The 72,089-nt window shown below is 42.1% G+C and overlaps 2 protein-coding genes and 1 pseudogene across 4 annotated transcripts; 2 read left to right on the forward strand and 1 right to left on the reverse strand.

Annotated features, from left to right (window-relative positions):
- Window positions 1-12,164: 12,164 nt before the first annotated feature.
- On the forward strand, window positions 12,165-27,464 carry OCIAD2 (OCIA domain containing 2; the record flags this gene model as incomplete). The annotated part of the gene is made up of 6 exons (XM_080697429.1): window positions 12,165-12,230; window positions 16,509-16,605; window positions 20,008-20,061; window positions 21,728-21,775; window positions 23,030-23,147; window positions 27,337-27,464. The coding sequence occupies 6 exons, from the start codon at window positions 12,165-12,167 to the stop codon at window positions 27,416-27,418; spliced, it is 465 nt and encodes a 154-aa protein (XP_080553555.1). The 3' UTR covers window positions 27,419-27,464.
- Window positions 27,465-37,413: 9,949 nt separating this feature from the next.
- OCIAD1 (OCIA domain containing 1) lies at window positions 37,414-59,605 on the reverse strand (the record flags this gene model as incomplete). Of its 2 annotated transcripts, XM_080697921.1 has the most annotated exons (8): window positions 37,414-37,451; window positions 40,527-40,679; window positions 46,173-46,342; window positions 48,616-48,751; window positions 50,115-50,162; window positions 56,522-56,575; window positions 58,633-58,713; window positions 59,548-59,605. In XM_080697921.1, 8 exons carry the CDS (start codon window positions 59,603-59,605, stop codon window positions 37,414-37,416), a joined length of 738 nt encoding a protein of 245 aa, XP_080554047.1. The 2 variants fall into 2 exon arrangements, with proteins under 2 accessions (XP_080554047.1, XP_080554048.1); XM_080697922.1 differs by lacking the exon at window positions 40,527-40,679.
- A 10,801-nt stretch (window positions 59,606-70,406) lies between these two features.
- LOC308264660 (peptidyl-prolyl cis-trans isomerase NIMA-interacting 4-like) lies at window positions 70,407-70,887 on the forward strand (annotated as a pseudogene). The gene has a single exon. The product of its transcript is annotated as a peptidyl-prolyl cis-trans isomerase NIMA-interacting 4-like (transcript).
- Window positions 70,888-72,089: the final 1,202 nt, after the last annotated feature.

Below are 72,089 nucleotides of genomic sequence, written 5' to 3' on the forward strand. Positions count from 1 at the left end.
TGAAACTAAGCATAGACTTACTGTACAGCGCAGCCACCCTACCCCTTGGTCTTTACCCAGAGAAATCAAAATCTTATTTCCAGACAAAAAACAGAGAATGTTTATGGCAGCTTTACTCACAACTGCCAAAAAGTAGAGATAACCAAGATGTTCTTCAGTAGGCGGATGGGTAAATAAACTGTGGCATATCCAGACAAGGGAATATTTGGGAGGGGGTCTGGGGATGGAACTCAGGGGCATTCAACTTCTGAGCTACACCCCCTGCCCTATTTTTATTCTTTATTTTAAAATAGGGTCTCACTGCCGGGCGTGGTGGCGCACGCTTGTAATCCCCACGCTTGGGAGGCTGAGACAGGAGGATCGCACGGGTTCGAAGCCAGCCTCAGCTACTTAGTGAGGCTCTCAGCTACTTAGTGAGACCCTGTTTCCAAATAAAATATAAAAAAGGTCTGGGAGTATAGCCGGGAGGTAGAAAGCTTCTGGGTTCCACCCCCAGTACCACCCCCCAAAAAAATTAAAATAAAATAGGGTCTCACTAAGTTGCAGAGGGCCACACTAAGTAGCTGAGGCTATCAGCGAACCGCGATCCTCCGGTCTCAGCCTCCCAAATGCTGGGATTACAAGCGTGTACCACCACACCCAGCTCAGACAAGGAAATATTATTCAGCCTCTGCACACAACAGAAGAGTTGCCAAGCCACAAAATGCCATGGAGAGAACTGAAAAGCACATTACTAGGTGAAAAAAGCCACTCTGAAAGGGTTGCAAACACTATAAGGTTGCAACTATGATGTTCTGGAAAAGGCATGGCCACAGTAAAAGAGGTCAGTGGTTGCCAAAGGGAGGGAGCATGAACAGAAAGAACACAGAGGATTTTCGGGGCAGTGAAACTCTTCTGCATGGTTCTATAAAGGTGGATACCTGTCATTACACACGGGTACAAACCCAAAGACGGTACAACAGCAAGAACAAATTCTAATGCAAACTGTTGCCTCTGAGTGACCGTGATGTGTCAGTGTGGGTTCATCTATTTTACAAGTGTACCACTCTCATGGGGATGTTAATAATGGGCCAGGCTGTGCGTGTGTTGGGACAGGGGGTATATGGGAACCTTCTACTCGATTTTTCTGTGTACCTAAAACTTCTCTAAAAAGTAGAGTCTATTAAGAGAAAAAAATCTCAGGGTAGTTTTGCTTATGCTAAGTGAGATTAGTCAGTCACAAAAAATTAAAAATCGGTTGCCTTCCCTAATATATGAAAGCTGGAGAGAAATGGGTAACAGGTGGAACTCTGGATGAAGAAGGAGATCCTATAGAGGATCAAATAAGGCGACCTAACTGAGGGGATGGGAGAGGAGAAGAGGAAACTCTCTAAAGCACATGATGTACTTAAACTATCAAAGTCAATCACTCAGCCAAGCATGGGTAGGAGGGATGGGGAGGGAATGGGGTGGGGATTGGGTAATGGCTAATTGGTGATGTGTGCGCCTGTGTCTCCACAAGTCTTTCATCCCATTAAGATGTATGACTACAATGTACCAGTTAGGGGAAAAAAAGAGAGAAAAAAAAATCACCTGGGTAAAAGATCACTGAAAGAAACCAAGGATAAACTCTTGGCAAGCTGGGAGGGGGTGATAAAGCAAATCTTAGGTTTAGGGAGTCTCTGAGAAACCAGGGGCAGTGGTGTGCACGGTTACCCCAGCCAATCGGAATGCTGAGGCAGAATGGGCAGCCTAGTGACCCCCCACCTCACAAGAAGGTCTCTGTGGACTAAAATGGAAGATGAGAAGAAACAAATGATTAAAAGAACCATTGGTCTTAGTCACCTCTAGATTTCATTCGTTTGCATGATCCTTGTACGAATAGCCACAAGTAATTAGAAAAAATATATATCAACAGCCTGAATAACTTTCATTGCAAGCAAGGATTAGGAACCCAAGATACAGGCAGGTTCGTGACACGGACACCAACATGCAAAGCAGGCTCGCCGCGTTCTGAATTCAGGCTTTATCGCCTTGGGTGGGGCTCTCAGATACAACTCAGACTGGAGACGCTAATCTAACCATAGTCAAAGGGTAAAGCGACAAGGCTCGGTTACTCCAGCGACTGACGCGGTAAGACGGGTGAGTCATAGATTCAACTTGCAGCTGCTCACTTGCAGTCCACGCAACTCTTCTGAGTCTTTGTTCCAAGACAACTCATCTGAATGTGCTTTAAATGCTCAGGAAATAGCCCCGGGGAGACTTTGTTCAGGCAGATAAACAAAAAATGTTTCTATGGCATTATTGAAATGGACTGGATCAATTCCAAGGTCGTTTTAGCATTCCTTTACTCACAAGCATTCTACCTACCTGCCATTGTATGCCTTTGTGGACCTTGGGCATGCTCTAGCTGGGTTTTTTGTTTTGTTTTGTTTACTTTGTTACTGTCTGAGGAAGGCCCAACTTAACTGTTTGTTCAGGCCCCGATGCACGCAGGAAATCCAATCTTAAGCATTTGGTGAGGGCAGTGAGGAGAGGATAGCCCTTCTCTCTAGGGTTAGGTAAGAGGTTTTGGGACCTTGGAACAGTCTAGAACATTCTAGAAGGCCCTCTATCCCTTCTGATCACTGTTGAAATTTTTTTCCTTTTCTTTTTCTTTTTTTAAATTTTTTAATTTTTTAATTATGGTACTAGGGATTAGACCAAAGGTCATTCTACCACTGAGCCACACACCCCCAGCCCTATTTTTATTTTTTATTTTGAAACAGAGTCTCACTAAATTACTAAGGCTGTCCTTGAAACTGCAATCCTCCTGTTTCAACCTCCCAAGTACTGGGATTACAGGTATACAGCATCACACCTGGCTCTGTTAAAATGTTGTCAAAATCCGTATGGGCCTTTGAAAGCTGTGCCCCCAGCCCCAGATCTTTCAGAGGCCAGAGGTTAAAGGCGCGGGGAAATTGCTTCCTGGGGCGTCAGGCAGCTTCCTGCCCAGGGCTCCTGCCACAGACCAGCTGTGGGAGGGGTGAAGGGCTGGCCCTTCACCACCCAGGACCTGCACACCTCTGCCTCTTCCCAGCCTTTGGGAAAGCTTTCCCATCCCTCCCTCCAGGTGGGTGCCTTCTCCCCCTCCCAGCTGGGGCTTTTTTCTCAACAGAACTACATGGGGTAATATTCCAGACGCCATTCATGCTTCATTTTTGAACTCTTTATCCCTAGAAGTAAGAACACCCTGCTGACTTACCTGGAATGGGGAAGTGGGAACACCTAACATCCATTCATTCAGGCTGTGGAAAGAGCACAGAACCTAATCTAACACCTCCGTGTGGCTTCCGGCACAGACATGATGGTGAGACGGATAAGAAGGAGGATCTCTGCCTGCTCCAGGTTCCCATATTCTAGAACAGAGGCCAATAAAGAGACCCCAAAGCACAGCACACAGGAGGCCCCTGGCCCAGGAGCTCAGGAGCAAGGGGCTTTCCCTGGAGAGAGGGGTGTAAACACTGTTCTGGTCAAGTATTCACAGAGGCATAGAGGGGGCCTTAAATGGACCCCAGGCGGTCTGACTCCTGAGCCCAGGTCTTAAATCCCCAGGCTCTGTGGGTTCTTTCAATGGGACCTGCAGAGTAGACGCTTGTCTCAGCACAGTGTAAGTGTCTGGGGAGTGTGAAGGTGCCTGGGAGTGGGAATTTGGTATTGATCTACCTGGAGCAGTCACAGCCGGGGGGACCCAGGACCCCCCCATGTGGGCTGCTGGGATCCCAACACGTGTTTCCCTAATGCTAAGGAAAGTGGATCAGAAAAAGAGGGCTGGCTGGGGTAACACAAAGATTCTAAAAAAATTTCTTCCCTAAAAGCAAGTGTTCCTGCCTGTAATCCCAGGGCTTGGGAGGCTGAGACAGGAGGACTGCAGGTTTAAGACCAGCTTCAGCAGCAGCAAGACCCTAAACAACTTAGTGAGACCCTGTTTCAAAATAAATAAAATAGGGCTGGGTAGAATGCTTCTGGTTTCAATCTCCAGTACCACCGAAAAACAAATTTAAAACAATAAACACATTTTAAAAAATAATAATAATAAAAGCAAGTCTTCCCCCAACGTTCAATCAAATAGGATTTTGACTTAATCAGCCTGTCTTCTAAAATGGAATTTTGCCCTACAAGGAGCTAGATCTGTGGCTTGTGTTTACACCTTCTGTGAGAAATTGTCACCAGAAAAATCAAACTGCTTGTTCTCACCCTCAGTCTCACTAGTGGGAGAAGCTGCTCTGGGGAGAGGCTGGGGACAGGCATGGAGACACAAAGATGACAATGCTCCCTTGGGAGAAGGTTAAAGAAAAGACGTCTGCGGCGAGATATCGTGAGCATCTTCCCGACCGCGCAGCCTCCCGCCTGAGCCGGAGCAGTCTGACATTCTGGGCTTTGCATTCAAAGGCTCGCATGTCCCAGGCTATGGAACGCAGTTCTGGAAAATTAAAACAGTAAATTCACTTGCAGGATCTGTATTTCCAGCATTTGTGAGTGAAATAAAGGAGAAGCCTGTCCCGAGGGAGACGAGAGCCACCAACAAATCAATGAGCCCTCATTTCCATATTTTAGACTTTCCTCTCTGGGCCAAAATGGTGATCTTTGGGGCCTGCCGTGCCTCTTGCCGAGTCGCAACATCAAATCCAGATGCAACGCCGCCGGCCAGAGCTCTGGGTTGACGGCTCTGAGGCTGAGTGCTGGCCGCGCGCCCCACCCTAGAGCCGGCCAGGTCATGGGGGAGCGGACCGCTCCCCATCCAAACCCCACAGCTCTGCTCTTTTGTTTATTCCTCGGGGGGAATGAGTGACTCACGAGATCCTGTGACTCACGGAGCTTCTGGTAGAGCTGGCCAGATGGCAGTGGAGAACTAGGAAAGGAAAAGATGGCAGGAGGACCAGGCTGCTCCCGCCACTCTGTGGGTGTCCAAGACGCCCCTCCCCACACGCCCTGAAACCACCCCGACAGGAGGGCAGCCTTTACAGTACAGCCAGGAGGTGGCCAGGATGAGCCACGGATGCCCTCCGGCCTGTTGAATTAATCCATCTCTTCCTTCCCCCACGGGGGCTGCTGTTCAGCCAGCCACACAGCACTGAACCCCGCCTTCCCAAGCTGCGTGGACCTGCTGCCCAGGCGTCCATACCTGTGTCTTGACATGGGTCAGTCCAAGTGTCTCCTCTGCCCAGTGAGGCCGCTGGACACAGCACACTACAGAGATTACGAGCAGGAGCTAAGGAGCCAGGACACTTTGGTCTGATCCTGCCCCGGCCACTCCCCAGCTATGACCTTAGCTATGGTGCTTAACTTTTTTGTATTTTTTCTTGTGGGGGAACTAAACCCGGGGTTGCTCTACCATGGAACTATATTCCCATCCCTTTTAATTTTGAGCTAAGATCTCATTAAGCTACTGGAGCCGGCCTTGTACTTTCAACCCTCCTGTCTCAGCCTACCAAGCACTGGGATTACAGGCATGTGCCATGGTACCTGGCTATATCCCACTTTACTCACTGTTAAAGTTGGGATAATCGTATGTATTTTTAGGGTTGTTTAAAAGGCCTTGCAACTATTTTGTTAAGAAAGGAAGAAAGTTGGACCCGGTGGCATATGCCTGTAATCCCTGTACTTGGGAGCCTCAGGCAGGAGGATTTCAGGTTTGAGGCCAACCTCAGCAATTTAGCAAGACCCTGTCTCAAAATGAAAGGGCTGGGATATAGCTCACTATAAAGTGACCTGGGATTCCCCCCTCCAAAAAAATTAAATTAAATTAAAGAAAAAAAAGACAGGAATGAAAGTAAAGAGGAAGCAAGTTATCTTTCAAATTAAAAAAGAAGAAAGTTAATGCACATTCATGCTTAGAGCAGCACACTTCACAGCAGCCAAATTATGGAACGAACTTAGGTCGTCCCTCACAGAGGAGTGGGTAGCAAAAATGGTATATACACAGAGTGGAGTTTTACTTAGCCATAACGAAGAACAAAATTATGTCACTTGTAGGAAAACGAAGATGATGGGACTTGAGAACATTACGCTAAGTGAGATCGGCTCGTCCCAGAGAGTTCAATTTTCTGTTTTTCTATGTAGAAGCTAGAGAGAAAATAGGAAACAAGAGGGACTTCAGATAAATGAGAAAGAGCAGTGGAGGAGTGACAGGGGGCTGGAGAAGAGAAGTAAAAGGAAGAAAAGGAAAACTGATGAAGGAAACTGCTCAAATAATGCTGTGCCCTCTACGAAGGCCTTGCCACCAATTTCACTCACATGTGCAGGGAGGAAGCGGGGATCAGCGTGGGATCCAGAAAGAAACACACCAAGGGCTGTGTGCACGAGGTTGGTATCCCTTTGAACCTCAGTAGGATGTGTAATACACCAATAAAAATCTTTAAACCCAGGGGTTTTTTTTATCACCGGGCTATACTCCCAGACCTATTTTTATACTTTATTTGGAAACAGGGTCTCATTAAGTTGCTGAGAGCCTCACTAAGTAGCTGAGGCTGGCTTCGAACCTGTGCAATCCTCCTGTCCCAGCCTCCCAAGTGCTGGAATTGCAAGTGTGCCCCACCACGCCCAGCAATAAAAATCTTTAAAAGAGAGAGTGAGGGAATGAGAATGAGTGACAGAGGGGTGGAGAAGCAGAGGAACCATGGTTCAGACTGAGTTACAATCCATGCAAAGGCATTAGAGGAGAGAACATTAGTTACTCGATAGGGCCCCTGGGAGGGCCCAAGATAGATGTGTTGAAGAGGTGGCCAGAGCTGAATCACGCAGAGCCCCACTAATGAGTTTGGACACCGCCTGAGGACAGTGCAGGGCGAAGAAAAGCGTTCAAGCTGGAGCCTGCCATGAACAGTTTGGCACTTTTTAAGCTGGTCACGTTTGCATAGCGTTGGCTGGTGATAATCGACTTTGCGGTCATGAACCCAAGCCCCCGTAAGGATGTGAAGCTGTAAGGCCCTGTAAGCTTTAGCAAAGGCTTCATTCAGTGTTACAGGTTTCTAGGGCCAAGTCTGTGCTGTTTTATTTTGATTTTATGTTAAGTGACAAACCTTTGCGGAAAGGACCCATGTCTTTTCTTTTTTATCTCTGAATGTGCCTTGAACAATACATGGACGCATCAGGTCTGCCCAACAAATCTCAGATGAGGGACTCATAACTCCTGCACAGTATTTATGGTATCTTCTAGTTATTGAAGGTACTGGAACTCTCCAGGAGAAAGTAGACATGGGGGTGGGGCTTGGACTGGACCGGATGATGGAAAGACCAATGCCGCTCAGAGTCTCTGTTAGACTTCATTGTAATGAGGGCTGCTCAGCTCCATCACGAAACCCAATTAGAAAGCTGATCTCTTCAGACCACAAAATGGCAGAGACATATTTCTGACTTCTGGTAACACAATGTAAAATTAGCAGAACTATATCCCCTCTGATTTGAAAGGAAAAAGGGATGAAAAGAAAATAAAACACAAGCCAGGCCTGGTGGCGCACACTTACCACCCCAGCATTTGGGAGGCTGAGACCAAAGGATCATAGTTCGCGGCCAACCTCAGCTATTTAGTGAGGCCCTCTGCAACTCAGCGAGACCCTGTTTCAAAATAAAGAATTAAAAATAGGGCTGACAGTATAGCTCAGAGGTAGAATGCCCCTGGATTCCATCCCCAGTACTGCAGAAAGAAAGCTCAGCCCAAGTTCATATATTCATTTGCTCATTCAACATGCGTTTATTCAGCTCTTCCTGTATCTGAGATGCTCAGGATACATGGTGAACAAAAGAGACACCATCTTGCTCTGCACTTCACAAACATTACTTCGAAAGAAGGGGCAGGCTTTACACACGCATACGCATTAATAAAGGTATAAGCAGCCGGGCGTGGTGGTGCGCACTTGTGATCCCCGCGCTTGGGAGGCAGAGACAGGAGGATTGTGCAGGTTCGAAACCAGCCACGTTGGTTTAGGAGAAATTGTTTCCAAATAAAAATATAAAATAGGTCTGGGAGTGTAGCCCAGAGGTAGAAGGGTTTCCAGGAACCCCAGTACCACCAAATAATAATAATAATAATAATAATAATAATAATAAATAATAATAATAATAATAATAATAATAATATAATCACAACTGTGAAAAGTGGCTGGCTACAAAACAATAACATCCCCAGCTATGAAAGAGAACAAGGAGGCCTGCTTTCGGTAGGGCTGGGGGTCAAGAAAGGCCTTCCTGAAGAACAATCTAGAAGCACGAGTGGGAAAAGCCCGTGACCGGCCTGATGAAGAGAGGAGCCAGGCCACTGGTGGAAAAAAAATGCTGAATGAACATGAGGAGCCCAGGGGAGCCATGAGAAGGGGGAGGCTTTGGGCCTGACCTGAGGCTGGAGACACAGACACCAATTAGGTCCATAGGAAAAAGTAGGAAATGATGAGGACGGCAGCTGTGCCTCCCAGCCTCTGTCTCTCCAGCTCAGTGTACTCCACCAGTCCCAGGCACTCAGGCCAGCGAAGTTCCAGCCAAAGAAGGAAAGGCACCCAAGGACAGCGGCTTCCCCCACGGTCCCCAGCCTGGGAGTGGCAAGAGACAGATGAGGGACAGTGTCCTAGGAGAGGAGGCTAGGGAGCCCAGCTGGCCTGGCGTGGACTCCAGACTTCCTGGATGGCCTTGCACAGCCTGGTGGAGCAGTCTGCAAAATGACACCAAGCGCGCTCACCCCTGAGGGCTGTGAAAGGCTCACAGATACGTGGATGTAAACCGTGGCCCACGACGCTACTGGAAAAATGGGGTCGCTGTTGTGGCCAGGACAGAGTCCTCTTAAAGACATGAAGGCTGAGACAGGAGGATGGCAGGTTTGAAACAGGCCTCAGCAACTTAGCCAGGCCCTTTGCAACTTAGCAAGACCTTGTTTCCAAAAAAAAAAAAAAAAAAGATACAAAGCCTGGCGTGGTGGCACACGTTTGTAATCCCAGCATTTGGGAGGCTGAGACCAGAGGATCACAGTTCTCAGACAGCCTCAGCTACTTAGTGAGGCCCTTTGCAACTCAGTGAGACTCTGTTTCATAATAAAGAATAAAAGCCGGGCAATGGTGGCACACGCTTGTAATAATTCTAGCACTTGGGAGGCTGAGACAGGAGGATCGCACAGGTTTGAAACCAGCCTCAGCTGCTTAGTGAGGCTCTCAGCTTCCAAATAAAATATAAAATAGGTCTGGGAGTGTAGCTCAGAGTTAGAAAGCCCCTGGGTTCCAGTACCACAATAAAAGAAAAGAAAAGAAAAATAAAGAAAAAAATAGGGCTGGGGTGTAGTTCATTGGTAGAATGCCCTCGGGTTCCATCCCCAGTACCCTCCCCCCCCCAAAATACAGTAGTGCTGGGGGTGTAGCCCGGAGATAGACTGTCCCTGGGTTCCATCCCAAATACCATAAACAAATAGACAGCAGACCTAGCTCAATCTAGGGGAATCTAGCTCAAAGGTAGAGTGCCTCTGGGTTCAATCCCCAGCACTAAAAAGAAAGAACCAGACAAGGAAAGGAAGGGTAGAAGCGACAGACAGACACGCAGGGGGTGGAATCGTCCAGGTGCGGGCCAAGGCTTGGGAGAAATGAGGGGTTCCGCCGAGAGCTGGGGTCCCGCCTCTCTACATTGCCACCCACGGAGAAAGGAGGCCAAGTGGGGGCGGGGATGCTCTTGACGCTGCGACTTGAGCTCGTCGTGATAAGCCGCGGGGTGAGGGGCGGAGCGAGAGAAGGAAGGAGAAGAAGGAGGGAGACGCGGGAGCTCCGCGAGCGCCAAGGTGCGGGCCGGGGGCGCGGGGAGGAGCTCGGCGGGACGCGGCCCGAGGAGACCCAGGTGAGCCCCCGCGGGAGGGTGTCCGCTTTCCTCCCTGGGTCCTAGGGAACTGCACTGCGGACGCGGGAGCCCTTTGAAGGCGGCGCGGCTGGGGACGTGGCTGCTTCCCAACTTCCACCCCCACCCGCGTCCCGCCTCCGGTCCCTGCCCCCTGCGCCGCCGACCCAGCGGGCTTGGGGTTGTGGAGGTGGCCTCGGCTGAGCTGGAGGCAGATCGCAGCACGCTGCTGATTCTGAGTATCCCCCATCAGAAAGTGCAATGACCTCTCCCTTTATCCATCTTACCACGCACCCCAATCCTGCCGCCCCTGCCCACTCTCATCAGCATCCCTGCTCCCCCTCCCCATCATGAAGAAGCCCACCAGGTCTGGGAGTGGGCGATGGGAACTGCACTGGGAAGGCGAGGCCCCTCAGAAAGCTTGCTCACATGTGGACCCAAGATAAAGTGGGTGCAGAGGGGACCACCTGCCAAAGCTGAAGTGGCGCAGGACACCCTTGCTTCCTGGTTCCCAGCAAGGGCCCAGTGCCTGACTCAGCAGGAATAATCTAATTTGGACTTAGGTCAGCAGCAAAGACTTCCTGGGGTCTGTAGGACATAAGGTGCCCAGGGCCACTCTGATAAGCCCCCTTCTCCTCGCACCCTTGCTCTGTCCTGGGTCCTGAGCTGGGGCTTTCCTAAGGGCCTCATCCGCATCCTTCATCTTTGCAACAACAGCCCATTAAGGTTGCTGTGCTCATTAGGCCCACTGAACAGGTGAGAGAGCAGAGGCACAGACACAGTAAGTCACTGCTCAAGGCACAGGCTAGCAAAGAAGAGCATCCAGGCATTTCTGGCTCCACGTCCTCCCACTGCAGGGCACCAGCCGCCTCCACAGAAACAAGGGGCACCGAAGGGGAAATTTGGTACAAGTAAGGCCCCCTCAGCTCCTACGCCTTGCGGTTCAGTCATTAATGAAGGAAGCAGAATTGTACTGATGAGGGAATTGTACTGATAAGGGAAGTCAGTAGTAGCCATGGAGCCTGGGGCTGCAGAGTGCAGTGGCCAGTGGGAGAGGCGGGAGGCCATGATCTGCCTGCAGTGTGTCCACCTTTGCCAAACCCAGGGCCTGCTTGCAGGAGCTAAGTGATCACGGTTGATCAGTCATCCCATCCTTTAGAAATTTCCTGCTCTCCACGTCATGGTCATTTTCTTGACACTGTTTTCCCTCCCTTTCTTCTCCCCTCCCTCCCCCCCTTTTTTTTATTTCCCTTTTTCTTTTTCTTTTTCTTTTTTTTTTTGTTTGTTTGTTTAGTTTTCTTGTCAGTATCCCCTGGGCTCAGTCTTCCCATTCTTCAATACCTCTTTTAGACAACTTTATTCAGTCCCTTGCTTTAGCTCTCATCGCCGTGTGCACCCACAGGCACCCAAAGCCAACATTTTTAAGCCCAAATACGTCATCTGCATTGATCCGACAGGGTCTTGTCTCTGATTTCTGCAGCTCCTTGCCTAGACGAAACTGGAACTCCTGTCCCGCTCCCAGGCCGTCTCCCTCTACACATCCTCTCGAAAGCTCAGGAGTCTTCAGTTTGTTGTGTCTTCAGCCCTGACAGACAGAACATGTGTCCTTCCTCCTTCCTTAGCACCTTGTACTAGTCTCTAGGAGAAACCTTTTCACCTTGCGCGATTGTTGATTTGTCTATCAGTGATTTTATCTTATCATTCTTTGTATTCTCAGGCTTAGTGCATAATAGACACCTGGTATTTTGTAGTGAATGACTTTGTAGTGAACTGAAACTATATCTTAGAACACAGTTTGCAGGAAGTAAAGCATTCAACCACCAGGGTGGCATTTCATCTGTCACATGCTAGTGAGGTAACATGAGTGTGAGTGTGTGTGTGTGTGTGTGTGTGTGTGTGTGTAGTGGGGGGTGGCATTAGAAATTGAGTTGGTAAGCCGGGCGTGGTGGCGCACGCTTGTAATCCCCGCGCTTGGGAGGCTGAGACAGGAGGATCGCACAGGTTTGAAGCCAGCCTCAGCTAGTTAGTGAGGCTCTCAGCAACTTAGTGAGACCCTGTTTCCAAATAAAATATAAAATAGGTCTGGGAGTATAGCCCGGAGGTAGAAAGCCTCTGGGTTCCACCCCCAGTACCACCAAAAAAGAAAGAAATTGAGTTGGTAGGTGGCTGAAGATTAAAACTATTGATAAAGTAAAAAGTTTTTTACAGAACTGCCACTGAGACTACGGGTGACTTTAAGCTTGATATCTGGACAGTTAGGTGATTCTCTTCTTTGTTCCATAGACAGCTGGTGAAGGAGCCCACAGAGCGCTCAACAAGAAGAAAGGCAGGACAAAGCCACCATGGCTTCAGTGTCCACGCATGGGGACCAAGAGAAAGCGCCCCACTTGCCACCACTGGGCAAGCAGGTATAGTTTTAATTTGGAGGGAGTCCTGAAGAGTCGTATTGTACAGAACTTTGATTAAACCTTATTCTTGAGTGGTCATCTTGCTTATTTTTTTGTAGTCCAGCACTTTGTTGGATGGGGCAGGAAACCTTGTTGGTGGGAGAGGAAGAAAATGTGGTGGGTTTTATTTTTGTTTTGGCTGCCTTAAAAACAAGAAAGGCTTTTTAAATTTTTATTTACAAAAACCTTTCTTGAGAGCCGGGCATGGTGGCACACGCTTGTAATCCCAGCATTTGGGAGGCTGAGACAGGAGGATCGTGGTTTGCGAACAGCCTCAGCTTCTCAGCTTCATAGAGAGGTTCTTTGCAACTCAGTGAGACCTTATTTCAAAATAAAGAATAAGCCGGGCGTGGTGGCGCACGCTTTTAATCCCTGCACTTGGGAGGTGGAGACAGGAGGATTGTGCAGGTTCAAAGCCAGCCTCGCTGGCTTAAGAAACCCTGTTTCCAAATAAAATAAATAAAAATTAAAAAAAGAATATAGAATAAAAAAAATAGGGCTGGGGATGTAGCTTGGAGGTAGAATGCCCCTGGGTTCCACCCCCAGTACCACACACACACAAAAAAAAAAAACTTCCTTGACTCTTTGCTGTTAGTTAACTTTTACCAAAGCTATCAGTGACTAGATTTCCTGGAGCCAGAGCAAAACTCTTGATTGTCTCTAATGAAATGGTACATTTGGTCTATTTTCACAATTTTTTGACTAAGGGTGCTGCTTTTAGGAGAGCAGAATCCTTCATTACTAATTAGCCATCAGGTTGAATACCCAAATGTTAACATGAAGCACCCCTGGATTTAGTCCTCAGTACTACAAAAAATAATAAGTTAAAAGAAAAGAGAGCAAGTATTTGATAAGTATTTGATGGGTAAGTGGAGTTTATGTTTTCTGGGGTGACCTTTTCAAGCTAAAATTGTTTATGGAAAAGGTAACGTTTAAGCAATAAAGTGTAAGCCAGGCATGGTGGCACAGGCTCGTAGTTCCAGTACTTGGGAGGCTGAAACGGGAGGATTGCAGGTTCAAGGACAGCCTCAGCAAGTAATAAGATTCTCATCAACCTAGTGAGACCCTATTTCAGAATAAAAATAATATAGGTCTGGGGGTGTAGCTCAGAGATAGAACACTCCTGGGTTCAATCCCCAGTGCTACACCCACACACAAAAAGTAAAGTGTACACGGAGTGTGGTGACACACACCTGTAATCCCAGGACTTGGGAGGCTGAGACAGGAGGATCACAGGTTCGAGACTAGTCTGGGCAATTTAGTGAGACCCTTAGCAACTCAGCAAGACCTTGTTTCAAATTTAATTTACAAAGGGCTGGTGGTGTAGCTTGGAGATCGAATGCCCTCTGGGTTCAATCCCCAATACCAGAAGGAGAAGGAGGAGGAGGCGTGGTGGTGGTGCAGGAGAGGAAAAGAGACGAATGGTAAGAGGTCACAAGCAGAAGAATTTGGACACCTGAGCTGCCTCTGTGAAATGTAGAGCCATCAAACATTTATGGCTGTGCAGGAAGGGAGCCCCAGAGCTCCCTTCAGGAGGCTCTGCAGGACTCTGGCCTTGACTGCACGACTCAGCAAGTGTGACCGATGTGTATACATACATGGGTATTTTCAGGAGATTTTTCTTATTTCTACTGCAGCCATCACCAGGACAAGAACAAAGACAGGTACTCCTTGACTTACAGTGATCTTACATCCCAATACACCCATCAGAAATTTAAAATACTATAAGTTGAATTTGCTTTTAATGCATTTAATCTACCAAACATTCTAGCTCAGCAGAGCACACTGTAGAGCGCTGTCTCTTTACCCTCACAATTGCATAGCTCAGTGCTGCTGTCTAGTACCATAAAAAATATACTGAGGCATGGTGGGACATGCCTCTAATCCCAGTAATTGCGATGCTGAGACAGGAGGTATGCAGATCTGAGGTCAGCCTCATCATCGTAGCAAGACTCCCAGCAACCTAGTGAGACCACGTTTCAAAATTTTAAAAAAAGGCTGGAAGTCTAGCTCAGAGGTAGAATGCCTTTGGTTTCAATCCCCAATACAAGAAAGAAAGAAAGAAAGAAAGAAAGAAAGGAGATATTGTACTACATATTGCTAGCCCAGGATATAATCAAAATTCAAAATGCCAAGTATGGTTTCTACTGAATTTATATTATTGTCACACTATCATGAAATCAAAAAATCTGAACCATCAATAAGTCTGGGAGTCTCTGTATTCACACTGGGTGTAAAAAGCTTGCTGAGGAGCACTTGTGCCAAGGAACCAAGCTAAGTGGAGAGGGGTAACGACACTTCTCCTGCTGTGCATTACCGTGATTACTGGATGTTGTCACGCACGCTAACGCCCACTGCATCCTTTTGACTGTTGGGAGGGGAGTCACAGAGAGAGAGAGAAGAAAGAGGAAGACAGCACGCATTGGCTAGAGAGCACTGTGGCAGTGCTCACCGAAGGCCGCTCCACCCCATTAATATGGCACCATGCACATGCCCGTAATCCCAGCACCTGGGAGGCTGACACAGGAAGGTCGTAGGTTCCAGGCCAACAACTTAGCGAGACTGCCAGGGTCCAGCCCTAGCAGGAGTCGGGGGTCCGTGTGGAGTGAGGAGTCAGCAAAGTTCGGCAGAGAAACAGCACACAGACTCAATGGAGGGTGAAGCTGATCTCTGCCCTCTTTACTTTCAGTTTTGGCAAGCATTGTATACTTTCTTTTTTGGCTACATTCTACTCTCACAATTTTTTTTTTCAGAATTAATATGCCGGTAAATATACAAAGAATGAATACATCAAGACCAGGTAGCAGATGGCCAGTTTCTTTTCTTAAGGGAACATTTCCTCTTACAAGCAACCAAGAAAAAGATCAGAAATTTATTATTAACTACTAATGTAATATCATAACAATATTCTATAATAAGCATTGAATTATCTGATTAATACACGCTTTTGGTTTTTAGTTAATAGGCACCACTGAGAAGAGGAATGTTATATACTTTCCCACATTCCAAGGCTGCCTGGGTACCCATCTATTATTAACTCCAATCATGACTATTCTGCTGCTGTCCGCGTACCCAGTGTGCGGCCAAGGGGTTAGGGTTACGGGGAGGTCAGTAGGCACTTTGTATCTAGGTGGGTACCATAGCTTACCTTTGATTACATATGCTGGCCTCCCAGAACTCATGACGGTGGGAACAACATGCATGGCTTTGTTTTATGTTTTTTGTTAATATTAGCTTGGGAAACACCTGGGGAGGATTAGTTGCCTTTAAGGCTTGTTCTGATTGTAATTGTCTGAGTCTTTGTAGAATTTTTTGTTAGGTCCGTCATTTGGACAATTTGGGGCCATTAATAACATAAGTCTAAAGTACCTTTTTGTTAACAAGGCCAATTTCAAGAAATCCCCAAATCCCCATGCCTAATACTGTTTCCCAGAAGGAGATGCCGCGCACCGGTTCCTGGGAATATCTGCCGTGCAGCATCCTGCTAAAATGAGCCTTGCTCAGTTTTAGACCGGGAAGAAGGTGTGGCATGAGACCTTGAGCAACTTAGCAAGGACCTGTTTCAAGATTAAAAAGGGCTGAGGGTGTAATTCAGAGGTAAAATGCCCCTGGATTCAATCCCCAGTATAAAAATATATTATATATATAATATATATTATATATATTATATATATACACACACATATGTACATAAATGTAATTTTTGGCCCAGCCTGGGAGTATATTACACACACACACACACACACACACACACACACACACACACACACACACATATATATATATATATGACATCATGCACGCGATGTGGTGGGGACAGTGTCTGGCTCGTGAGAAGGTGCTCAAGAAATGGTATCTGTCATCCACATTGGTATTTACTACAAAGTCTGAAAAAGAACTGCGTCAAAACCAGCATGCTGAGCCCGGGCAGGGGTAGTGAACTGTGGACGGAGGTCAGCTGGTGAGGAACAGAGGTCCTCAGCAGCCCTCACCTGACCAGACTGCTAGGCGCTCCGGGAGCGAATCACATGGTCTCTCCTCCTGGGAGTCTTTCTGCGCCTAAGTCCATCGAGAGAGTCTAGCAGGAAAGTGCATGGAAACTGGCCATTACTCTGTGCAGCCAGCAAAGGACTCAATCCAAGCATCAAGAGAAGAAGCGTCCCCATCCTCCTCCCGAGAGGGCAGAGCAGGTACTTTTCAGATTATCTCGGTTAACCCACTGTGTAACTTTCCTTACAGAGCCTGTTGTTCTGTCCAAAGTCAAAAGTGCACATCCACAGAGGGGAGATTGCCAAGATTATCCGAGAATGTCAAGAAGAAAGTTTCTGGAAGAGAGGTAATTGCACCCACCCCTCTTGATCTTCATTAACACTATATGTACTGGAGTAAACGGCCTCTGTACCCTATTAGAATTGTAGTGACGAACTGGGCATGCGGCTGCGGACCAGTGATCCCAGTACTTGGGAGGCTGAGGATCACAGGTTCAAAGACAGCCTCAGCAACATAGAGAGACTCAGCAACCAAGTGAGACCCTGTTTCAAAATACATACATATATATAATATATATAATATACTTATACATTATGTAATATTTATATTTTATATTTATATTATATATATATGTATTTAGAGAGAGCGTGCACGACCCAGGAGTGTAGCTTAGTGGTAGGATGCCTCTGGGTTCAATCTCCAGTATCACAAAAGAAAAGAAATTGCAATGATTATTTTTTAGCAGGTTTTGCATAAATCTCTAAAGAACTTATATTCAGGGATGTTTAGAGTTTAAGTCCATTCTAAGACCTTTTAGGGCAGAGATAATATCTAATTATGGAGTGCTTTTCCTCTCAGTAAAAAGCACGGCTTATGTAGCTCTTCCCTTCATGTGAGCAAAAGTATGTACTAAAACTATTATTTAAAAAATTTTGGCTACCAAAAGTTGGCCATTCTAAATGCTCCAAGAGCCGGGCGTGGTGGCGCACGCTTGTAATCCCCGTGCTTGGGAGGCAGAGACAGGAGGATCACGCAGGTTCAAAGCCAGCCGCTCTGGCGTAAGAGACCCTGTTTCAAAAATATAAAATAGGTCTGGGAGTGTAGCCCGGAGGTAGAAGGGCTTCCAGGAACCCCAGTACCACAAAAAAAAAAAAAAAAAAAATGCTCCAAGAGCCTTCATAGAGCTCAGAATCATGTCAAGTTCATCTGGGACTTTATCCCAGAGCCTTGAACAATGCTTCACACATAGAAAGTGCCTCGTTTATTGGATAAAAGAAAAAATGTCAGCATCCCATTAATACCTCTCTGACATTGTCTCTGAATAACCTTTTTGGCTGAGTTGCCTCCTCTTTCTGGGTCTGCTTTACATAAGACAAGGGTGTGAATTCAGGCTGTACAATAAAGTCCCTTCCAGTTCAAAAACCTCATGATTCACCATTTGAGAAGGGCATAATGGAGCTTACCGATAGAGCTCAAATAGTGTGCAACTTGCTGATACAGGGAGAATTTGTACTTGACAATATTCATCATGCATTACCATGATTACTGATTGAGCTTCAAAAAGTTCATATCCTTTCTGACAACCTATAAGCATATAATTGAACTGACCCCTGGTAGACTCACATTTCAGTATGACCCATGTTACCCATCATTAGGCAGCTAGTTATGGATAAAGAAATTGGTTACTATTTGGATTTTCCTGGTTGCCAGGAAGATCAAGATGTTTATTGCTGCTCTATGCTTTGGGGAGAAGCCATCCAACACATTTTAATGAACCAGAAACTGCCTTCGCCAGACTAAATCGCCTGATTAAAAAATCACAGCTGAACACTGCACATGTTTAACATGAGCGTAGCCATTTTGTAATCTCCAATTTGGATCTTTCGGCAGATAACCAAATGCAGGGCAAACAGTCATGAAGAACAAAGGACAGAGGGGGAAAAAAGAAAGAAAAAAGAAAAAAGGCAAGGAACTATCCTAGATTAAAGCACATCAGAGAGTAAATATAAAACATGGTCCTTGATTTTCTGGATAGGAAAAAAAAACCCGCAACTATGAAAGACATTAGAGGATCATTTGGAGAAATTTTAATATAGATTACATAATATAATTATTCTTGAGTATGCTAGTGGTATTGTGATTATGTAAGGGAATATTCTTATGGGTAGAAGATTCTTGCTGAAATACTTAGTGATAAAAAGTCATAGCCAGGCATGGTGGCACACACTTGTAATCCCACCATTTGGGAGGCTGAGACAGGAGGGTCATGGTTCTTGGACAGCCTCAGCTACTTAGTGAGGCCCCTTGCAACTCAGTGAGTCCCTGTTTCAAAATAAATAAAAAATAGGGATGGGGATGTAGCTTAGAAGTAGAAAGCCCCTGGGTTCCATCCCCAGTAACACAAAAAAAAAAAAAAAAAAAGAGCCGGGCGTGGTGGCGCACGCTTGTAATCCCCGCGCTTGGGAGGCGGAGACAGGAGGATCGCGCAGGTTCGAATCCAGCTGTGCTGGCGTAAGAGACCCTGTTTCAAAAATATAAAATAGGTCTGGGAGTGTAGCCTGGAGGAAGAAGGGCTTCCAGGAACCCCAGTACCACCAAAAAAAAAAAAAAAAAGAAAGAAAGTCATGAAGCTTGAAATTTTCAAATGTTTCAGAAAAAAAGAAAAAAAGAAAAGGGGAAAACATGGAGAAATAAATATGGTAAAACACTACTCACAATTAATGGATCTACATGAAGGCTATACAGGAATTTATTAATCTGCTTTCTAACATTTTATTTATTTATTTATTTGCGGTACTGGGGATGGAACCCCGGGGCATTCTACCTCTAAGCTCACTCCCAGCCCTATTTTTATTCTTCATTTTGAAACAGGGTCTCACTAAATTGCAGAGGGCCACACTAAGTAGCTGAGGCTGTCTGGAAACTGTGATCCTCCTGTCTCAGCCTCCCAAATGCTGGGGTTACAAGCATGTGCCACCACGCCCTGTTCTTTCTAACATTTATGAAGGATGGAAAGTATCAAAATATATAGCTAAAAGCAACCCCAAAATCCAACAGCTCAGGACACATACACACTAAGATGCCCACATGGGATGTAATGATTACAATCATGTACCTGTGGAGCATTCAGTAAATGTAAATGCCAAATGTACTGGTCAAATTGCTGTCACTGTGACAAAATACCTGTGATAGATCTGCTTAGAGGAGGAAAGGTTCGTGTTGGCTCATGGTTTCGTAGGTGTCAGCCCACGGTCACTTGGTTCCAGTGTTTCTGGGCCTGTGGTGAGGCCAAGTGTCTTGGTGGAGAGGGCAGGGCAAAACATAGCTGCGCCCCTCATGGCTGAGAAGGACAGAGAGAAAGAGAAAGAATGGCCAAAGACAAGATAATAACCCTTCCAGGACCCATCCTTAGTGGCCCATCCCCTCAAGTCCCCACCACCTCCCAACAGCGCCACCAGCTGGGGACCAGGCCTTCAATGCATGGCCCTTTGGGGGACCGCTCAGATTTAGAACAGGGTTTAGATTTGGTCAGACTAATGCTGCGTATCCGGTTGACTGACTAGGGAAAACCCCACGAGGATTTCTCCCTGTATCACTTAGCAAATATTTGTCGAATAAGTAAAATAACAAATGATTAAAACTCACTGTCAAGGAAGGTAAAAGAAAAAGCTCAGAGTAATCCTCACTGACGTCTAGGTGAGGTGCTTGTTTTAAGATGCCAATATTGAAGAGCATTTTTGCTTTTCAGCTCTGCCTTTCTCTCTTGTGAGCATGCTTGTCACCCAGGGACTAGTTCACCAAGGTAAGATTCCCTGTGTAATAAATTGTTTAACTTCAGAGAGCCCAGTTTTCTGCGATCTTTTTTGCAGCTTTTGACGCTGGGCATTTATTTTTTGAAGGAGTGTGTGTGTGTGTGTGTGTGTGTGTGTGTGTGTGTGTGTGTGTGCTTTACTGGGTATTGAACTCAGGAATTCAGCCTCTGAGCTACACCCCTAGCCCTGCTTTATTTTTTATTTTGAAACAGTGTCTTGCTAAATTGGTATGTTCTGGCTTTGAACCTGTGATCCTCCTGTTTCAGCCTCCCAAGTGCTGGGATTACAAGCATATCACACCACACTGGGTACTAAGGATTTCTTTTTGTGTATGTGGTGCTGGGAGCTGAACCCAGGGGCATTCTATCTCTGAGCTACTTTCCCAGCCAGAGTTTTTATTCTTTATTTTGAAACAGGGTCTCAGTCTATTGCACGAAAGGCCTCACTAAGTAGCTGAGGCTGGCTGCAAACCCCAATCCTCCTGTCTCGTTACTGGGATTACCTGTGTGAGCCACCATGCCCAGCCGAAAGATTTTTTTTGGGGGGGGGTACTGGTGAGGAACACAGGGGCATTCTACCTCCGAGGTACAACCCCTGCCTTATATTTTTTCCAGTCTTTTTATTTTTGAAACAGGATCTCACTGAGTTGCATAGGGCCTCACTAAGTAGCTGAGGCTGTCTGCAAACCATGATCCTCCAGTCTCAGCCTCCCAAACAGTGGGATTACAAGTGTGCACCACCACGTCCGGCCAAAAGATTCTTTATGTAGGCTTTTGTCTATTTTCAGCCTAAGTCCCTGTCTCACAGTAAGAGGTCTTATTCTCTGGAGTGAGTGAATACATTAGGTTATCTGACAAAGAGAAATTAAAGTTGAAGGTAGAATTAAAATTTTTGATCAGCTAACCTTCAGATGGATAATCTAGCCCATTGTCACCAAAAGAGTCATTAAATTGAGAGTGATGTCTCATGCCTATAATTCCAGCTTCTCAGGAGGCTGAGGCAGGAGGATTACAAGTTTGAAGCTAGGACATGGTAACTTAATGAGACCCTGTCTCAAAATTTTAAAAAATTACCCAGTGCACGCTTGTAATCACAGCATTCAGGAGGCTGAGACTGGAGGATCGCGGTTTGTAGACAGCCTCAGCTATTTAGTGAGGCCCTTTGCAACTCAGTGAGACCCTGTTTCAAAAAAAAAATAGAGCTGTGGGTGTAGCTCGGAGGTAGAATGCCCCTGAGTTCCATCCCCAGTAACACACACACACACACACACACACACACACACACGGCCAGGGATGTAGCTCAGTAGTAAAGCACCCCTGGATTCAATCCTCAGTGCCACAAAAAGAAATAAATAAAAAAGAGTGATTAGTAATTTTTTGAGGTCACTTTAAATCAGCCTCTGTTTTATATTCTTTTTCTATATGTTAAATCTGTTACTTGCACTTTGCCTCAAATTTGAGAGTTAAATTCAACCAAGAATTGAACCATAACTATTATAAAATTATTTCTTCAGATTAAGAATTTGTAGACATTTAAGAAATTCTATAAATTTAAATAAGTTACAATGGACCAATAAAAATAAAGTAGGTTTTTAAAAATTAAAAAAATTAGATGTTATAAAATGAAACATTAACATATTTGTGTATCATTCCTTAGGTTATTTAGCCTCTAATCCAAGATTTGGATCATTGCCTAAAGTTGCACGTAAGTCATAGGAAGTAAAAAGAGATTCATCTTGAAAATAGACATCTATAGCAAGTACAGAGATGACTGTCCAGCTTAACTAACGGGCCCATGTTGACTCTCTGAAGGGTCTTCCATTTCCTGCCATTCTGTATTTCCTGGTTTATTGAACAGCTTAGCAGTAGTGATTTCTCCTTAGATAGTCCTCTCTACAGCCTGCACAGAGAAGGACTAGAAAGACATAGTCAGTTGTCTTCCTATCTAGGGGTCCAGGACCCCTCAAAGATACCAAGATCCACAAGTGCTCAGATCTCTTACATAAAATGTCATACCCCTTGTATATAATCTCCTATATACTTTAAGCCATCTCTGGATGACTTATAATACCCAGTACAATGGAAGTGCTGTGTAAGTAACGGTTATACTCTGTAATTTAGGGAATAATAAAAGAACCAAAGTCTTGTACACATTCAGTACCGACCCCAGTTTTTCTGATATTTTGATCTGTAGTTGGTTGAGTCTGAGGATATGTGACCCATGTTTATGGACGGCCATCTTTAACTAAACTTAGAGGGCCATCTTTAACAGTGGAGCCTCTGAACAATAGATCCGCTAGGGTTTCTTATTTGCTTCTTCTGGCTTGGCCGATCTTTTGAAAGAATTATCTGTAATAGACATAAAAATGAGTATTTTTTCAAACCCAGGGACGTTTTTGTAATGAATCGGCTATAAACTTGGGGTTTCATCTTTCTCTACTTGCTATACATAGGCCTTTATTTACAGTCAGTTTATAGTCTCAAATCTCATCCCTGCTGGAGGAGCATGCTCATAAATTCTCCGGTAGGAGTCTCCTTCTCCCTCGGGATTTCTCTTCAAGAGGCAGGACAGACCAAAGTCCCTAACTATTTCAAGTCCTTAAGGAAAATAAAAGAGGTTTCTACCTGTGACTTAGAGGCCTCCCATAGCCACAGCGCATACCTGCCTCCTCCTCCTCCTCCGCTGGCCTCGCCGTTGGTTCTGACAGCAGGCCCCTCTCTGCCCATGGCTGACACAGCAACTGTGCTCACTCTGTCTTGGTCCTGCTCCCAGTTCAGAGCAGAGAGCAGAAAGCCCTCAGTCTCCAGTCCTGCTTAACAGGAGCTATGTCCTCAGGGTATTTTTTCATGATAACATGGTATTTTTAATATAAGAATGACTAGTCTTAAGAATGTTCTGGGAGATAATTAGTGGAGAAGATTCTGAACCTTTCAATTATCTATGTTTTTGCTTTTACAGTTGCTGGCATCTTGGGATTTGGCCTGGGAAAGGCCTCATACATCAGAGTGTGCCAGAGTAAATTCCATTCCTTTGAAGATCAGCTCCGCGGGGCTGGTTTTGGTCCAGAGCATAACAGGTTTGTAATCACCTTGGTTGAGAGATTGTAATGAAAATAATTTTAAAAACCAGGTGTAGTGACACACACTTGTAATCCCATCACTTCAGAGGCTGAGATAGGAAGTTCAAGGCCAGCCAGAGCTACTTAGTGAAGCCCTCTGCAACTTACTGAGACCCTGTTTGAAAATAAAGAAGAAGCCAGGTGTGGTGGTGCATGCTTGTAATTCTAGTACTTGGGAGGCTGAGATAGGAGAATTGTGGGTTCAAAGCTAGCCTTGGCAATGTAGTAAGGCTCAGAAACCTAGTGAGACCTTGTTTCCCAATAAAGAAATAAAATTAAGCTGGGGGAAGCCGGCCGTGGTGGTGCATGCTTGTAATCCCGCGCTTGGGAGGCTGAGACAGGAGGAGCACATAGGTTCGAAGCCAGCCTCAGCTGCTGAGTGAGGCTCTCAGCAACGTAGTGAGACCCTGTTTCCAAATAAAGTATAAAATAGGTCTGGGAGTATAGCCCGGAGGTAGAAAGTCTCTGAGTTCCACCCCAGTACCACCAAAATAAATAAATAAATAAATAAATAAATAAATAAATAAATAGTTAAGCTGGAGGCTTAACTTGGAGGTAGAATGTCTCTAGATTCAATCCTCGGTAGAAATAAAAGAAAAGAAAAGAAAAGAAAGGAAAAGAAAAGAAAAGAAAAGAAAGGAAATAGGTCTTGAGGTATAGCTTGGAGGTAGAATGCCCCTGGGTTCAATCCCTAATATCACAAAAAAAAGAGAAGAATGACAAGAAATTAAATGAAAGATCACTCACTATTTACTAAACATATTTTTTGTGTGTGGTACTGGGGGTGGAACTGAAGGACTTTTCTACCTCCGGGCTATACTCTCAGACCTTTTTTATACTTTATTTGGGAACAGGGTCTCACTAAGTTGCTGAGAGCCTCACTCAGTAGCTGAGGCTGGCTTCGAACCTGTGCGATCCTCCTGCCTCAGCCTCCCAAGCACTGGGATTACAAGCGTGCGCCACCATGCCCAGCCTTAAACATATTTTAAAAATTCATTTGTAGCCAGGTTGGGTGTCCCAACCCTGTAATCCCAGTACTCGGGAGGCTGAAAACAGGAGGATCTCAGGTTGAAGACTAGCCTCAGCAATTTAGCGAGGACCTCAGCAACTTAGACCCTGTTTCAAAAAAATAAAATGGGCTGGGGTATAGCTCAAAGGTACAATGCCCCTGAGTTCAACCCCCAGTAACACATACACACACACACACACACACACACACACACACACACACACTTGTTTAAAAGCCTCTTCAACTCTTGAGTTTTAAGGTTTGGTTTTTGTTTTTGTTTTTTGTCTGGTTTGGTTTGGTTTGATACTGTGGATTGAGCACAGGGGTATTCTTTTTTTTTTTTTTTTTTTTTTTCAGGTCTGGGGAAGGAACCCTGGGGCATTCGATCTCCAAGCTACACCCCTTGCCCTGTTTTATTCTTTATTTTGATTTTTTTTGTTTGTTTTGGGTGGGTTTGGGAATGGAACCCAGGGGCATTCGACCTCCGAGCTACACCCTCTGCCCTATTTTTTATTCTTTACTTTGAAACCAGGTCTCACTGAGTTGCAGAGGGCCTCACTAAGTAGCTGAGGCTGTCCGCAAACCACGATCCTCCGGTCTCAGCCTCCCGAGTGCTGGGATTGCAAGCGTGCGCCACCACGATTATTCTTTATTTTGAAACAGGGTCTCATTAAGTTACAGAGTGCTTCACTAAGTAGCTGAGGCTGTCTGCAAACTGTGATCCTCCGGTCTCAGCCTCCCGAATGCTAGGATTACAAGCATGCGCCACCATGTTTTTATTTAAATTTTTAATAGGGTCTCCCTAGGTTGTGAGTGTCTGGTTAAGTTGCTGAGGTTACTCTGAAACCTGTGATCCTGTGTCTCAGCCTCCCAAGTACTGACTGGTATTACAGGCATGCATCGCCATACCCAGCTCTAAAGAATATTTTAACGAACATATCTGGCTTCTGCCATCATAGTGTTACATAAAATTGAAAGTCTTTTTTTATATTGCAGGGGTTCTCTGAGCTTTTAAGATATCAGTATATGTGTAATATATAATAGTATATATTATTGTGGTTCCCTCTGGGGAATAGAAACAGGAGGACTGAAGTTACCAGCATGAACTCTGCATGACCTAGAAAGCACAGGGACTGGCAGCCAGGGCGCCCAGGGTCTCTTTCGAGTCCTGTGCCTTTGGAAGCCATCTTTCCTGGTCTTGTAATGGCAGACAGGACCTTAAATACTGTCTCTTCCTGATGATGCACAGGTGACCCCGAGAGATGCAGAGACATATAACAAAGAGGTGCCGAGACTTCCAGAGGTGACCTAGCGAGCAGCAGGTGGACCGGGGACTCTAACCTCAGCTTGTTTGTTTCCAAACCCTTACTTTTTCCATTACAGCAGCAGAGTCATTAATCCCATATTTATAGAAAACTCCAACTTAAGCCCATGCTTGCAAAGCCATGTTTTAAGGTCAGCTTTCTGAGGAGCAATTGAAAACAGATTCTGGTCTCTGTAGGGAAAAGATTTTAAAAAGCAACATAAACAAAGGAAACATTTCTGTCGACTGCTCCCTCCTCTTCCTCTTCGATTTCAGGACTTTTCTTTTGCTATTACCCAACTTTAGATTCCAGAATAATTACAAACATAAAACTGAAATCATTTTGAGCCAGGTATGTTGATGCTCACCCGGTGTGGTGGCGCACGCTTGTAATCCCCACACTTGGGAGGCGGAGACAGGAGGATTGCGCAGGTTTGAAGCCAGCCTCTCTGGCTTAAGAGACCCTGTTTCCAAATAAAAATATAAAATAGGTCTGGGAGTGTAGCCTGGAGGTAGAAGGGTTTCATCCCCAGTACCACCAAAAAAAAAAAAAAAAAAAGAGGCCGAATCGGCTGGGCCTGGTGGCACACGCTTGTAATCCCAGCATTTGGGAGGCTGAGACTGGAGGATCGTGGTTCGTGGACAGCCTCAGCCATTTAGTGAGGCAGTGAGACCCTGTTTCAAAATAAAAAGATTAAAAAATAGATCAAGGGGTATATGCAGCTCAGAGGTCGAATGCCCCTGGGTTCCATCTCCAGACCCACACACACACAAAAAAAGAGGCCAAATCACAGGAGAATCCCGGGGTCAAGGATAGCCTTAGCAACACTGCGAGACTCTCGACTCTCGGCAACTTAGACCCTGTTTCTAAAACACAAAATAAAAAGGGCTAGGGGTGTAGCTTGTTCAGAGGTAGAATGCCCTGGGTTCAATTCCTAGTACCAAAAAAGGAAGGAAGGAAGGAAGGAAGGAAGGAAGGAAGGAAGGAAGGAAGGATGGAAGGAAGGTTGGTTCATTTTTTATTTTCTGATGGTCTCCATTGCTCTGCACTTCATGTCTAGGAGAAGGTGGTGGAAGTTAACTGTCTCCTGGGTTCTTTTGAGCCACTTGCAGCCGCCGCAGCTGCTCCCTGGGCTCGCACAGCAGCCGTGTGAAGGGCCAGTGGCTCATGTCTTAGAGGCAGGAATCCATTCACAAAGCCACTTCACATTCGAGTGCTGTCAAGGGGGAGCAGATGTGTAAGCTGAGGTCGAGGAGGGGGTAGAGGAAAGGGTCCTAGAGAAGACTTCTCGCAAGAGGTGATGATGTGTGACTTGAATCTCAGTGCGGCAGGGTCGAAGAAAGGGATTACAGGCCAGGCCTGGCCAGTGGAGAGGAGGAGGCCTGATTTATTCAAGGGACCCAAAGATACACTCTGCGGCTGGACCACAAACAGCTATTTGGAAATAGAATCTTACTAGGTTGATGAGAGCCTCATTACTAGTGGAAGCTGTTCCAAGTACTGGAATTACAAGCATGCCCCAGGCTGCTACTGAACTTTAGAACAGAAAAATCTCTCTAATTGAGTGTGGCATTGCAAACCTATAATTTCAGTACTTGGGAGGCTAAGACGAGAGGATCTCAGGTTCAAGGCCAGCCTCAGCAACTTAGCAAACCCTTGTTTCAAAATAAAAAATAGGAAATGGCTGGGATGCAGCTCAGAGGTAGAATACCCCTGGGTTCAATCTACAGTTCCAAAAAGAAAGAAAAGAAAATATCTGTAAACAATATCGTGTTGCCAATAGAGCTTCTGTTGTCAAAGTAGAAACCACTGAGTGTTTTTGCTTCTCTTCTAGGCACTGCCTGCTCACCTGTGAGGAATGCAAAATAAGACGCGGATTAAATGAGAAGGGCGGGTCACAGCCTTCGGCTTCCTAAACTTTGTCTATGGCTTTTGAAGTTTTTTAAACCTCTACATTTATACGCATTTAAATTTTCAAGTGTACTTTAAAATAATATACTTAATGGAAACCTTGTGATTCTCTTCCCTTTTGGAATGCTTTTTATGGAGGGCTCTCGATTGCATTGAGCTTCACATGTTTTTCTGCTTTTAAAAACATGTGAGGAGCCGTCGCCCACCAAAAAAGAAATAATGTTGCACCCTTCCTGGCTTACAGCTAATTAAATGAATCGGGATTCTTCTCTGTTTAGCCTCCATTCATTATCCATTCTTCCACTCTGCTTTTTTTTTTTTTCCCCCTAGCACTTTGAAATCTCTGGTAGAGGACAGGAATGAACGCGGAGAAGGCTGGGAAGTCAAGTCTATATGGAGATGGAAATAGAAAACAAGAAAGATTGTATCTTAAAAGCATTAGAACTGCTTCCTAAAATGTAGGGGGTGGGGGCTTGGATCTTTAACTTAATGAAAAATGTTTCATTTGAAAGGGACACGGTATGTACCGACTGTCCTCTCAGTGATGGAGATGACTTTATGTCTCATGAGTATGGTGGAGTTTTTAAAACACGCAGCATTTTTAGATTACCTGCTTAGCTAATGGCTAGATGCTCCTGATCAGCACTCAGTAATAGGGACTCTTCTATAGACTATTAGTGGCCTGAAATAATAAAGACAACTTCCTAAACCGTTCACCTTTTTTTCCCAGGGAATGGTGCAATTATGGGAAGAATCACTGCAGGAATTTATAGAATAATAAACTCTTAGAACTTTAGGGAGCTGAGAGGCAGCCAATGCAACTCCAACAGTCACAGTCCTATCCTCCAGCCAGGTTTGTTGCATGAAAAACAAAACAAAACAAAACAAAAACTCTGCTATTTGGGAATCTTGTGTACAGCAGTTAGGCTGAGCACTATTTAAACCTCTTGCATCTTCTCAGGAAAATGTCTTAGACATGTGTTATCATTTCTATATAGGGCGTCCACACATGTGTGTCTTGCTTAATACATCTTCAAGCCTGCACTACTGAGATAAAAAAGAGAACCCTCATCAAAAGTTAGTACTTCATGCGAAATATTTTGTTTTTAACATCAAAAATAGGTGGAAGTTTTTATTTTTACATGAACATCAGTGTATGAAATGGAGTGACTTCAATAAGCCTTGTTTTTATAGTACATATTCTGCTTTTTCAGTCAATAAAGTTCTATTTCTATAAATCATAATGAAGAGCCGATACCTTAGTTTTATTTCTCCCCTCCCAGCTCTGGTGCTGGAGATGAAACCCAAGGCCTCCTGCATGCTAGGCAAGTGCTCTAGCACCATGCCCCTGAGCTCACTTTTTTAATGCAGCTTAACTCTTGGTTCTGACCATTGGCATTTGGGAGATCTTCCTTATCTTGGCTATTAACATAAATTCAGAATTGGGCACGGTCATTTTATGTATCCCACAAAATGATTTCCTGGGAATCAGAACATTTTTACATTGAAAAGCACAGCAAGCCAATGTTAAAAATCAATCTCAAGGCTGGGTATAGTGGCACAAGCCTGAAATCCCAGTATTTAGGAGGCTGAACAGGAGGATCCCAGGTTGGAGACCAGCTCCAGCAACTTAGACTCTGTTTCAAAACAAAAAAAATAAAATAAGGCTGGGGGTTTAGTTATGGTACTGTGCCCAGAGGTTCAATGCTTAGTATTATCTTTTTTTATTATTATTTTAAAAGTCAGTCTCAGAAAGCTGGGAGAATAGCTCAATAAATAAAGTACAAGATTAGTATGCAGACGGCCTTGAGTTCAGTTTCCAGTACCGGGGGGAAAAAAACAGTCTTGGGTTCTAGAGAAGAATTCATTTTGTTATTGTCAAATAAAAGCATTATTTTTAATGTTGACATCTTCGTAGTTCTCAAATTGGGTTTATTGCTTGTTCTTTCTGTTCTTCCTTACTATATAAGCTATTCATTGAAGCAGTTACTTGATGATCCATCTTAGTCTGAAAGGAAATCAATAAGGAGAAAACTGGAAGGGCATCTAGGAAGTCTCGACTACTCTTGCACATCTCCTGTCTATTAGACAGCAAGTGTCCGCAGAGAATGGCTGCTTCTTGTGTTTCAGGAGCAGCATCTGTCGTTTAGTATCTAGCAAGTACCAACACTCACCATCAAGCTGGTCATAGATTTATAAAAGCAGAACCATCATGATAAAAATAAAAAATTTGACAAAGAACAGTGGATAAAATTGTAGATAAGCCGGCATAAAAGAAAAAAATGATGAGACTACATAGCAAAAGTTGAATATCTAATCAGATATCATATGCTTTCCCTGTGATAAGTCTAATATGCTAGAGTGAATAAAATGGAAATCACTGCATTAGATACGCTGCTCATCTTATAATGGGGTTGTGTCCTGATGAACACATAGTTGACAGTGTTATAGTCAAAAGTCATTTAGTGTACTAACCTAACAAACGCCAGGGCAAAGCCTCACCTCAAACGTGCTCAGAGCATGTAGATCAGCCTACTGTTGGGGAAAATCATCGAACACAAAGCCTCTTTTTATAAGAAAGTATTGAATATCGTCTCATCATCGGTTAAATATGGTACTGAACATGAAAACAGAATGGTTGTATGGGCACTCTTTTGCCCTCTTATAATTCAAAGTTCATAAGTTAAACCATTTCAAGTTGGGGATCATCTGTGTTTTGATGAATGGAGTTTGCAAGGTAACATAAGTCTACTTTTCCCATGGATATACGTACAAGAAGAGACAAACTTCATATCTGAAATCAATGAGCCCATCTCACACATTAGTAGCTTGTCTGGGTAGTATAGTGAATTGGTTTTTGGGGGGTTTTTTGTTTGTTTGTTTGTTTGTTGTTGTTGTTTTGTCTTTTTGGACTGGGGATCGAACCCAGGCAGTGCACTTGCCAGGCAAGCACTTTGCCACTGAAAGTGGAAGTCCGACGCAGGAAAAACCCAAGGCCAGCCGTCGGAGATAAGCAAGCAAGCAAGCAAACGCTTTATTAAGACAGCCCAGCTCCCTTTTATATCAGGCAGCTGGGAGGAGGGGGCTTCTGCTCACAGCGGAAGATCGCACAAAGTACGGGGCATTTACTTATTGCATGATTCATACCCCAGTGAGTGTGTTATCAGAGGACTGGTTGTTGGGCATCCCGTGGCCCCCTTTGGCTGGCTACGAGGAAGTCAGCACAATCTGGAAGAGAAGCCAGAGAGGCGCCATCTTTAACATGACTGGGCTGCTTATCTTAACAGTCACTGAGCTACATCCCAGCCCAAGTGAATTGTTCTTACAGAAGAGAATGGCATTAATAAGGAAGATCCTTGTCCAACTGGAAAACATCTCAATGGCATTAGCCAGTGCATCCTGATGATGCTCCAGTGGTACCTTAGAAGTGTGCTTGTGTCTCGACTTAAATGTGAGTGAGTGGTTACAAAGGAATTTTTCAAGATACTTTTAAATTTGAGGTATTGATCAAGTAATTTCTAAAGTTTGTTCCAGTGTATGTGATCCTAGAATTTAAAAGTTACTGCTGCTGTTAAACTATATATGAGCCGGGCGTGGTGGCACACACTTGTAATCCCAGCATTTGGGAGGCTGAGACCGGAGGATCGCGGTTCGTGGACAGCCTCAGCTACTTAGTGAGGCCCTCTGCAACTCAGTGGGACCAGGTTTCAAAATAAAGAATAAAAAATAGGGCAGGGGTGTAGCTCGGAGGTCAAATGCCCCTGGGTTCCATTCCCAGACCAGCAAAAAAAAAAAAAAAAAAAAAAAAAACTATATATGAAATGTTTATTTATAATTTTTTTTTGTGGTACTGAGGGTGGAGCCCAGAGGCTTTCTACCTCTGGGCTATACTCCCAAACCCATTTTATATTTTATTTAGAAATAGGGTTATCACTAAGTTGCTGAGAGCCTCACTAAGTAGCTGAGGCTGGCTTCAAACCTGCGCGATCCTCCTGTCTCAGCCTTCCAAGCGCGGGGATTACAAGCATGCACCACCACACCTGGCTTATTTATAATTTTTAAAAGACATTTTTAACAATTAAAACAGGACGTGGGACACACATACTTTTGTGTCAATTTTTCTTTTTTTTTTTTCTTTTTTTCACTTAAGGTTCTCTGGATCTCGAGTCTGTACTATATCAGACCCCACTACTCCTTTACTGGGTTGTATCACAGAGTCTCCGACCCAGGGAGTCGATAGAGGCTGCTTTATACTATGGGGGGTACCAGGTTGCACGTTCCCCTATGGTGTGATATCTCTGCCTCCGCCCCTCCCCCACTGGGTCAAGTCCCAGGGAGTACAGTACTGGGATTTCTCCTCTGTGGCCCACAATTTGACTCACTGTTCTTGAGTACGCAGATGTAGCTGTACTGGACTCGGTGAATTCGCTGCTGCTGCCGCCAGTGGCAATATGGTGCTGCTGCTACGCCCTCGGCCGTGAGGCTGGCGTATTTCTTCTTGGTTTTGAGTTCCACTCTGAATCCCTGCAGCGTGTGCTGAGCTCAGCCACTGGGAGCTTTAGATGCTCCCTGCGCCGAAAGATCCCGCCTGGCTGTTCCGCAGCGGCTCACCTCGGCTTGCTGTAGCCGTCCGGTGAACTCGCTGCTGCCGCCGGCAGTATGGCGCTGCTGCCGTGTCCTCGGGCGTGAGGCCGGTATATTTCCTCTGTGGCTCTGAGCTCTGTTTTCAGTCTGCTTTCTCTCTGGAGCCTGGTGATTTTTTTGTTTCTCTGGTGATGGTGTTTTCTGGCTATGAAAGGCGCTGATTTTGTGGTAATGGAGATTGGTTGTTAGCGGGGCTCTTAAGCCCCGCTTTTCTCGGTCGCCATCTTCCTGGAAGTCGTCTCAATTTTTCTGATCAAAATAATTCAAATTTCGCCGGGCGTGGTGGCCACGCTTGTAATCCCCGCACTTGGGAGGCATAAACAGGAGGATCGCGCAGGTTCGAAGACAGCCCCGCGCGCTGGCTTAGGAGACCCTGTTTCCAAATAAAAATGTAAAAATAGGTCTGGGAGTGTAGCCCGGAGATAGAAGGGCTTCCAGGAACCCCAGTACCACCAAAATAATAATAATAATAATAATAATAATAATAATAATAATAATAATAATAATAATTTCCAGGGACATTTATATATTATACATATATAAGGTATATAACATGATGTTCTACATATAATGCTTATATAATCTAAAAAGTCTCATAAAGATATTCTCTGGCTTTGCTATCAGAATAGATGCTTTATCTATTTCCTGTTAACATTATGAAAGTAAAAAAATATCATGAATGACTTAAGTGTGTTAGTCAGCTTTCCGTCTCTGTGACAAATACCTGAGATAAACAACTTAAGGAAGAAAGACTTACTCATGACTTGTGGGGTTTTGATCTATAGCTGCTTGGCCTCATCATTATGGGCTTGTGGTGAGGCAGAACATCATGGTGAGGAGTATGTAGCCAAGTGGAGTTGCTCACCTCATGGTGGTCGGGAATCGGGGGGAGGGAGGGAGAGATTGGAAGGGGACAGAGACAAGACATACCTGTCAAGGGATGCCCTCAGTGACCTACATCCTTCATCCAGGTCATACCTCCTAAAGTTTCTTTCACCTACCAATAATGCCACCTCCATAAACCCATCCATGGATTGATCCACCGGGGAGGTCAAAGCCCTCCTGATCCAATCACTTCCCAAGAGCCCCAGCCCTGAGCACTGCTGCACTGGGGACCACATGCTCAACACATGGGCCTTTGGGGACACTCCAGATCCAAGCTGTAACACCAAGTAATGAAATGTAATTCAGATGTCACGTAATGTTTTTGAGATTTCCGTAACACAGCCTTTTAATCACCAGAGAATGTTTTCCAGTCTCAATTCTAAAATTCAATATTGTAGACATTTAGGGTTGGCAGAGATTTCAGTGATTAACCCAGAAGCTGTAAAGTCCAGGATCAGACAGACAATGTGATCAAATGAAGTTGAACCAGTGCCATATTAAACACAGATGTATTCTTCACTCCTCACTTCCACAAATATCTGGACTTGTTCTTGTAAATCTGCCAATTTTTTGACTCAAGTGCAGGGATTTTTGTGTAATCTCCTGGTTTTAAAATGTTTTAAGACCATTCTAAAGAATTTAGCCATTGGGCAGCATACTGGATTGCACCGTGGGGGTAACCATATATTGAAATATTTAGCATCCCTTCTGGTGGTGGGAATGTCCATGCAGTGTACAGTCAGCAAAACCCATCTTCCTGAAGCTTACACTCTTATCAGCAGTTCTTGCTTGAGATGCAATCCAGCCTCCCACTACTCACTGTGGCAGTGCCGTCTGCACTGTACCAGCAGGTGAGATTCCAGTACCTACCTGAGTACTTGTGGAGGACCACCTGCAGCCTCGGAAATTCTATGGAGAGTCCAGGGGTTGACTCTCTCCACTTTCATACTAGAAACCCTTTCAGTGGTTTTGTTGTTGTTTTGTTCTTGTTTTTAATAATTGTTGTTGTGGTACTGGGGGTTGAATCCAGGGGCATTCAACCTCTGAGCCACATTTCAGCCCTATGCAATCCTCCTGTCTCTGCCTCCCAAGTACTGGGATTACTGGCGCACACCGCTACTCCTGAATCCCCAGAGTTCTTGCAGATTATAGGCACCTTTTAAACATTTATCAGCTTAACACTGTGATTTTCTAGTGGCTACAAAATATAATTCTCTTCCCCCTTTTACATAATAGCTTTTAAATCCCAGAAAGCATATTTTTCTCTTAAAATTTTGCTAAAGGGACCCATTTTTCCCAACCATGGGAGTGGGTGTCCATACCCATCACAGCCTGATCTTGGGGGACACTTTGATCTGTGTTATCCTCATACACGACTCCAAAACAGAGTGACCAGTACAGAGGAAAGCAGGATTGTCATTCTTTTATTTCAGGTGCTGAAACTACTAGCAAGCATGACTCTGCTTTAAATACAAACTCCACCCCTTACTGGCTGCCTGCCTGACCTTAGGTTAGCATTTATCAACTTTAGGCCTTAGTTTTATGGGGTTTTTTTTTTTTTTCTTTCTCATGGTTCTAGGGATTAAATCCAGGATCATTCCGCCTCTGAGCTACACTCCCAGCCTCATTTTATTTTTTATTTTTAAACAGGGTCTCACTAGGTTGCTAAGGGCCTAAGTCACTAAGGCTGTTCTCCAACCTGAGATCCTCCTGTCTCAGCCTCCTAAGTATTGAAAGTATAGGCATGTGCCACCATGCCCAGCTCCTCAGTTTCCTTTTAAAATGGAGATATCAGACTTTTCTGACAGTTTTTTCATGATAATTAAACGAGCTGAGCTGAGCATGGTGGTGCATTACTATAACCCCAGATCTTGGGAGGCTGAGACATGAGGATCACAAATTCACAGCCAGCCTCAGCGACTTAACAAGAAGACACTGTTTAAAAAAAAAAAAAAATAGGGTTGGGGTGTAGCACAAAGGTAGAATTCCCTTGGATTCAATCCCCAGTACCCCTAAAATAATAATGATAATAACTAAAAATAATAAGCCAATACTCATAAAATGCTTAGAACAGTTCATGGGTCAGAGTAATTACTCAGTGGGTCTTAGTTGTTACTATTTTTACTTCTACTGTGTCTAAGAATGTCACTTTTGGCACCACTCCATTTTATGCTTATGCAACTGGTCATTCTGACCTTCAGGGCAGCACATTAAATATTGAGCTCTTTGCAATTTCATGGTGCTATTATCAGGCCCAACTCTCCTTTTTGGTCCAAAGTCTATTCAACAGGTAAGTGTTGAATCATCTATACTAAAAAACATCGTTTCCCCCTTGTTTCTTTCTTTCTATTCTGTGTGTGTGTGTGTGTGTGTGTGTTTTTTACTGGGATTGAACTCAGGAGCTACCCTCCCAGCCCTATTTTTTATATTTGAAACAGGGTCTTTCTAAGTTGCTGAGGCTGGCTGTGAATTTGTGGTCCTCCAGTCTCAGCCTCCCAAGTACTGGATAACAAGCATGTCATTTAATCTTGGGCTTGTCAATATGACTTTATTTAGGTAAAATGTGAGGCTGAAATTAAGGTGTGCAGTTTCAAATCTAGGCCTAAAGCAGCCTTGCTTCCATTTCTGTCTCTATGACCATAAGGAAACCATATCGGATAAAGCCCCAGCCTGCAGACTGATCCATCAGGTTCACAGTTGCCTGGGGTCTCATCCCCATACGCCAGTTAGGCAGTTTTACTTTTCTATCAAATCCTAATTCTAAAACTTGGTAGCTGCAAAGTGGGGCACTGCCATAAAAACAACGCAAAAAATTAGAACAAGTGGCATTCGTGTGTGTGTGTGTGTGTGTGTGTGTGTGTGTGTAATACCAGAGATTGGTCCAGGCACATTCTACCACTAAACTACACTTCCAGCTCTTTTGTTTCCCGTTTTGAAACAGGGTTTTGCTAAATTACCATGTGGGGCCTCAAACCTGCGATTCACACATCTCAGCTTCCCAAGTACTAGATTATAGGTGTGCCCCACTGCACCCAGTTAAAAAGAAATCTTTTTTTTTTTTTTTTTGCAATACTGGGGATTGAACCCAGGGGCCTTCTACATCTGAGCTACACCCCCAGCCCCATTCTTTGTTCTTTGAAAACAGGGTCTCAGCCGGGTGTGGTGGCAGCCTGTACTGAAATGATGCCACAACCTCACAGGCCAGTGACGCAGAGGGCAGTGCAGCTTCGTAAACACTTTCTGGACAGTTGTGATGCCCGGAGTGCACTGTGCTGCAGGGAAGCCCAAAGTAATCGAGTTAGGGCAAAATCCAGAAATGAAATGCAGACACATGCTGGCCAGGCTCCAACTGTCCTGGAGTCTACTGTGTCAGCTCCATCCAGCACCTGACTACAAACCTGACCCAAAGCCAGCCACTCAGCAGAATCCTCCCGTAATTCCTTAGTTTTCACAGAAAACTAAGATGACAAATGTCTGTGTCTTAAGTCACTAAGTTCTGGGATGATCTGCAAGTTAGTTGAAACATTTTAATGAGTATGACACAATTTTAATTCACCTGAACTAGAAAACAAATACTAAGTCATAATGAAACTATATCAAATTGTTATTTGTCTGGAATTTGCAAATTTTAAAATGTAACTGGTATAGTTTGGATCTTGACTGTCCCCAACAGGCCTTATATTAAATGCTTAGTCCTCAGAGTGGTGCTATCGGGAGGCAGTGGAACCCTTGAGAAGTAGGGCCTTAGGGCAGTCCTAAGGTAACCGGGGGTGTGTCCTGGGGGGAAGGGCCCCTGCTCTCCCTGGTTTCCTGATGTGTTCTCTAAGTTGATTATCTCACATATTTCTTTATGGTGATAAAAAGCTAACACAACCACTTGTTTCTCAAAGTTACTGGTTTGTCTATATGAATTACATTCATATTAAATATTCATAGATGACTTTATTTTCTAGCCCTACAAAACTTTAAACTTAAAAACTGCAAATAAAACCACAAAGTCAATGGAGAGAGGTAGCATGATTCTTTACATTTTATTTTACCACAAACATTACTGCAGCAAATACTAGAGAAAGGCTTTTTAATAGCTTGATGATGGAAAGCTGAACACTACTTAACCCCCACCCCCCACCCACCCCAATTCAACATGCAGGTGTCATCTCTCTGCATACACACTGATCCTTGAGCATCAAACTCTTTGCCCTGTAACTTTAAAAAATTCACAAACTGTACACAATCCTGGTATAATACCATCATTCATAGAGTTCTCCAAGGTGATTACAGTTACACAATATTAACACTAAAATCTGTGTCTTTTAAAACAGCATAATAAGTCAAATCACAAAAACCCAGGATATAGTTTTAAATACGTTTATGATGACTGCTGCTGAGCTCAAAAGCATGCAGGTGCTCATGACCACCTAGACGAAGCTGGACATTGAAACGCCTTCAGAAGGTCCAATGCTGTCATGTTTCACTCATCCCAAGTATCTCCATATTTGTTTACTTTGACTAGGAAAAGAAAGCACAAATAGTTGATGATTCTAAACAGTAACGTGTGAAGGATACATCTTAAGTTTGCTGTTATGATGATGAAAAGTTATGTTTCTTGTTTGAATGAAAGCATGTGACAGTGAATTGGCAAGGGACTGGTTAAACTGGTGAATGAGGGGCTGTTCATAACTACAAATGCACTAGATGAAGAACTTTACAAAAATACTTGATCCTCCTAACAATCTTGTAAACATAATCCCATTTTAAGGGAAAGCAGATTAGTAACTTGCCCAAGGTATAATCCTTAACAAGTAAAAGTGAGATTTTGAAACAGCTTTGTTTAAGGTCCAAACACTGGCTGCCTTTATACCTTACTGTACTACCTTAGTTAAGTGTGGTCTAATATAGCATATACAAAAGTTACCAGGAAACAAAAAATAAATTTGAATTTTGTTTTCCACCAAAATATACAACAAAAATGGTCATGTCTTCAGGTTGAGGTTACTATATCATCTTCTCTCCCATGAGCTATCATGCAACAAGGCAATGGTTTCCAGGATTCCTGGATTTTATATGAAATCGAAATTTGAAACATGCTCCTGTCCCGTGCTTTCTACTTTTTTAGCTTCTTTTCTACATAACCTCCATCTGTGAATTACTGCTCTTCAGAAAACCCAAGCAATCAAAACAAGGTACAGAAACAATCACAATAGTGAGGACCCCTCAGGGAATCAATGAAGTCAAAATTATTTCATTATTATACTAAGATATTATACACCCCTTTCCCTTATATTTTGCCTTTTCCTCTTGCTCTCATTACTCATAAGTATATATTAGAGTTTTCTAGAAGCTACATGTATACACTGCTTTAACAGCTAAAATAATGTATTTGTGCTTTAAAATTTGTCTTAATTCTAATTAGCTAAATATCAGGAAAAATAATCCATAAAACTGAAGCTCAAAACTTTCAGACCCTGTGGATCTATACAGTACTATTGCCAATATTCTGTCTATATTCAAGAACATACTTTAAAAGAAAAATCACTGAAACAAGTTTTTCTTTATATAAAACACAATAAAATGCCTTCTTTAGAGGAAAAAAGCTCAAAGTTTTACTTTAATGCAACTTGTAACAGAACTTGAAGATTGTTTAGTTAAAACCAAAATGTCAAAAGCCAGCAAAGAATAAAGGTCCAACATATTTGCTTTTAGCCTCTATTATTCCAGAAGGCCCAAACAATATACTCTATTACTTGTCTCTCAACAGACAAATGGAAATCAAAACGTGGTAGGTAGCCGGGCGTGGTGGCGCACGCTTGTAATCCCCGCGCTTGGGAGGCAGAAACAGGAGGATCGCGCAGGTTCGAAGCCAGCCCCGCGCGCTGGCTTAGGAGACCCTGTTTCCAAATAAAAATGTAAAAATAGGTCTGGGAGTGTAGCCCGGAGGTACAAGGGCTTCCAGGAACCCCAGTACCACCAAAAAAAAAAAAAAAAAAAAAAAAAAAAAAAAAAAAAAAAAAAAAAAACGTGGTAGGTATATACAACAGAATTTTACTCAGCCATAAAAAACAAGTTATGTCATTGTTGGAAAATGGATAGGACTAGAGAATATTATGCTAAATGAGATTGGCCAGTCTCAGAAAGTCAAGGGTCATACGTTTTCTCTCCTATGTGGAAGCTAGAGAAAACAGGGAACAAGAGGGACTCCTGTCAAATGAGGGAAACCAACAGAATAGTGGAAAGGGGCTGGGGGAGGAGAAAAACACGAAGGGAGGGAGCGATTCAAAAGAGCTCATGTCCATACATCACTCCCATCTCACTAGTGTATATGGGGAAGGAAGACGAGCAGGGCGGGATACGAAGGGAAATACAACAAGTGTTGTATGCAAGTATGTATCACCTCGAATCTCACTATGATTTATAATTAAAATGCATTACAAAATATAGGCTATGTAAGTATTTAAAAAGATCCCCAAATGAAAATACTGCTAACTTCTTGCCCTCACAGAGCTTACAATCTAAACCTTCAAATTAAGTAGAACAAAGTACCAATAATTCTTGACAATCTAGAGTAATGTTACTGGATATGACAAACATCAACATTTAAAGGTTAAAAAATCTATTGATTTACATTAAAATGATGATATAGATATTATTTATCACTGCTACAAAAGCAATCCCAAATGAAGCAATCACTAATACTTAAAATTATAACTGGCTCTAAAACATGACTATAAGAAGATACTAGCATTTTTATATATTTTTGTATTCTTTATAAAATGTGGCTTTCCAGAAGCACCAAGGACCTACACCTCCTCTTGATTTTATTCATTTGTTTATTTATTTCTTCTGGCAGTGTCGGGGATGGCACCCAGGGCCTTATAAATGCCAGGCAAATACTCCACGCTGAGCCTCACTGCCAGTTACTTCCTTGATTTTTAAAATAGTAAACAGAAAACCTTGAAAGAGTTTTTCCTCTGAAAATCCTTGAGAGAAATCATAAGATTCTATTCTGAAATGGCCGTGAACCTGTTCAAAATGCCCTCTTCCTTTAGATGTTAAACTTACGTGACAGAAATTTTACTTTGGGCAATGTATGACTATTCCAAAATGACTTAAAAAGAAATCATGATTTGAAACTTTACTATAAATTAAAAAGTACTATTAAACATACAAGAAAAGCAGTCTAACAACTCAATCATGTTTCCATGGTCTGCCAAAAGAGGTATTGCAGCCCAGTTATCCACCTCAGATCCCTAAATCTGTTTATTGCCCCAAATGCAACATTACAGAAAGTTATCAACTCCCAATGTGACTTTTCTTAATAAGGGAAAACAGTCACATACAGCTTCTACACTGCATTACACAACCAGTCTCACTGTTTAACGTCTTCTTGTTTATATTTCCTAACACACACACAAAAGAAGAATGGCTTTCGAAGATGTGATAACTGAAATAACTATTCCTTTTAACATTTTTATTTTGGTGAACTACATGAAAAATTAAATCACATATTAACGTACTTAATGCTTTAAACTAATACTTCAGTTTCCAATCCTAAAGAGTCACGTGCTTCACACTGAACTATCATACCTTCTTTTTTTGGCACTCTTTCCTGCATAGGCCTGACTGAGGGATCAGTCTTTTGTGTTAAAGTTACTTCATATGACTCTCTGTTCTTATTCCTTAATTCCTCATAAGTAATATTTTTTCTTTTGGGACTTTCTTCAAAGTTGGGATCAGGTCCTAAAACAACAAACAGTTAATAAATGGTGATAAAAGGTTTTGGGGTAGATCCAAAGAAACTAAACTTTACAAAGGCTTTTACCCATAACCAACACAGAAAAAATTAAAGGATCAAATTATGACCAACATTTCAACAGCACTATACTTTCCCCAAGGTAATGATAAAAACTAAAATCTACTTCCCCTGATAGTTTTAAGCTTTTATTTCTAAAGTTAAGAATGATATGAATATTTTTTTCTTTTTCTTTCTTTTTTTTTTTGGTACTAGGGACTGAACTCAGGGGCATTCTGCCTCTGAGCTATACCCCAGCTTCTTTTTTTTATATTGAAACAGGGTCTCACTAGATTGCTGAGTCTCGGTATATTACTGAGGCTCTCCTAGAACCTGTGAAACTCCTGTCTCAGCCTCCCAAATACTGGAATTACAGGTATATACCATTATGTGTGGTCCAGTATCAATATTTTTAAAAACAAAATGAAAACTCCAGTTTTATATTACACAGTTATATATAGTGTGTGGAATTAAGGAAAAATATTCAACTGGTAACAACTGAACAAAACTTGACACAGTATAGATTTTATAAATACTTCCAGTTAAATGTTCCAATAGCCACAGACTACTATATGCAAATGACCCATTAAAATTAATTTATTATATTTACAGTACTTAAACAAAATACTTGAAAATAATTACTAAAAAGTATGAACACAGCCTTTAACCAGAGTAGGCACCATTTTCACTTTGGTCTAACAGATCAAATACAAAGGTAGAAGAAAGTACAAACTATTCAGCCTGGGAACCTGGATTTGTTCGTGTGTGTGTGTGTGTGTGTGTGTGTGTGGTAATGGCGGTAGAACCCAGAGGCTTTTTACCTCCGGGCTATACTCCCAGACCTTTTTTATATTTTATTTGGAAACAGGGTCTCACTAAGTTGCTGAAAGCCTCACTAAGTAACTGAGGCTGGCTTCGAACCTGTGCAATCCTCTTGTCTCAGCCTCCCAAGCACGGGGATTACAAGCGTGTGCCACCACGCCCAGCTTGGATTTGTTCTTTACTGTGGTACTGGGGATAGAACCCAGGGGCATTCTACCTACAAGCTACACCCCCAGCCCTTTTTTTTTTTATTCTTTATTTTTGAAACAGGGTCTCACTAAGTTGCAGAGGGCCTAAGTAGCTGAGGCTGTCCGCAAACTGTGATCCTTTGGACTCAGCCTCCTAAATGCTGGGATTTCAAGCATGCACCACCGTGCCCAGCCGCATTTTTTTTTTTTTTTTTTTTTTTTTGGTGGTACTGGGGTTCCTGAAAACCCTTCTACCTCCAGTCTACACTCCCAGACCTATTTTATATTTTTATTTGGAAACAGGGTCTCTTAAGCCCACGTAGCTGGCTTCAAACCAACACGATCCTCCTGTCTCTGCCTCGCAAGCACAGGTATTACAAGCATGCGCCACCAAGCCTGGTGTCCGGCCACATTTGTATTGTTCCTAAAGAGGCTCATAGTGTAAACAATATACATTATCAAAGAGTCAAATACTGATTAAAAAACAATAGAATGTTATTCTTTAATACGAATTGACAAGATCAAATATTAGACACTTTATAAAATGTATAAATAGCAAAAAAGCCATATAAATAATAAAGAAAATAACTGATGCTAGCATAACATTCGGCGGACAAGTACTTACAAAGTCTTACAAAACCAAAATTAGTATTTTTCAATGAGACATACTGTTTTATTAACATATTAATTAAATTTTCAACTTTCATAAATGGTTCTTATTTGGAAATCAACGATTAAGGTTCAAGTGAATCATCAGCGTTTTCCAAGCAACATAAGTATAACGTTAAATAACCTTTTCAACCTAATCCTCTGTGTGTGTTTCACTAGGAATGGAAGCCAGGGGCAATCTACCTGTGAGCTACATTCTCCCAGTAGATTTTATTCTTTTATTTTGTTTTTGGTTTTTTGTTTTTGGTGGTAGTGGGGTTTCTGGAAGCCCTTCTACCTCCGGGCTACACACCCAGACCTATTTTTTTTTTTTAATTTGGAAACAGGGTCTCTTAAGCCAGCGAGGCTGGCTCCGAACCAGCGCGATCCTCCTGTCTCCACCTCCCAAGTGCGGGGATTACAAGTGTGCGCCACCACGCCCGGCTATTCTTTTATTTTGAAACAGGGTCTCACTAAATTAATGAGGCTGGCTGTGAACCTGCAATCCTCCTGTCTCAAATTCCCAAGTACTTAGCTCCCACACTTAGCTCATCTTTTATTTTGATAAATTTATACTGTACAGATACAAAGCAAAAAAATTTTAATTTCTCCTCTAAGTTAATTTCTCCTAATTTTTAATTTCTCCTATTCTTAAAATTTTAATTTCTCCTAATTAGTTCTAATAGACCGACCATGGATTAAAAACTCATTTCCTGGAATAAAAAATGTAAAGAAAAATATTTTAATTTTATATTAGTTTTTTTTTGGTGGTACTGGGGTTCCTGGAAGCCTGTCTACCTCCTTATATTAGGTTTAACATACTTTGCATTGCATTGCTAGTAAGTACTGAACTCATTTCTTTTTCTTTTTTGTGGTACCTGGAATGAAACCCAGGTGCTTTCTGCCTCCAGGCTATACTCCCAGACCTATTTTTTATATTTTATTTGGAAACAGGTTATCACTAAGTTGCTGAGAGTCTGACTAAGTAGCCTAAGTCTGGCTTCCAACCTCTGTGATCGTCCTGTCTCAGTTTCTCAAGTACTGAGATTACCAGCACGTGCCACCATACCCGGCATTAACTCATTTGTTTTCATCATATTTTTTAAATTCTAAAGGAACTCATGTATATTTCAGGATAAAAATACATTTATCCCCACTTCGCTGATAATCAGTAGATGTTCTTGGGCAAATCACTAAACTTCTTTGAATCAGGTTTCCCCAGTAGTGAAATATTGTAATTTGACTAGATGATCTCCAGAGTTCCTTCCAGGTCTCATATTTTTCCTTATCCAAAGGGAAAATGTTTGTTTTGGAATTTTGTGACAAATGAAAACAAAGTAGAAGGAAAAATTTTCTCCATTTATAAAGCCAAATGAAAATATCTTATATTGAGTAAAAAAAGATGATTTACTGATTTGGGAAGGTTATAAAGAGCTGGAAGGAACAGAAAAGTGCAATACAACAATGTTTTCAAGCTTAACTCTAACGCTCTCTGGTAAGACTTCTAAGAGCTATAATGGAGTGCTTTCTACTATGATAGGAAGCAGTACTAGAGGGACAAACAGGACTTAAAGAAGGTGCTCTGGACTGAGAGAGGACACCATCTGCAGCAAAGCAAGGACGCCACTGCAGGTCTGTGTGGAGAGCAGAGACAAAGTGGCAAGCCAGGTTTAGAGAAGGGGACAGAAGGCAGTGGACAGGTGGAGGGCATAAATAGTACTAAAATACGGGTCTTGCTGTCATCTGTGGGTAGGTAAAAAAAGAATTTTTTGCTTGCCTGCTTTTATATGGAAAAAATGGAATTTTCTAAGGTAAATGGTAGGAAGGATGCAAGTCATTACAAGGGAAGAAGCGATGCATGTCTAGAATACAGGAAAATGGATTTGAAATTGACACTGGAAAATGAGACACAGCGAGGGACAGGACAGCTGCCTCTTGAAGATAAAGCAGTGACTTTACCCACTTGCTTCAAATCTGTCTACCCCTTTTCCTGTTCTAAGAGGGGGAAGTTGATAATTAAGAGACTTAACTTCCATCCAAACTCAAGCCTCTGACTTAATCCTTCCATTATGTCCTGTCTCTTCTCTGCAAGGTTACTAATCACTCCCCTCCCCTGACTTTCACTCTAACGTGCTGTCCAATGAAACTTTCTGCAGTGAGAATGTTCTTCACTGGCACTGCCCAACGAGGGTCCCACTAACACGCCTGACCACTGAGCAACCAAGAAACTGAATTACACATTCAATTTTAATTAACATAATCACACATGACTAGTGGATACTTTATATTCTGACCTTCCTGGACCCCTTTCTGTATCTTCTCAAGCTCTCCTTGACTCATAATCAATTTCTTTTTCCACTCTATCTCCTCCCATCCACTAACCTACAAATAGATTCAAATCTCTCTCATCTTAGACAAAACCCAAACTTTAATTGTTCCTTTAGCCCTACCTGTTCCCTATAGATACTGGCTTACAAATTCACTTCAAAGCAAGTATTTTCTAAGAGCTCTAAAGAGGTCTACAATCCCTTATGCCAAACCTTTAGAGTCAGATATTTCATAATTCATAGTTTCTAAGATTTGAGAAAGACATTATAATATATATCCAATATTACTTAATATTCATCTACTCAGAAGTTTGGGACAGAAATGAATAGGAAACAAACACCTTAATGGCTCTATAACAAAATACAGAAAAAAATAATTTTAAGTAAATAAAGTATATATTTAGTATAACATGTCAGTTTAGGTCGGGGCTTGCTGCCAAATTAGTTCAGGTCAGATTTTTCAATTTTATGTTTTGCTGTGCTAGGATCAAATTTAAGGCCTTACACATGCCAAGCAAGTGCTCTACCAAGAGCTGTACAGCCCTAGCTCTCAAGTCAGATTTTGTTATTTTGTTTTTAAATCTTTTGGGTCTCAAAAACTTTTTGAATTTTAGATAAAAAATTACAGACTTGTATACTTCCTATTACTACCCCACCTTTCACTGTAGACTAGACTGAAAGAAAGAAGGAACTATTATCTGTTGACAGTCTATTACTTGCCAAACATTGCCTCTGATTGTTTTATCTAATTCTAACAGTTTAGAGAAGTACTATCATCTCCATTCAAAACATCCAGACACTGAAGAGATTACAAAATAATTATCTGTGACTATAATTACAAAATGACATAATTAGCGATGTCAATCATGACTTAAATCCGGGCCTTAATCCAAAGTTGATGCTTCACTTACATGTGTAATCTTCCAAACTTGGATTTACACAAACTTTGCAATGCATTACATCAATTTCTCACTTGACAACAGTTCTGTAAGGTAGATATTTTTTTCTTATATGATAGATGAAGCTGAAAGCCTCTAAGATCAGCCCATCAAATGTAAGCTCCACTTTCTTGAGGAATCTCCTTCCTGAGGCACAATGTTCGCTATTTCACTAATCTCATATGAGTATTTTCAATTACTGGACCTATTGGGAATTTATCCTTGTATTTCTCTATCTTCTAACAGATTCATTTTCAAGGACAAGAACAAAGTCTTATTATTTTTCCTTCTTTCATACCAGCAAGAATATCTGACACCTACTGATCCTCAAGAAATGTTGAATGAAGAAACAAATGAACAAAAGGAACAAACGTGTTGAGTTAGGCTGATGGATGAGTTTAAGTTGATGGCTGATGGTGGAACATATAGGTGACATCCAGCAGAAAAGGTCATCAAATAAAGTTTATACATACGTTGGACCATAAAATGCTGATATTCATTTCAAGAGAAGTTTCTACCTTGGGCAATATGATCAGTAATACCAGTGGGAGTGGATTCATTCATAGAAGAACTGAATGGCATTGGTTCATAACGAGTACGTATTTCAATGTTCGATGCTGCTGGAGGTGTCACAAAAGAGGACTGGTCACTCATATTTGTGTCATATTTTGACTTTTGAGAATAGTGCCTGTAAAAGAATATTACAATGTATAAGAAAATGAGTCACTGCCTATACCTTATTTAAAGAAATGTTAAGGCTTGAAAATGAGATATCAAATTTCTATAATACTCCTAATTCTAAACATTTTATTTATAAGCAATAAAATAAATCTGTTTTAACACACACACACACACACACACACACACACACACACACAAACACTAAAAAAAAAAGGATGTCCTGCTGGGAGTGGTTGCATATGCCTGTAGTCACAGTACTTGGGAGGCTGAAACAGGAGGATCCCACATTCAAGCAATGTAGTGAGATTCTCAGCCATCTAGTGAGATCCTATTTCAAAACAAAAAAGTAAAACAGGCTGGTGGTACAGCTTGGAGGTAGAATGCCCCTGAGTTTAATCCCTAGTACCCACAAAAAAACTCCTGACCCACTTATATTTAAAATTTCACAGGAAAATAGAAATCAATTTAGGCTTTGAAGTTACTCTTTTTGGGGGGGGGGGGGTCCTAGGGGTGGAACCCAGGGGTTTTCTACCTCTAGGCTACACTCCCACACCTATTTTATATTTTATTTGGAAACAGGGTCTCACTAAGTTGCTGAGAGCCTCACTAAGTAGCTGAGGCTGCGCTTCAAACCCGTGAGATCCTCCTGTCTCAGCCTCCCAAGTGTGCACTACCACGCCCGGCTTGAAGTTACTCTTAATGTGTTTTAAGGTTCTTGAAAAATACTTCAAATGAAATCTAATTTCAGTAAATATGCCCACTTCCCATATTAATTAGGAAGTTACTTACAGTTAGGAGTCCATGCAAATACTAATTTGCTAACGCAGATATAGGTAATATTATCTCTTGACAGATTTACATTGCTTGCTATTTACGATAAGAAAATTTACCTACCAATCTACTTAATTACCTTATTACTTATCTCTCTAGACAGACAAATTAGATTAACCATAAAACACAATAAGAAAACTAAACCTTAGTCTGAAGAAAACCAGTAACATTATTAGAATTAGACTTAGAATTTTGAAAAAAAAATTTTGGGGGGCACTGGGGATGGAACTGGGCATTTTTACCTCCAAGCTAAACCTGTAGCACTTTTTATTTTGAAAAAGGGTCTTGCTAAGTTGTTGAGGCTGGCCACAAACCTGCAAATCTGTCTCAGCCTACCAAGTACTGGGATTACAGGAGTACACTCCCACATCTGTCTTAGAATTTTGAAATTTCTAACAGCTGAGTAATTAAAAAGTACTTATTTCTAATTATATATAATAGAATCAGGGGCTATGGCTCAGTGGTAGACCTCTTGCCTAACATGAGCAAAACCCTAGGTTCAATTCCCAACAGTACAGAAGGGCATGGTAGCACAAGCTTGTAATCCCAGCATTAGAGAGGCTCAGACAGGAGGATATGGGTTCGCAGACAGCCTCAGCTACTTAGTAAGGCCCTCCGCAACTTAGTGAGACCCTGTTGCAAAATAAAGAATAAAAAAAAAATAGGGCATAGGGTGTGCCTCGGAGGTGCAATGCCTCTGGATTCCACCCCCAGTACACCCCCCCCAAAAAAAGGGAGGGGCTGGGGATGTAGGTGTAGTTCAGAGGTAGAATACCCCTGGGTTCCATCTCTAGTACTGCAAAACAAACAAACAAACAATCCGTGTACTGTATCTTAAAAAATTAAGAAGACAAATATTTTCTGCTCAGTTCATTTTCCCACCCTTTTTTTTTTTTGGGTGGTACTGGGGATGGAACCCAGGAGCCTTCTACCTCCGGACTACACTACCAATTTTATATTTTTTTGGAAACAGTTGCTGTTTCCAAAAATTGCTGAGTGCCTCACTAAATAGCAGAGGTTGGCTTTGAACCTGCATGATCCTCCCATCTCAGCCTCCCTAACGTGGGGATTACAAGCGTGCGCCACCACGCCCGGCTCATTTTTCTACCTTTTTAAAGTAACAAGCAACAAAAAGAAAAGTTGAAATCTGTTAAGAGATGGAATAACAGTATCTGGGAAATCAAAAGGAAAATCTTAAGAGTGTACCAGAGGCATCTGCCAAATTGAATCAAGATAAAATCCTTCATTCTGGGACATGTACTCCCAGTAAGATGAAACACTGGCAGCAAAATCTTGTTCCTCTTCTAAAGCAAACCACTTTTAGCCTATAGCACACAGCAAGTTTCTAGTAGCCCTTCAGTTAAGCAAGTTCTCATGCACCGAATTATAGCAATATCTAGACTCCTTTTTCTTAACCATTAAAAACCTCAAGAACCAAGTCTTGCCTACCCGTGTGGTGAAGGTCGGCGTGCTTGTCCAGATCGTAAAGCTTCTCCAAGAGGGGAATTTTCCAGATTCTTGAACTTCTCTTGGCAAGTTTTCACATAAGAAAGCTTCCCAGCAAAGTATCCCATGATACAGGCAACTTATTTGTAAAACCAAGCAAAAATATGATTGAACAGACCTTCTTATTCAAGAAAAAATATTTTAAAAAATAACATTTTTAAAAAGGCATAATTAAAATGTCTTGTTTAGAAAAATTAATATTTCCTAAAATAATGGTAAAAGTAACACATTAAATGAGACTCAGAATCCACATGAAGATTCTGTGGATATATTTCACTTTTCCTAAAAAACAAGTCAAAATAAAGTTGGTAATGTAATGGTCAGATGGAAAGGAGAAAGGTATCAAAAGAGAGTTCTAGCTTATTCACACAGATTTTGGCCAGTTGTTTTCCTGTAAAATGGGAATCATACTATTTGCCCACCCAATTTCTTAAGAATAATTAAAAATAAGCTCATATGCAACACACTTCTTAAAATAACAAATTTCGAAGTGTTACCTAAGTGTGTCAATTATTACATCACATACCTTTTTCCAAAAAAGGACATAGTAACCTGAAACAATTCGTAAAAATGTGTGTGTGTGTGTGTGTGTGTGTGTGTGTGTGTGTGTGTGTGTGTTTGCTTGCAAGGGATGGAACTCAGGGACCTTCTACCTCCGGGATACACCTCCAAACCTATTTTATTTTTTATTTGGAAAACGAGTCTTGCTAAGCTGCAGAGCATAAGTAGCTGAGGCTGGATTCAAGCCAGCAATCCTTCAGTCTCAGCCTCCCAGGTACTGAGATTACAAGCATGGCCCACCACTCGCAGCTGAGGTAGTTTTTTAAAAGAACAGTTCAACCTCTTTTTAATAGACCTACTATAAAATGTAAATTAAAAGATTTTTAAATTAGGATTCTTTCTTTTCTTTCCTTTCTTTCTTTCTCTCTCTTTCTTTCTGCGGTACTGGGGATGAAACCTAGGGGCAATCTACCTCCAAGATACACCCTCAGCCCTATTTTTTATTTTTAAACAGGGTCTCATTGGTTGCAAAGGACCTAAGAAGCTGAGCCTGTCTGTGAACTGCAATCCTCCTGTCTCAGCCTCTCAAATGCTAGGATTTCAACTATGCACCACCACGCCTGGCTATCTAAATTTATTTATTAACTAGAATATCTGTACAACATTTTTCCCCACTGCTAGACCAAGAATTTAAGTACTACATAATTTCAAATTAATAGTTACATTACATTACAAAGAGGCGAGAAAATGTCTTTCAAGTAACTCATGATTTTTAAGGCAAACAATAAAATATCTAAGTAGTTTATTAACAAAACACTTAAACTGACTTGCCAGAGAATATAATCACCTAAAACTAATATGACTAAGTCAAAATATCTGACAAAAATTAATAAACTTATTTAGGTAAAAGGTTAAGAAAATATAGTATTACTCATACTTACATATAAGTTTAGGGATGGATCCATATTTGGGATGACTTGAAAGGATTCCTAAGGAATAAAGGAGTTAAGTATTTTTTAGTAATATTGTAAATCACTTTAGATTACTTTTAAATATTAGCTGCCAACATCACTCTTTTTTTTTTTTTTGCAGGTCTGGGGATGGAACCCAGGGGCATTTGACCTCCAAGCCACAACCCCTGCCCTATTTTATTCTTTATTTTGAAACAGGGTCTCACTAAGTTGCAGAGGGCCTCACTAAGTAGATGAGGCTGTCCACAAACCACGATCCTCCGGTTTCAGCCTCCCAAATGCTGGGATTATAAGCGTGCGCCACCATGCCCAGATCCAACATTAGCTCTTTTATGACGCTAGAGAATTCTAAGCTACTTAAGAGAAACAAATGAATTCAGCAGCATCAGAAACACAAAAAAAAATCCAGAAGGACTACAAACTACTAGAATAGTAAATAAAGGACCACTAAATGCAAAATCAGTAGAATGAAAAAAGACCTGTTTTTATATACCAAGAACAAGCAAAAACCCAAACATATCTTAAAAGACACTATATTAGCACTAAAAACCATCCAAGACACAGGAACAATTCTAATGAGATATACGAATAGTAACATTGAGAGCTACAAAATTAATGTAAAAGATTAATCTGAATATACCATGTTCAAGAATTGAATTGGCAATTCTTCATAAAGTCTTCTTTATATTCAATGTTCCAATTAAAATCAAAGGTTTATTCTAAAAATAACATGCAAACAAACAAGGTAAATGCCAACATTGAAAAAAATCAGAGAACTGGTTACTACCAGATATCAAGAGCTGTGATAAAACTATAATAATTTTTTTTTGGTACTGGGGTTCCTGGAAGCCCTTCTACCCGGGCTACACTCCCAGACATATTTTATATTTTTATTTGGAAACAGGGTCTCTTAAGCCAGCGGGATCCTTCTGTCTCCGCCTCCCAAGTGCGGGGATTACAAGCGTGCGCCACCACGCCTGGCTAAAGCTATAATAATAATTAAAAGTCTGGAGCCAGACGTGATAGTGCATGCTTGTAATCCCAGTACTTGGGAGGAGGAGACAGAAGGATAGCAGGTTCCAGGGCAGCCTCAGCTACTTAGTGAGGCCCTCACCAACTTACTGAGACCCTATTTTAAAATGAAGAATAAAGCCGGGCGTGGTGGCGCACACTTATAATCCCAACATTTGGGAGGCTGAGACCGAAGGATTGCAGTTTGCAGACAGCCTCAGCTACTTAATGAGGCCCTCCGCAACTCAGTGAGACTCTGTTCAAAATAAAGAATAAAAAAATTGGACAAGGGGTGTGGCTTGGAGGTTGAATGCCTCTGGGTTCCATCCCCAGACCTGCAAAAAACTAAAAATATAAAAAAAAAAATGAAGAATAAAAATAGGGCTGGGGATGTAGCTCAGAGGTAGAATGCTCTTGGGTTCCACTCCCAGTACCACAAAAAAGAAAGAAAGAAAGAAAGAAAGAAAGAAAGAAAGAAAGAAAGAAAGAAAGAAAGAAAGACCAACAGTCTGGTATAAGTTCAAGAACAGGTAAACAGACCAAAACTAGAAGGTCCATCATGAACCCAAATATAATTACATAAATTTATGACAAAGGCAGTATAATAAACAGAACAAAACAAATAGTCCCTTTGAAATATATCTCAAAATATAAGATCAATTACATATCCCTTAAGGAAGAAAATGTCCCATGATTCTACCTCATACTACATTCAAAAACAATCCTAAATGGTTTGAAAATTAATATTTAATAAGCCAGGTAACCTGGCTCTGTAACGCAATGGACAGAGCATTGGACTTTAGACAGAATAAGCCAGGTATGATGGTGCACAGTGGTAATCCCGGTACTGGAGTATCTCAGGTTCACAGCTAGTCTTAGTAATTTGGCGAGGCCCTCCACAACTTAGTGAGACTGTTTCAAAACAGAAAATAAAATGGGATTCAGGGTATAGGTCAGAGATAGGATGCTCCTGGGTTCAATCCCCAAAAGCACTATCATAAAGAAAAAAATCCAATAAACTAGGCTCTATTAACATTAAGAACTACAGTTAATGAGAGTTGAGAAATAATTGCTATATATGTATATCTGACAAAAGATTCACTTCCAAAATATACACAGAACTCCAAAAAGGACAATCCAATGAAAAGATCTGAACAGATATTTCACACACAAAAAGGATATATTCAAATGGAAAGCCAAGCATGGTGGCACATACTTGTAAAACCAGTACTTGGGATGCTGAGACAGGAGAATCACAAGTTTGAGGCCAGTCTCAGCAACTCAGTGAGACCATATTTCAAAACAAAATTAATAATAAAATGGCTGGAGGTATAACTCAAAGGTAGAATGCCTCTGGGTTCAATCACCAGGACCAAAAAACAAATGAAATGGAATATAAACAAAATAAAGGGTCTTCAACTTCTTAACTTAGAGGGAAATGCAATCAGTATCACTGCGCATTGACCACAACGATTAAAAATAGCAGATACAAAACAGCTAGTGCTGGTGACAATGTAGGAATGTAAATTGCTTCAAATAATTGAACAGAAGCTAATATTCATAATCTCAGACCCAGAAAAATGTCTACCAAGATACTTTATTCATGGTACAACTAACTGTAGTAGTCAAAACTGAAAACTACCTAATTGCCAAGGAACAGTAGGAGAAACCGTGCTGTACTTACACAGTAGAAAACCATACAGCAATAAGAATATTTAATCCACTACTACATGCAACAGTAATGAAAAAGAAAAAAAAAGTTAAAAAAAAAGGAAGTTGTTCATTCCAGACCACTGAATACATATTGGCACTACATACTAGGAAATACAGCTTTCAGAGTGAGAGTGAGAGTGAGAGTGAGAGTGAGAGAGAGAGAGAGAGAGAGAGAGAGAGAGAGGGAGAGAAAGAGAGAAAGAAATGGGGATGGGGGTATTGAGGATAGAACCCAAGGGCCTTGGACCTCTGGGCTACACTCACAGACCTATTTTCTATTTTATTTGGAAACAGGGTCCACTAAGTTGCTGAGGGCCTCACTAAGTAGCTTCAAACCTGTGCAATCCTCCTGTCTCAGCCTCCCAAGTGCTGGGATTACAAGGGTGCACCACCACACCCAGCTAACAAGCCACATTCTTTGCACTCACGGATTGGTAGTGATACTGAAGCCTGCACTACAAAGACTTTGACTAGGGGTGTAGCTCAGTAGTACAAGCATGTGCTTAACAGAATAGGTCCTGGGTTCAATCTACAACACCCCACCAAAATAAAAGCAAAAATTAAAATTTTGGAGTTCAAGCAGAACTCCAAAGCACACCAACAGTTCTAAGACAAGTGGAAGAAGAAAACCCATACAAGAGCAAGTAAGCAGTGAGAGGTCATGAACGTTTGCCTTTCGGTGCTACAGATTGAAAACAGTATCTAGTTCATATCAGACACTTAAAACACAGGAAAAGAGAAAAAGTACCTGAGGTAGGGAAAAAACTCTAAGTGTGCCAATGTGGAAATGAAATGAAAAGAATGCTTCAAGAACCAGCAAAAGCTTTAAAATGCTGGTCAAGCACTGTCCATCAAATTTAAGCAATGAGAAAGTGATGTCAATCAAGCACAGTGGTGCCTGGCTGTAATCCCAGTGACTTGAAAGAACAAGGGAGTTGAAGACCAGCCTGAGACTGTAATGACTTGGATTTATGTCCCCCATCCCTCATGAAAACAAGATTAGCAATGTTGGAAGAGGAGCTTGGTTGCTAAGGTGGGGTCCCTGGGAGTGTGGCCTTGGGGATAATATAAGAGCTGTGATATGCAAGCAGAGCCCTTGTGCCCCCTCTGCTTGCTGCCGCTGTGACCTGAGCTCTGCAGACCCAGCCTCACATGAACTAAACCTCTAAATCTCTAAAAACTGTGAGCTAATAAATCCTCCTTCCTCTAACTTTGTGGTCAGTTGTTTTGGATCATGGCAGTGAAAGTGTTGACTGGGATAGCAACTTAGTGAGACCCTATCTCAAAATAAAATTAAAAGACTGAGGATATAGCTCAGACAGAGGTTAACATGCTCCTTTATCCCCAGTATAGCAAAAATAAACAACAAAATTTATGGATAATCAATGACACAGATTGCAATGGGTTAAAAGCAAGAAATGAAGTACTCATTTATAACTGGGTGTAGTGGTGCACACTTGTAATCCCAGTATTTGGAAGACTAAGACAGGAGGATCTTGGTTCGAAGCCAGCCTCAGCTACTTAGCAAGGCCCTTTGCAACTCAGTGAGACACTGTTTCAAAATAAAGAATAAAAAATAGGGCTGGAGGTGTAGCTCAAAGGTAGAATGCCCCTGGGTTCCATCCCCAGTATTGCAAAAAAAAAAGAAAGAAAAGAAATGAAGTACTCATAAATTCTGGCTTCAAATTCGAGGGAGCTAGGACCAATGAAAAGGCCTATGAGGGAGAATTTTTCTTTTTGTAGAAAGAACAAATTAAAAGGGAACATCTAAGACTATGTTAAGTATGACACACTATAAATAAAATATATAAAATTCCAGACATTTGATTAAATGCAAAATGTCTTAGTGAATTCTGAATTCTTATCCTAAAAACTCCCCTAATTTTGTCATTTCTATCTTACTCTAAATTTGTCCAAAGTTTATAACTCCATCTAAACCCCAAACCTCCAAACTTCCTTCTTCATGCCATAATCTAAATTATAATTTCTCCTGGTTTGACTTTGGCTATTTAATGGAATTTTCACTACTGCCTGCATGATTTTCCCTCTATCCATGTCCTCCTCTTCCAATAGTTATGCAGATTTTTCTGATCACCAGGTCCCTCCTCCCTGAGCTAGCCTCTCTCTCTTTCTCTTTCTCTCTCTCTCTCTCTCTCTTCTCTCTTTTGTGATATTGGGGATGAAACCCAGGGGCTTTCTACTTCCAGACTATACTCCCAGATCATACTCCCAGATCTATCTTATATTTTATTTGAAAACAGGGTCTCACTAAGTTGCTGAGAGTCTCACTAAATAGCTCAGTCTGGCTTCGAACCTATGCCCATATTAGATTAAGAACTTACATTTTCTATGTGTTTCAATGCACATTCACACTAGTTTCTTAAAGTAAATTACTGGCAGCTTATAAATTGCTTTCGGATAACTCCCTTCATGCCTAACCTCTAATTATTAATATGACATACTGGATTATGATAGCCAAAACAATAACAGATGCTATTTATCCAGTTAATTTCCTACACCAATTTTTTCCTGCAAAGTAATGTGATTAAAGTGGGGTTTTCCCCCCACAATATAGGACTAATTTTATGTATGAAAGAACTTAGTTATAAAGGGCATGTGCATGTGTGTGTCTGCTGTTGTTTTTGAATGTAAGATTCTTGTCATGTAGTACATTGTAATAAGATTCCTGAGACATTGTTTAATCCTCTTATTTCCCTGGAAAACTACTTGAAGGAGTCAAGACTATCTATGTACTTTATATTGATAATGTGAAAAAGCTGAAATATCCTATTATAGCCACATTTTTAAAGGAACTAAGTAATTAAACATGTTTTTAGGATAAATGGAGGCTACCCTAAGGTCACCACCATTTTCAGAACACTTTTCCAAGAGATAGGATACACAAGACAGATAGTGCACTTAGTATATGTAAACAGCAATAGTTACTGCTTGCACCAGTAAGTTTTAAGATGCAGACACTGACTGACACATTTAATCTTACTCTAAACTCAGTTTCACAAGAATATGTTGACTGAATGACTGACTGAATGATTTTCAGTACGAGGGATTGAACCAAGGAGCATTCTACCACTGCGCTATATCCTCACCCCTTATTCTTTTTTATTTTGAGACAGGGTCTCAAAAAGTTGCTCACGCTAGCCTCGAACTTTTCAATCTTCTTGCCTCAGCCTCCCATTTCTCTGGGTTTACAGGCTTGCGCCAGTACACCCAGCTTCAATATTCTGGCTAACTCATCCCCATATATCTCCAGAACTATGATTTTTAAACAGTAAGTGAAAATCGTCTAGAGTGTTAAAAGATTCCAGGTCACCACTTCAGAGATTCGAATCTAGTAGGTCAGGGACAAGGCCCATGAATCTGCATTGCTGATAAATCACCTAGACCAGGTTTGCTGTTGTACCTGCAAACCATCCACAAATTTTGAGTTACTTTTTTCTCTTGTATATGGTTAATGATGCACCGTGCGAGAGAGCACCAAGTCAGTGACTCTAGGGAGACAAAATTTCTCAGATAGTATAAAAATTCAATAATGCCCAGTAAGATATACTACCATCAATACATATTTAAAAGTCAGAAAAAAACACAAACATGATATAAAAAATGTTAAATAAAGTCAGACTTTAAGTAGTTACCTTTACTAATTAATCCTTGAGTAATCAACATACTTGTTGCAGCCAAAGGCACAGCTATAGGAGGAAAAAGAACTTGTCAATATCAAGAAAAGGCAGACACTGTCTTGAATTCATTATGAGATAAATGAATATCAGTAAAACCAGTATCACAAGTAGACTGCACACTAATATTTTTGAGTTTTATTTTAAAAACCTATACAACATGGCCGAGCGTGGTGGTGCACGCTTGTAATCCCAGTACTTGGGAGGCTAAGACAGGAGGATGGCATAGGTTCGAAGCCAGCCTCAGCTACTTAATGAGGCTCTCAGCAACTTAGTGAGACCCTGTTTCCAAATAAAGTATAAAATAGGTCTGGGAGTGTAGCCCAGAGGTAGAAGGCCCCTGGGTTCCACCCTCAGTACCATAAAAAAAAAAAAAAGCTGTACAATATACACAGACTGAAAAATTAAAGCACTCTAAATTTAAGAAAGTATTACAAATTATTAAACAATATAATTTTAGAAACCATCTAGATTTAGATTCCAAATAGTTAGCAATTCATTAATATAACCAGCAACAGAGTAAAAAAAAAGGAAAGGTTAATTCTTTTTTGTGTTTGTGTGTGGTACTATGGATGGAATCCAGGGACTTTTCTACCTCCGGGATATACTCCCAGACCTATTTTTTTGGAAACAGGGTCTCACTAAATTGCCAAGAGCCTCACTAAGTAGCTGAGGCTGGCTTTGAACCTGTGCTGTCTCAGCCTCCCAAGCGCTGGGATTACAAGCATGCGCCAGCACGCCCAGCTAAAGGTTAATTCTAAAGTTAAAGAAAGGAGAGGAAATGAGAGGCTAGAGACAAATTAGCAAAGAAAAGCCACTACTGAGTAGTGACAAAATTGCATTCAGCATACTAAGTGCCTAATGTGTATTGTTTCATTTACTTTTTTTTCTCCTGTTAATAAGGTAGACATTACTACTCTTTCAAAGATAAGGAAAATGAAGCTTAGAGATGTTATGAAACTTATTCCAGGTCATACACTAGTTCAATGGCAGATCCCAGAATTGAATGATACCTGTTGGATACCAGATCTCAAGCTTTTAAGCTGTTTTGTATGAAAACCAAAATACAAAATGTATTTGACGATAATCACATAAAGGCTAGAGCAAGAATAAAAAAGCATATATTTTAAGTACTCCTCAAAAATGTATAAAAATGGCAGCTACATGCCTATTAATCCAGAGTGAAAAATTCATAGTGGTCATCATAACTTCAAAGGAACTTATAACTTTAAAAACAGCAGGCTGGGCATGGTAGTACACACCTGTAATGCCAGTACTTGGAAGACTCAGGATCACAAATTCAAAGCCAGCCTGAGCAGTTTAGTGAGGCTCTCAACATTTTAGCAAGACCTTAGTTCCAAATAAAAATAGGGCTGTGTGACATAGATCAGAGGTAAAATGCCTCTGTATTCAACACACACAGACAAAAAATAACAAAAACAACAAAAAACTTCCCTAGATGGCAGGCTAGGGAAGTAACTCAGTGATACCGAGCTTGCCTAGCAAGCATGTGGCCCTGGGTTTGATCTCCAGCACCACCAAATAAACCCCAACTATGCATCACGGTTCTCTACACCAGCACAAATAGAATTATTTTATATTTCTTTTAAAAACTGAGAACAATTACTTTAAAATGTACCCATACCCTTTATGAACCTGTTTTAAGCAACAACCACAGTATGGAAAAAGAACATGTGTTCCATATGAAATTATTTTAATGTCAAATACAAACTCAGGTCAAAATCTTAGGCATGAATTTTGGATCAAATTATGTTGAGTCCTCAACACGATTAAAAAATAAAAATAAAAAAAGGCTTATTAGAAAATTAAACTTACAGCTGGGCGTGGTGGCGCACGCTTGTAATCCCAGCATTCAGGAGGCTGAGACTGGAGGATCGCGGTTCGTGGACAGCCTCAGCTACTTAGTGAGGCCCTCTGCTTCTCAGTGAGACCCGGTTTCAATATAAAGAATAAAAAATAGGGCAGGGGATGTAGCTCGGAGGTCAAATGCCCCTGGGTTTCATCCCCAGACCCACAAAAAACAAAACAAAAAAGATAATTAAACTTACATCTGAACCAGAAGCTTTCTTCACTGCACTCGGCGAAGACTCTTCTTTCTTCCTCTGTAGGAATGTAATCAGCCCCTATGTCTTTTTACCAAGGAAAATTGAAAAACAATTAAATACTTGTAACAAAACTAAGTCTAAAAAATTAGCTTAGTATACATATTAACAAAAATACCCCGCATTTTTTAAAAAATAAAGCAATAAAGCAACTGTCTTGTAAACTTTTGACAACTTTAAACAGAACTAAGCACTACTATTGCTAGTCAGGTCTGGCTACATAACATGCTAGACACAATGCAAAATAATAAGTTCAAATTAAGAACTTCAAAATGACATCTAGAGCATTAGGCCAAGTGGAGGACTACAGAGTGACACCCATGAAGTCAACCCAGCTGCTACTTTCAGGCAATGAAATTCTCTTTACATAGAAAGTGCTTCTAATAGCTGGGCGTGGTGGCACCGGCTTGCAATCCCAGTACTTGGGAAGCTAAGACTGGAGGATTGTGCTCAAAGTTAGCCTTGGCAATGTAGCAAGGCTCAGAAACCTAGTGAGACCTGTTTCCAAATAAAGAAATAAAATCAGGCTGCAGGTATAGCTTGGAAGTAGAATGCCTCTTGGTTCAATATTCAGTACCCCCCAAAACAAAGTATTTCTAATTATAAATACTTAAAATGAGCTGGGTGTGGTGGCGCATGCTTGTAATCCCAGCACTTGGGAGGCTGAGACAGGAGGATGCCACAGGTTCAAAGCCAGCCTCAGCTATTTAGTGAGGCTCTCAGCAACTTAGTGAGACTATATTTCCAAATAAAACATAAAATAGGTCTGTGAGTATAGCCCAGAGGTAGAAGGCCAGTGGATTTCATCCCCAGCACCACACACACACAAATAAATAAATAAATACTTAAAATGATAGTTACGGGGAATTGGTCTTGGAACTTCGGCATTTGACTCTCGAAAATCAGCCCTCCCATTCATCTTTCCTGTTTCAAAAACATTATTATATTATATTAGAAATGATCACACAAGAGGTCAAAGTAAATACAAATAATGTATGATATAGTAAAATTACTGGTGTACATGGCAACCAACAAATATTTACTAAATACATCTTAAGCACTTGACATAATAAAAAGTTTACTAAATGAGGAAATCATAACCCTAATAATTAATTTGGACTGATTATGCAAGTTTAGTCCCTTGGTTGAAAAAGACTGAGTGCAAGCTGTGGGGTGGTGGCGCACACTTGTAATCCCAGCACTTGGAAGGCTGAGACAGGAAGATTGCGTAGGTTCAAAGCCAGCCTCAGCTATTTAGTGAGGCTCTCAGCAACTTAGTGAGACCCTGTTTCCAAATAAAATATAAAAAATAGGTCTGGGAGTGTAGCCTGGGGGTAGAGAGCCCCTTCTCCAGTACCACCAAAAAAAAAAAAAAAAGAAAGAAAGAAAGAAAGAGCAAGTGCTTTATAAGTACTTATCAACAGTAAATAAAGTTAAAATATTGCCAGGCGTGGTGGCGCATGCTTGTAATCCCAGCGCTTGGGAGGCTGAGACAGAATGATCGCACAGGTTCAAAGCCAGCCTCAGCTACTTAGTGAGGGTCTCGGCAACTAAAGTGTAAAATAGGTCTCGGAATATAGCCTGGAGGTAGCAAAGCCCCTGGGTTCCACCCCCAGTACCACCAAAAAAATAAATAAAGTTAAAATATTAAAAAGGTATCAACAAAACAATAGACTCATTTTTCCTCCTGAAGCTGGTTTATTTTACATTAGCCTGTTTCAGCTCTTTCAGATATCTATGCCCAGCTGGATGTGGTGGTACAAGCCTGTAATCCCTGTATTTGAGAACCAGGAGGATTACTGGTTTGTGGAGGGCCTCAGCAACTTATAGTGAGGACGTCCACAACTTAGTGAGACCGTTTTAAAGTATAAAATTGGGCTATGAGTGCACCTAAGAGGTAGAATGCCCTTGGGTTCAAACCCGCATGCTTGTAATCCCAGCATTTGGGGGGCTAAGACAGGAAGATCTGGGTTCCTGAACAGCCTCAGCTACTCAGTGAGGCCTTTGCAACTCAATGAGACCCTGTTTCAAAATAGAGAATAGAAAATAGGGCTGGGGGTGTAGCTTGGAAGTAGACTGCTTCTGGGTTCCAATCCCCAGTACCGCAAAAAGAAAAACAAACCTCAAAACATAAAACATCACAGGCGCGTGCGCCACACACATCATAAAAAACACAAAAGAAACCAATGCCCAATGATTAGGCTAATTCCCCAAATAGAAGAAAAACGTCAAGTCATTTCTGGGCTTCCATTTTGAAAATTTAATAATCATCAGGAAACTTGCAACCTGTCCCACAAAAGCTGTACTCAGAAAAAAAAAGAAAGAAAGCAATAACAAAGACGTCATATCCTTCTTTCTCCCTGTGGTGCAAAGCTAAAGCAAATTCTAAAATTCTATATCGTTCAAACTTTCCTCCCCACGCCAATAATGTTCAAATGATTAGACAAATGTAAATTTTTTTTAAATGTACAACATTCCAAGAATATACATTTTTATTTTCTTAATTTTCTTAACCCATACCTTGAGACTTAAGACACCTGCAGATAAAATAACTATTTTATGGGATAGTGACAGAGGATAATTATTTTAATTTTAAAACATCTTCAGGGTATCAGGAAATGACATAAGCAGGCAGTGATAAAAAAAAAAAAAACTGGGCCCTTCTATAATTCATTTAGACAATAACTCACCACGGAGGCTCTACTACAAGTCCAACCCCTTAGGGGAAAGGAATAAAAAGGGAAAACTGAATGCGTGGATGGATGGGTGAAGCTTTCGGAATAAACCACTTATATTCTAAAGCCGTATTAGAGAAATGAAACCCTCTTATTTTCCGCAACATCCTTCCTAGAGATTGTCAGGGCTAACAGGCCTCTCTAGACAGACAATACCATCTTAAACTCGTAATTCCAAAGGAAAAAAATGGTGAACCGTGCCAGCCTGGCCGATGCCCGCGTTCCATCCTCCACCCGCTAAATCCATCTCCCACCTGCCATCGCCGACAGAGCGACACTCCAACACACACCCGTCAGCACGTCCCCACACACCCCGCCACACTCCCTCGCCCCCCGCGGTCACCAGCACTCGGGAGCCCGAGCCCCAGGGCGTGATCAGTGCACCGAAACAACTGGAAAATGGCGGAAGGTGCAAAGTAGAGTGGCGGTGCGAAGGTGGTGAGTGGAGGGGTGGGAGGGGGTAAAAAAGGGGATCTCTGCACCACCTCACCCACCTCCCGACGGCAGCGGCAGGCGACGGCGCGAAGAGCGCAGCGAGCAAGGGTAGAGGCCCGAAGAGAACCCGAGAGGGGGCAGGGAGGGAGAAAAGCGCGCGATCGCCGCGGGGGGAGGGGGCGGACTGCGACGCGACCGCCGAGAAGTCACCCAGATACGGGCTCCAAGGGGCCGCGACCCGGAAATACTATCCGCAGCAGGAAGTGACGTTGGCCTTCCTACGGAGCTAACAAGTGTACGCATGCGCCGGCTCCGTCGGCCCCGCCCTCTTCTGCGTGTCCCTCCCCCTTCACCCTAAGGCTGCGGCGCTCGGGAGATGTACTGCGCCTGCGCCGCTCACAGCCCCGCCCAGAGGTCCCCGCACAGCGCCCCGGAACGCAGGGAGGGGGTGCTTGGTGTCCTTGTGACGCACCTCAGACACCGGGAAGGGCTGGCGGGGGCCTTCTAGAACCCCTTTCTATGCGCCCGTTGACAGCGTCTTTGCTTGGATTTCTCTGCTTTGGGGCTTTACATAATTCATTTCGCTTGTCAAGCCTCTATGCCAGATAGAAAGTTATTTTAAGCAGACGCACTGGTAATCTGTCCCTTTTGAGTCTAGTTTCTGACCCTTTAAGGACCCTCAGGCAGGGTGCATTACTTCTCTGAGGCTCAGATTTTGTTCATCTGGATAATGGAAATAATGCCTGCTTTATAAGATTAAGAAAGTATATCTAAAAAGGTGTTGACAACAGCGCTCAATCTCTATTAATAGGAGAGTGCGTTTGAATGTGGGGATCCTGACATCTGTCAGACACCATGGGGCCACACCCAGTCACCACCTTTCGGTTTTTTGGGGTGTTTTCTTTCTCTCTCTCTCTCCCTCTCCCTCTCCCTCTCCCCCCCTCCCCCCCCCCTTTCTCTTTCTCTCTCTCTCTCTCTCTCTCTCTCTCTCTCTCTCTCTCTCTCTCCAGTACTGGGGATGGAACCCAGGGGCATTCTACACTCCCAGCCCTATTTTTTATTCTTTATTTTGAAACAGGGTCTCACTGAGTTGTGAAGGGCCTTGCTAAGTTGCTGAAGGCCTCATACCAATAAGAAATACAGCCTGTTTTCTTTGCACTCACTCTTCATTGTATATTATCTTTACAACTGTACTTCCTGCCTTGTGGATTGCATTGGTATTTCAGAATCGTGCCTTTATAGCACCTCCTTTGTGAAACCTTTTCTGAAACACACCCCAGAGAATAAATCACTCTGCCTTAGTTTGCCACCTTGTACTTCTGTCACTGCTGTGTAGTTCTCGGCTGTATTGTGATTTTATTCTAAAGTTTCTTTAGGACAATATATATATTGTGGGGGGGGGTTGTGGTTTTTTTTTTTTTTTTTTTTTTTTGCGGTCTGGAAATGGAACCCAGGGGCATTCAACCTCTGAGCTACACCCCCTGCCCCTGCCCTAATTTTTATTCCTTATTTTGAAACAGGGTCTCACTAAGTTGCAGAGGGCCTTACTAAGTAGCTGAGGTTGTCTGCAAACCGCCGTTCTCCAGTCTCAGCCTCCCGAATTACAAGCGTGCACCACCACGCTTTTTTTTTTTTTTTCCCAAAATCTGCTTTTCCTTTGCTTTCTGACTAGATTATAAGATTGCAGAATCCAGTTTTACTGGAGTTGTTTGTTTTTATACTGGGATAGAACCCAGGGGCATTCAGCCTACAAACTACACCCCCAATCTTCTTTTTGTTTTGTTTCATTTTGAAACCAGATTCCAGGCGTGTTGGCGCACGCTTGTAATCCCAGCCTTCAAGAGGCTGAGACCAGAGGATCGTGGTTTGGGGACAGCCTCAGCTACTTAGTGAGGCCCTCTGCAACTCAGTGAGACCGGGTTTCAAAATAAAGAATAAAAAATAGGGCAGGGGGTGTAGCTTGGAGGTCAAATGCCCCTGTGTTCCATCCCCAGACACACACACACACACACACACACACACACACACACACACACACAAAACAGGTCTAGCTAGGTTGCTTAGAATCTCACTAAATTGATCAGACTGGTCTCAAACCTGCAGTTCTTCTCTCTCAGCCTTCCAAGTACTGGGATTATAGGCAGAATGCCCCTGGGTTCAAGCCCTAGTACCACCAAAAAAAAAAAAAAAAGCAACATATGGATGGCTTCTAATGATGAAATATTCCAGTTCTATTTAATATTATTTGGTGAATTACAATATTTCTTTTTTAATCTGAGTTCTACTTCCAGTATCCTGAGTGTTGTGGTCAAACACAAATCTGTCTACATTGCTATAACAGTGCAGACAGTCAACTCTTTGTCAAATGTTAGAGAAGGAAAATTTCTTCCACATCTAGGTAACTCTTTTGTGAAGAATCTTTCCACTATGACAAATAGTTGAAAAGAAAGACTCAGAATAACCATCCTCTGCTTTTCTTTCTTACATGAGAGTTTCATTTTCAGGCCGAAGCAGAAAAGTAGAAGAAAAAAATAACACTCCACAGGAGGTGACCCTGGCTGCAGTGTTCCTCATACTGTCAATCAACTGGAGAACCATCTGTCCTACTTTAGATTTCAGAAGCCGCTGTGCACATCTGCTGTGTCTTTTCTAATGTCACTTATAGAACCCACTAAAAGCTGTTAGATGAATTACAGGAACCAGAGTGCAGATGCCTGTGGATGATTCTGAATTTTTGCAGCTGGGTCCTACATATCAATCTCAGTTTCACATTATTTTTTATGAGATTAGAACCACAGAGTTAGATAATTCATTTCATAATAATAACTTCTTTTTTTTTTTTTTTTTTTGCAGGTCTGGGGATGGAACCCAGGGGTATTTGACCTCCGAGCTACACCCCCTGCCCTATTTTTTATTCTTTATTTTGAAACCGGGTCTCACTGAGTTGCAGAGGGCCTCACTAAGTAGCTGAGGCTGTCCGCGAACCGCGATATTCCAGGTCTCAGCCTTCCGAATGCTGGGATTACAAGCGTGCGCCACCACGCCCGGCTTTCATAATAATAACTTCTAAGAGAGTGAGTCTTACGTTTTTGTTGTTGGAAAATTAAAAAATATGCATATTTTATGCATAAAAATTTCAAGCCAACCATAAATACTTAATCATTCTTGAATTCCTCATAAGAAAAAAAATCACCTAAAAAAGGTAAAAGTTTGATTCAAGAGCCAAGTCTCTTCTCATAGAGAAACAAATTTGATGTCTGCTCCTGAGATGTTAGATGTAGAATTTCAGGCTAGAGCTCTAACATATTAATAGCCTCAGGCTGGTTTCTTTACATCAACCTCAAGTTGACCAAAAAAGCAAATTGATACTTATTTGTCTCTGAGGGAAATGAAGATTTTCACATTCTTAAGATCTTTATAATAGGATTTTTAAAATCTTACAGACCCTAAATATTAACTGGAAGAAATTCGTCTTGGCATTATGCTTTTTTTTTTTTTTTTTTTTTTTTTTTAGTACTGGGGATGGAACCCAGGGGCATTCTACCTCCAAGCTGCATCCCCAGCCCTATTTTTTTATTTGAAACCGGGTCTCACTGAGTTGCAAAGGGCCTCACTAAGTGACTGAGGCTGTCTTCCGATCGCAATCCTCCTGTTTCAGCCTCCCGAATGCTGGGATTACAAGCAAGTGCCACCAAGCCTGACAACTTGATGCTTATGTGATAAAAATTCTGGAGTTTTTCTTCAGTATTCACCTCATTAGCATTTTCTATGCTTTTTAGAGAACATCATACTACAGTTCTTTATCCCATTCTTACAAGTCAAGAGATTCTTCCTCCTATGTTTATATCAACAGTACTATGCATATCAGGCTCCTCAAAATGTTTAAATGAAAAGTTACAGGATGTAACTGAAGAATGTTGTGGGATTTTTTCTTTGTGTGTGTGTGTGGGGGGGGTGGTAATTGGGAATTGAACCCAGGGACATTATACCTCTGAGCTACATCCCCAGCCCTATTTTATTTATTTATTTATTTATTTATTTATTTATTTATTTAGTGGTACTAGGGATGGAACCCAGGGGTATTCTACCTCTGAGTGACACCCTCGGCCCTATTTTTTATTTATTTTGAAACAGGGTCTCTCTGAGTTGCAAAAGGCCTCACTAAGTAGCTAAGGCTTGTTTTGAACCTATATAATCTTCTTGTCTCAGCCTCCCAAATGCTGGGATTATAAGCGTGAGCCACCACGCCCAGCTCCTATTTTTATTTTTTTAACTTTGAAACAGAGTCTCACCTAGTGGCTGAGGCTGGCTATGAAACTGAGAATCTCCTGTCTCAGCCTTCCAAGTACTGGGATTGCAGGCATGTGCCACAATGCCTAGCAGTGTTGTGATTTTTCTTGACAAGGACCTGTAGTAGATGCAAGCAGAAGTTACATCCACCTACTTATGGGGTCTGTGCCCATGTATTCTTCTGCCCTGTTGCTATGGTTCTTCTGTCTGTGCTCCTGTCCAAGACCAGCCCTACCTGTATGAGGTAATCCCAGCCTCTCCCACCTACTCCATGACCTCCCTCCAACACTCCACCCACGCTCTCTTCATCCTTTATGCGCTTCCACTGTTGGAAAATTCCTATCTGCTTGTAAGTGAGCTATAATTCTCACACCCTTGACAACAACAACCCCAAAACTTCTCTTAACCCCCACATCCCCATTGATTCTCTCCTCTGTGGTGAAACTCCTTGAAGACTTGTCTAAACCAGGTATGCTGGCACACCTGTAATCCCAGCACCTAGGAGTTTGATACAGGAGGATTACAGGTTCAAAGCCAGTTTCAGCAACGTAGACCCTGTTTCAAAATAAAAATAATAATAAAATAGGGTTGGGGATATAGCTCAGAGGCAAAATCCCTGCGCTTGGTAGGCTGAGACAGGAGGATCGCGCAGGTTTGAAGCCAGCCTCTGCTGGCTTAAGAGACCCTGTTTCCAAATAAAATATAAAATAGATCTGGGAGTGTAGCCTAGAGGTAGAAGGCCCCTGGGTTCCATACCCAGTACCACAAAGAAAAGAAAGAAAGAAAGAAAGAAAGAAAGAAAGAAAGAAAGAAAGAAAGAAAGGGAGGGAGGGATGGATGGATGGATGGATGGATGGATGGATGGATAGGGGGTGTAGCTCGGAGGTTGAATGCCCCTGGGTTCCATCTCCAGATCCGCAAAAAACAAAACAAGCAAACAAACAGCAGCAACAACAAAAAACAAAGAGTGTGGCTAGGAGGTAGAATGCCTTGGATTCAGTCCTCAGTAACCGCCCCACACACACACACACATACAAAGGAGGTACAGCATAAACAGAGGTCATCATATGAAGGACTTCATAAATCACAGTACTTTTTCCCTGATGCCTAGAACTGTGCCTCAAGCTCCTTAATGGGTATTTGTTAAAAGACTAAATGAGTGGTAGTCATTAATGAGTATATACCAAATGCTAGAAACTGCATAAGAAGCAAAGAGGTTTAAAAACAAAACAATGCCAGACATTGTGGCATACACCAGCAATCCTAGTACTTGGGAAGCTGAGACAGGTGGATTTCAGGTTCAAAGCCAGCCTTGGCAACTTAGCAAGGCTCTCAACAACTTTGTGAGAGCCTGTTTCCAGATAAAAAATAAAATAGGGCTAGCAGTTTAGCTCAAAGTTAGAATATACCTAGGTTCCATTCCCAGCACTGGCAAAACAAACAAAATCCAAACAAAACACTTACACATTCTGTTTCTAAAAAGTTAAGTTCTTTGGTAGAGATAATAATACTAATTTTGCCAAACATTACTTTGTGCCAGGCACCGTTTTCATTATTTTGCAGGTATTGCTTTATTTAGTTCCCAAAATAAGAGGTAGATACTATAAAAGTAGTATTGGGTGGGGGCTGGGGATTGTTACGGTTGGAGATGATATGGTTTTGGGGAAACTGTCCCCAAGGATTCCTGTTAGGGTTATGGACACAATTTCCCTCAAAACACACACAAAAAAAAAACCCCAAAAACAGAAAAAAAAACCCAAAAAAACAGAAAATAGAAAAACTGTGGGTTCTTGTCCTGAGCTAAGGGTAAATACACATTAGCCCGAACTCTTGCTGAAGATTTAAAGAAGCTTATTAAAAAGATAGAAATACAAAAGATAGCTACAGCCCCATGCCAGAATGACATGAGGGGTGGTTCAAATGAATGCCCCACGAAAGATACAGCACGTGGACTTTTTTTTACCCATGACCTCCATCTTGTTTAAGTAATTCTGACTAGTAAACGTCCCTGTAAGGTTCCTTCCCCAGCAAGGTGTGGCAAGGTGTCTCCTTTCGAAGGTCGACCCCTCCTCCCACCCTAGCTAGATTAACCAATTATTATGTAAACCTGTCTTTAGAATGAGGATGAGGAAGTCCTATTTCCCCTCTCCTATAGACTTGCTAATTACCTTTAGCTAGGTTAATTTACATTGGAATAATTGCCTGCTTCTAGGCAGAAAACCAGGTCCTTTCACAGATTTGCCCCACACCCAATTTTTGGAATATATTAATAATCATAGCTTTCTCAAATCTTCCTAGGCCATTCCCAATACTGGTACAGGGATTGACCCAGGAACAGTCTATGTCTAAGCTACACTTCTGCCTTTTTTATCTTTTAATTTGAAACAGGGTCTTGGTAAGTTGCTGAGACTGGCCTCAAACCTGCAATTCTCCTGTCTCAGCCTTCCAACTATTGAGATTATAGGCAGGCATCAATATGCCTGGCTAAAATAATACCTTTACAAATGAGGGGACCCAAGCACAGCAATTAAAAAGCACACTCAATGCAGGCAACTGGTGCCTACTGGAAAGGAAGCCACTGCAGAGGAGAGCAGAGACCAGAATGAAAGAGACAGAGGTTTCTTGATGCTATTTTATTTTATTTTATATATTTTATTTATTGTGGGTCTGGGGATGGAGCCCAGGGGCATTCGACCTCCGAGCTACACCCCCTGCCCTATTTCTTATTCTTTAATTTAAAACAGGGTCTCATTGAGTTGCAGAGGGCCTCACTAAGTAGCTAAGGCTGTCCCCAAACCGCGATCCTCCGGTCTCAGCCTTCTGAATGCTGGGATTACAAGTGTGCGCCACCATGCCCAGCTTGATGCTATTTTATTTTATTGATACAGAGTATTGAACCTGGAGGCATTCTACCTGAGTTACACCCCAACCCTTTGTGTGTGTGTGTGTGTGTGTGTGTGTGTGTGTGTGTGTGTGTATGTATATGTATATTATATATGTATATATATTTGTGGTACTGGGGAAAGAACCCAGGGGCATTCTACCTCTGAGCTACACTCCCAGCCCTATTTTTTTTCTTTTCTTTTTTTTTTTTTTTTTTTGTGGTACTAGGGTTCCTGGAAACTCTTCTACCTCTGGGTTATACTCTCAGACCTATTTTTATATTTTTTATTTGGAAACAGGGTCTCTTAAGCCAGGGCAGCTGGCTTTGAACCTGTGTAATCCTCCTGTCTCTGCCTCCCAAGCGTGGGGATTACAAGCGTGCGCAACCACACCCAGCTTCCCAGCCCTATTTTTTATTCTTTATTTTGAAGCAGGATCTCACTAAGTTCCAGAAGGCCTCACTAAGTAGATGAGGCTGTCTGTGAACCTCAATCCTCCTGTCTCAGCCTCCTAAATGCTGAGATTAGAAGCATGCCCACCATATCCAGCTCTATTTTATTTAGTGTGTGTGTGTGTGTGTGTGTGTGTGTGTGTGTGTGTGTGTAACCCAGGGGTATTTGACCTCCGAGCTACACCCCTGTCCTGCTTTTTTTTTTTGTATTATTATTATTCTTTATTTTGAAACAGGGTCTCACTAAGTTGCGGAGGGCCTCACTAAGTAGCTGAGGCTGCTCACAAACTACAGTCCTCTGGTCTTAGCCTCCCGAATGCTGGGATTACAAGCGTGCGCCACCACGCCTGTCTTTTTGTTGTTGTTGTTTTTAAATAGGGTTTTGCTTAGTTGCTGAGGTTGGCATTGAGCCAGCTATCTTCCTTTCCCGGCCTCCCAAGTACTGGGGTTATAGGTGTGTGTTACCACACCTAGTTTTATGCTATATTTTTTATCCTTTTTGTTGTTGTCATTGTTGTGGTACTGGGAATTGAACCCAGAAACATTCTACCTTCAAGCCTGATTTTATTTCTTATTTGGAAACCGGGTCTCCCTAGGTTTATGAGTCTCACTACTTGCTGAGGCTGTCCTTGAACCTGCGATCCTCCTGTCTCAGCCTCTCAAGTGTAGAGATTACAGGCATGTGCCTCCATGCCCATCTTTGATGCTATCTTTAGAGTAGTTGGAGCCAACTGCACATGTGCACAGATCTCTCTCTGGACCTGCAATTGCATGAGCAAAAAAATAAATCCTTTTTAATCAAATCTGGTTTAAATTATTGCCTAATTTTGGCCACAAAAGAGTCCCAATTAACACATGGAAAGATGTCAGTGAGGGGGCTTTTTCTGGCTACCGAAGCAGTTGAGAGTTCAACGCAAGTTTTGAAGATGCCACCCAAGGGAAATAGTGGTTCCGGAAAGGGGAGGAAAGATGGAGCAGCCTCTGGGAGTGACAGTGCTGACAAGAAGGCTCAGGGTCCCAAAGGTGGTGGCAATGCAGTAAAGGTCAGACACGGCAAAAACATGGAAGCATGGAGAAGTTAAAGTCTGGAATGAGATTCAGTGAGGTGGCCACACAATATAGTGAAGATAAGGCCAGGCAAGGGGGTGACTTGGGTTGGATGACCAGAGGGTCCATGGTGGGACCATTTCAAGAAGCAGCATTTGCCTTGCCTGTAAGTGGAATGGATAAGCCTGTGTATACAGACCCGCCAGTGGAGACAAAATTTGGATATCATATTATTATGATTGAAAGGAGAAAATAAAATCATATAAAAAAACTAAAAAAAAAAAGAAAGATGTCAGTGAAATACTGTAAATACAAAAAGAGGGATGTGAGACAAATACAGGATGATTCCATTAGGGGGGCAAAAAATAAAAATAAGAAAACAATCCTGGAAGGATACAGTTGGCTCTCCATATTAGGTTTCACATCTATAGGTTCAACCAGTCATGGATAGGAAATAATTTTTAAAAAGTCACATTTGTACTGAATATAGCCTTTCTTGTCATCATTATTCTCAAAATAATACAACCTAACAACTATTTACATAGTATTTACATTCCATTAGGTATTATACAGAATCTAGAGATGAGTGTGTGTGTGTGTGTGTGTGTGTGTGTGTGTGTGTGGTACTGGGGGTGAAACCCAGAGGCTGTCTACCTCCGGGTTATACTCCCAGACCTTTTTTATATTTTATTTGGAAACAGCGTCTCACTAAGTTGCTGAAAGCCTCACTAAGTAGCTGAGGCTGGCTTTGAACCCGTGCGATCCTCCTGTCTCAGCCTCCCAAGATGGGGATTACAAGCGTGCGCCACCACGCCCGGCTTAGAGATGATTTAAAGTATTCAGAAGGTTTTGCATAACAAATACTGTGCTATTTTTTTATAAGGAACTTGAGCATTCTTGGAATTTGATTTCATGGGGTTTGGGGGAGATCCTGGAACCGATCTTCTGCAGATACCAAGATAGAGATATTCTATCTCTGAGAAGGTTAGCACACTTTCCCATTTAGAAGGTAGGTCTGGCCAGGTGTGGTGGTGCATGCCTACAATGCCAATACTTGGAGGCTGAGATGGAGACCGCAGGCACGAGGACAACCTCAGCAACATAGCAAGACTCAGCAACTTAGCGAGGTCCTGCTTCACAAAAATATAAATAAATAAAAGGGTTGGGGGGTGTAGATTCCTCATGGGTTCAGTCCCCAGTAACACAGTAACACAGAGAGAGAGAGAGAGAGAGAGAGAGAGAGAGAGAGAGAGAGAGAGAGAGAGAGAAAGAGAAAGAGAGAGGAGGTTTATAACCACACTACGGAATTTGTCTCCAGATAAAAATGCACAGGAAAGGGTAAATCACGGAAAAGCTTAGTCAAAGAGAACATTTGAAGGAAGTAATCATAATATCTTGTATTTGTTTGGTATTTTTTTACTTTGCAAGTACTATTTATTGACTTGTCAGAAGAGCTCATATAGATTGTTATTTCTTTTTACAAATGAGGAAGAGGAGGAGGAAGAGGAAGAAGAACAGAGAGAAATCCTTAGAGTGAATGGCATTACTGCTGTTTCAGAATC

Source organism: Muscardinus avellanarius (assembly GCF_963383645.1).
Source record: "Muscardinus avellanarius genome assembly, chromosome: 6".
NCBI lineage: Eukaryota > Metazoa > Chordata > Mammalia > Rodentia > Gliridae > Muscardinus > Muscardinus avellanarius.